Here is a 61348-nt window from a genome sequence, read left to right on the forward strand (position 1 = left end):
AAATGAAAATTTATAAAAGTAAATTACAAGATCAAACCATACACAATAAAATGTCCACCATGAGTGCACTCTTGTCGTTGTTTTTAAATATATACCCACATAAAATAGCAAATAACAAACAAGATACAGAAAATAGCAAATAACAAACAAGATACAGCAAAAGAGACTATAATCTCTCTTTCTAAAGACCTTTAAGTAACTCTCGCAAAAGTTCCAAAGTCTCACAAATCTGTGGTTGACCATACACCCTCAAAAAGAAAAAAAGTTCTTAAGATCAAATTTGTCGTGCTTCCACGCGAACTGGAAACTCAAGGAAAGGATATCGGCTTCCTCTCCACGACATGTCTTCTCCCTTTCTAGAAACTGGGTTGGCTTGCCATCAAACACGGAGTCCGGAGGATGTCACAGAAGGTTGTGAAGTCATCATGTCTCAACGATATCAAGAAAGAAAAGAAATTGTGAAAAAACAAAGAAGAGAAAAAACCTGGCCTCTGAATCAATAGCTTTCTTTCTAATGACATGTGGCCAACAATGGCGACGGTGAACTCTTTGTGATTGGTTTTTATTTTGCTCTCACACAGATGCGCGCACCTCAACTAGGCGTGCGTGATCATAAAATGGCGTTGGTGTACAGGTACTATTCAGTCGGCTTCTTGTTCAGAATCCATCAAATTAATTAAATCTTAATTAAATAATTAATTAAACTTTCTCATACCTTTTTAAAATATTTTCAATCCAAGATTTATAAATTGGATCACGACAATAAGATTGCGTCTGCTCTACTCAATCAAGCTCGTCTCTTCTGTCATTGCGCACGCTCGTCGACACCCATGGCAAAAATGAAAAAGAGCTCTCATTGGTGGATCACTGAGCTTTTATCTTGAATGCATTCGCCGAATAATGAATATTTATTAATATTTATTTATTTTTATGATACTCATCTCATATCGACTTTTATTAAGGGAACAGATCAGTAAATTGTGTATAAATTAAATTGCCTTTATTTAACCTGTTTTACATCTGTGAAACATTGTTTTACTCTTACTGTTTAAGAGGAAACAGCTGGAGTTGAGCCGTGAGTGGGGACTGGGAATGAAAGGCCTTATACGCACTGCAAACCCATGTATTACCCTTCCTTCTCCTTCCATTTTTAACAGTCCAAACCTCCTTTTGCTCTATTATTCTCTGATCTATCATACTATTTCAACTCTCTTTCTCTGCTCTGTCTATAGAATTGCATTATATGTCACAGACAGACCTCTGCTGCAGGCACATGTGCTAAACGTGATCTCGGATGATGACATCAGCAGGGGTGGGTATGGGGGGTGGTGCCTGAACAGGCAATGGGATGAAGTGGGGTGGGAGGGGCAAGGGGGACTAAAACAGTGAGCAAAGGAACAGAAAGAAATTATGCAAATATTGTTGCACTGCTCAAAGTTGCTGCAGTCTTTATTCTGTCTGGCTTCACAAACAGGATTTAGATTAAGGCAGGTAGGCCTCGGTTCAAATGAATCTTGAGACAAAACAATAGCATTATGAATCTTGTGACTTAAAACAATGTTTTAAGATATGACTGTGGAAGCTGCTTTCAGTTAAAACAGCTCAAAATGCATTTTATTCTGGGATTAGGCTTAAAGGGATTGTTCACTCAAAAATGAAAATGCTCAAGTCAAAGCGAACCCGTAAGACTTTTGTTCATCTTCGGACCACAAATGAAGATATTTATTATGAAGATTGAGAGCTTTCTCGCCCTCTGTTGACAGCTATGCAACTACTACTTTGATGCTTTAAAAATTAATAAATCTATTGTAAAACTATATGAATTTTGTGGTTTAGTCAAACATTTTCTGAAGAGACATGATCGCTTTATATGATGAATTTAGGAATTTAAGACTGAATTTAGGAATTTACTAAATCCAGTCCCGCCCTATTTTTTCTTGTTCGAGAAGCCGTTTCACCCAATTCGCTGCTGGTTCCGTCGTGCTTTTCCTGTGAAGTTTTAGAAAGTGTTTTATTTATTTATGTGTAAAATAAAGCCTGTGGTAAACATAACTTGACTATACATTGACGTTTTGTTCTACAATGTAAATTGCACACATCCATGGTGAAAACGTTAATTTTGATGCAGTTATGTTCATTTTTGAAAACGTTTTGAAATGTGAATAAATTTGAACCAAAAAAAGTTATGGACTGCAGCTGTCCTCCTTAAAAAAAGCAAAATGCTCCAATTATTTGTGAACTCGGTCATTCAAATTTGCATATGATTACATTGGAATGCTCATTGGAATGCAATTGATTGGAGTTGAATATTCTTTGCAGCCTGACGAATGGCAGACAGAATCACTGCAGACAGTGCTGTGAGCGCGTACTGGTTAGGCAGCTGTGCTCATTTGACTGTGGCGTCGTTCTTCTGCTGTAAGCGAGTCGGCGCAGACCCTCAGGGCAGGAGGGCATGAGGGAACAGACATGTGCATATGAACACGGGAGAGGAAGAGAGCGGTCAAATCAGAGAGAGACAATAGATCATTACACCCGTCTGACCAAACGCTAATCAGACGCAGGCTACTGTATACCGACTGTGTGCTAAGTAGATTTAATGAGATTTAATCTTATTCTGGGCATGGCGCTAGCAAGGTCAAGGTCATGGGTTTGATTTGTGAAAATTGACAAATCAAAAGAATACATTATGTTTTGAAATATATAAAAACAGCAAATTGTTACTTTCAGTTGTAAGAATATTTCACAATTTTACTGTTAATTCTATGAAATATAAAATGCATTTTATTAAATGCTTGGCACACATAAAGAGACTTCTTTCAAAAGCACTTTGTAGGCCCTAACAATTTAGGCCTTGAATGCCATGCCGGTTGCTTTGCATTAAAGCTTTTCTGCATACATGTAATGTAATACGTACTCGGTTACTAACGTAACCTCAGAAACCGAGGTTACGCAAGTACCTCTTCTAGAGAGAACCGAGGTTACGCAAGTACCTCTTCTAGAGAGAACCGAGGTTACGTTTGTAACCGAGTATGTTCTCCTACGAGAGGTTCTCTCGTACTGCATATTATCTTACGTTAGGGGAACACAGTGTAAAATGCTGTGCGTGCTGGGATCCAACAAAGTCCCAAGGGCAGGTGCCGGGGCTCATATAGTGCATAATCACCTGGGACTCACAAAGAGTCTGAGAAGAGAGACTAGAAGCGTCATTCCCTATAAGTTAGCATCCTAAGGGAGCTAATCCCATCAACAGTGTTCCACACAGTCAGGGTGAAAATGTTTGGCCTGAACTGGGTAACGGATGGGTCAGCAACAGGGCAGAGAGTACTGATCTTTAGACCTAAAGTAGTTAGGCCTGTAAGGTGGGAACTCAAGGTTATAAAACCTTATAAATGTAGATGGGGAGGCCCAGCCTGCCACCATACAGATATCCTGTAAGGTAATCCCGCTAGACCAAGCCCACGACGAGGCCACGCCTCTTGTGGAGTCCGCTCTGACACCCAAAGGACACTGTAAGCCTTTAGAAGTGTAGGCGAGTGCTACAGTATAGCATCAACTATCCATCTGGATTATCTCTGTTTCGATGTGGATAGTACAGACTAGCCGCTTTGAAACAGAGTCTATCCAGATGGATAGTTGATGCTACAGCATTAAGAGCTTATGTGTCTCACTCATCTGTTTTCAGACAGACTTTGCAGCTTTCCAGCGTGGTCTCTGGTCCCAGGCTTGACAGAGCTGTAAAGCGGCAGTGGGCAGAGGCTGTGGCTGGGAGCTTCGAGTAGATGGCTATTTTGGGCGATCTGCTGCGAAGCTAGAGCGCTTTGGTAAGAAGTGCTCCATAGCCTGTGACGTCTTCTGAACTTCAGCGAATCTATCCGCGTAATCTTTAACGGATGATCCAAAGAGGTCAGCTGGGGAGATTGATGTGTCGAGGAACGCGGGGCGCTCCGCATCTGGCATCTTGTCAGCACAGGTGTCTCTCAGCAACGGTGAGATCTGCAGTACGGCCATCGAGTGTAATGCCGATACAGCGTGCCCAGCGGCAGTATAAGCATGGCTGTGTATAGTGGAAGTAGCGCGGCAAGCTTAAGAAGATAGCTCCATCTTAGCTCGCCGTCCAGCAGAGGGCAGGCAAAGATGGGCCGCTACAGCTTCTTCTACTGGAGGAAGAGAGTGGTCTCCTCTGTCTTTAGCACCGTCCACCATGGAGAATGCTGCTGAGACAGAGGTACGCACTCTGGCTGAGAAGGGGGCATTCCAAGACTTCGCCACTTTTTCATGAAGTTCAGAAAGAAAAGGCGTGGGCCTAGAAGACGGTGGAGCGCAGTCCCTTTGCAGGAAACATCCATCCAGTCGGTTGTGCACAGGCTGCGCGGGCGCTGCCCACTCAAGTCTGAGGCTCGCCACAGTCTGTGAGAGCAAACGCATCAGCTCGGATTCGATGCTGGCCTGTTTCCCTGACGGCCGTTGTTCGCTGGTGAGCGACTAGAGTGAAGCTGGCGGGTGCACCACTGAGCTTTCGCGAGCTGGAGAATACTTTTTACCGCTTTTTACAACGCGGCACTATAGCAGGCGGAAGTGCAGACTCGTAGAAAAATGGCAGGCGAGTTCTCAGAGTCACCATGGCAATAGCGCGCAATGATGGCAGCCGTCGTCAGCGAGCGCGAGAGCTGCATGATCCTTACCCGGGCAGGAAACGCAGATGACATGGCGGTCCCAGTCGCTGAGTGCACTTGGGCCCAAGCTTGGGCCATTTTTGCATGGTTTTATAAGCAGAACAATCCAAAAACACATTACAACCTTCTGAAGAGTTTATGGGCCAATCCCAATTCTACCCCTTACCCCTTCCCTTTCCCCTAGCCCTACCCCTTCGCCTTCCCCTTGACCCTTGAAACAGAGTGGCAATGCGTAGGGGTGAAAATATTCCCCTAAGAAATGGGACACCACTACGCCTCCGTTAAACGTCATTATAACTCGTCGCTAGCGCCTACGTCACAGGAGATGCGCCGATGTTTATCACAACTTCCAAGATCCCGTCGACAGCTGCAGTTATCTCAGTCGCGTGGGTTACAGCTATTTTCTTGCATCTTGTGAAGTTCGCAGGAAACAACGGAGACGACGAAAATATGTTGCGGGACTATCGTTAGCAAACTACAGTAATTTTAGCGATTTTTTTACAAACGTTTCTGTGAAGAAACTGACCGTAAATATGAACACAATATTGAATGTAACATAAAGCAAATCATTATTTGTCGTTATAATACTTATTAAAGCCACAAATACTTAAATGTATGGGTCTCCTTTGTCGCTTGGGCAGCCAGCCTGGGTTAGCAGTGACACTTCTCATACCCCTTCGTTTGAAGTGTGCTCCCGAAAAATCTTCGTTTGAAGGGCTATCTGGCCCTTCACCCTAGCCCTCCCCCTCCAACCAAAAGAGAATTGGGACAGCCCTACCCCTTCACGTGGACGCGCAAAACGGAGGGGAAGGGGAAAGTGAAGGGGTAAGGGGTAGAATTGGGATTGGCCCTATGTCTATCCCTTACAGCCTCGCTTTCATTCCCATTAAAAGTCAAATCACTGATTTGCATAGGGTACATGTAGTTAAGATAAGTACATGTAGGTACTTATTACTACACAGTAATTGCATAATTACACTGTTACATGGACACCTTAAAATAAAGTGTAACCATTTGTACTTTTATTGATCTTTTATTGATCAAATGTTTGGGTGAATTTCAACAACATGGGTGTTCAAATTCAGCCACTTTTTCCCTGTTAAGTGTTAGATGTTATCTAGTTTGGCTAACACAGATGAAGTTTTGTTGAAACTGGGTTTATGTGCAGTGTGTGTTGTCACATAGAATCCTGCATCAGGAGTTTGGTTTAAAAACATCTTAAAAACAAACACTGCATGAAAAGTGGGATTTTCGTCAGTAAGCGGCACTGTAGATTGTCGTGGAAGTTCAGGTTTACGACTGCACACGGCAATTTACAGGTAACACTCAAAACTGCTGTGAATTGCCGGAAATTGACGTGGGCCTTGCTTGGCAGTTGTCCCCCCATTGTCCCCCCTTCTCCTAAATCTAGAGGAGGCTTTGACATGTAAATTAAAATGCTGTGAGCTATACACATGCAAATAAGGGTAGGGGAGTTTCACCCCAGGTAACATTTTTCTGAAAGGTATAACTTCATTCTAAGACAAGATCAGGCTCAGTATAACCTAATTGCTGTGTTTTTTTTTTTTTTGTTTGTTTTTTTAACATTGCACATAATGCACAACAATTACAACAATAACATGACATCCAAAAAGATAACAATCAACAAATAATAATTTCACAATAAATAAGAAACAAATAAAAATAGGACAGAATTGAACAAATGAAATAAAAACAGGAAAGGGACTATCTCTATATTATGATTTAAGAGAAAGTTAGAAACCAGTAATTTGTACTATTTAAAGAAAGAAAATTAGCTTCAATATTCTTTAGCAAATACAATTGTATCACTACATTTTTATCGATACATTTGAGAGACAGAATATACTGAAAACTAAAAATTAGACCAAAAAAAAAAAAAAAAACTTCAAACAAGGTTTAGAATTATTCATTTTACTCTTATAAATATGAAATTTTCCTAATAAAATTATAAGATTCATCATAACATTTACGGAAGCAGTTTTCAAAATATATGATAACATCTTTGATGTTAATTCACAGTTATAAACAGATGTTTTTTGTTTTTGTTTTTTACAATTTTTTGACTGGTTTATTTAATTTAAGTAACCTAATAAAGTTATTTATTTATGCATATATGTATTTTTACATTTCATGGTAGCCTATTTAGGTATATCCACCTTATTCCTAATTTAAAATGAACTAACAGCAGCAGAAAAGTCAAAGGACAGCCGACGACAGCCTTTCAACCTGAGTCAAAAACCAGTGAACGTAACTCTGATTGGCTGAGGCAGCATATCGTCATAATCCAACCTGTAACGTCAGCCACTCTGATTGGCTGAGGCAACGTGCCAGGCATGTGGCGTGTTTTTTTAAGCAGAAAGTAACTACACAGATATTCAGCCTGCTTCGCCGTCATGATCGCTGGGGAACCCATCTTTTCCTCTAAATTGAAGGTAAGTTCGTCCAGCTTAGTGAATTCTATGTCCATGTCTACTTATAGTTTTTGGTAGTTTAGCGTTTTTGTCTTAAACTTCACAAATCGGCTGTGATTACTGCCGCGAATGTCCAAGGGTGTTAACCTAACGGAACAGTTTTTTGTTTTGCGTTAGCTTGCTGCTCTTAATTCTTTTTTTGTTTCATTTCAATTTGAACAAATTTGGGACACTAAACTGTACGTTGGGTTGCACGTTGTTATCTGGCTGCAAGTTAGCTACCATTCTTTGATAGTAATCAAACTAACTCATTTACTCTGAATATCGTCAGAAATTATGAAAAAATAATAAGTGCCAGGGTCCTAAAACAAAGCGCGTAATGTGCTTGTATGCTCTAGTGTAGGCTATCCTTGTTTGTAAAATTGCATCACTTTGTGTGATGAGTGAAATCTTCAGATGTTTGTGATTTGTTTTGTCTCTCAGGGGCTGTTAGGAGTGAGGTGTCCTTCGCTGATGGGAGAAAAAACACCTAAATAAGGTAACGTTACGTGTTGTGATCTCATCCTCTTTTATTTTGAACAGACCCCAGTCAAATAAAAAGTAAAACTAAACTAATTTGGATTAACGTCTGTGTTTATAGATGACTTTGAGCGTGAGACAGTGGTGAAAACGCCAAAGAGAACTGGAACATGGCATGTTATATTCAGTTATAAATGTTTGACCAAGTTTTTAAATATCTTATAAATCTGTTCAGTTTCATCATTTGATAATAACTTTTAAAACACATTTTTTTGTGGTATAGATGCAGTGACTGAGACTGGGAGATGCAGTGACTGAAACCTGGTGGTAAGTGTTGATCTATTGGCAGACACTTCTAATAGACACCTTCTCTCTTGTGAGCTAGCAAACTTTGTTATTCTAATTAGAGCATTGTAAACATCACCAAATGTGTTCGTTTATTTCAGTGTTCCAGAAAAAGGTCCTGAAACTACTGGTCGACATCCGCCATCGCCTGAAGGAAACCAGGTAGTGGATGCAGAAGAAACATATTTTTGCTTACAAATGTGGGGACTTGGGGCAGATTGCCTTTGCATACATCTAAATCATTTGTCTTTTTCAACTTTGCAGAAGGGGTCATGAAATTCGGTTCCACAGCCACTGAGGTGTATGTACATCAAGGTGAACCTCAAGCACGCGTCGCAAAGACTTAAATTCACTTCGCCCTGATGAGCCAAGCCTACAGGACTTGAATTAAGAGTTTTAAAGGGATAGTTCACTTTGAAATTATTTTTTGAAATGTTTTGGCTTACGTCAAGGGCATCAGTCAGTCATATAATGGAAGTCTATGGGGATCTCTTAAAAGAGCATGCACAGAGAAGTACAAATTAAACATGATTTAATGAATCATAACTGTAAGTACACCTTGATGGCTTAAGATACGAGACGAGCGGTTTGTGTGAGAAAATGAACAGTGTGTGTGTGTGTATATATATATATGATCTGCGCATGCGGTGGAAACCGCCAGAAGCGATCTTGCACTGGTACGTCACTCATTGTTTACACAGATTTCGGAAGTTTTACTGTGAAGATCTAAACATATTAAGATGTATTGCATTTTGTGTATATCTAAATATATATATATATATATACACACACACACACACACACACACACACACACATTTATACAATATAAATACTGTTTGTTTTCTTTCCCAAAACGCTCATTTCGTGTCTTAGTCAATCATTGTGTACTTAATTTATGAGTCATTAAATCATGTTTAATTTGGTCTTCTTTGTGCATGCTCTTTGAGGTGGTGACCATAGACCTGCATTATATGACTGACAGACAACAACAGTTTGACCTAAAAATATCAAAATTGAAAATACTGTGGAAACAAAACCACCTGCATCTTGGATGCCCTTGAGATAAGATAAAACATATCAAAAATTTATTTCAAAGTGAACCATACCTTTAAATTACATCCTTATTATTCGTTCATAATTCTGGCTCCACTGTACATTGTGTTTGATATATCTGGTGCCCAATTCTGATGCCATTCAGGGCAATTTATTTTTGAATAGAGATGCAATATATTATTGATTTATTTGTATAACTGTAGTGCTGTATGTATGTATGTTGTCCCATGTTTCCAGAGGGTGGAGGACATGTTTTCTGTGCTTTGAAAGATGTTCTCCTATGCTGTGTACATAGTTTTGTGTTTGTTCTAATAAAGCTATTTCTTTGAATAAACAGTATGTGGCAAATGTTCCTTTCCTCAATAAATTCATGTCCTTGATGGTAATAATAATTTAGTCCATAGGATAACAATGACATGAATAAACAACATAATAGCATATCATATGAATATATATATGATTATTATTATTATAATTTTATGTCGGCTGACCAATAGTAACAGATCTGCCAACCAATCACGAGTGATTTTCTTGTTTAAATGTAGTGAATTTCAACCAATACTGAGTGAGGAAATTCAAGCCATTCTCTGGCAAGGCGCGCGCAGTGCTGCTATTCATATGCTAATTAGGGCCATTCGCACCTCCGCGAGCGCTGCATGCATACGTCATGGTTCGTTTCCGTCAATATGTGGCACAGTGGAACGCGACGTTCACAGTCTGTAAATTGTCGTTAACTGCCGAAAATTAGGGAGATTTCCGGCAGTTTACGGGGACGAAAATCCCACTTTTCATGCAGTGAAAAGTGCCCGGAACTGACAGCCGTGAGAAAATACACCAACAGGAAGGTCATGGGAAGGAGACATGTTCCAGTTTCCAGGTGGGGCACTGAGTGTTGTAGGTGTTAATGCAGCTATCAAATCTTTTACTCATAATATCCTGTGCTGACTCATACCCACTCATTCTTTCCAGCCTAAACTCCTGACAGTCTCCTGGAGTGGCATTGCGAGTCATCTAATATCAAACCTTTTCTGAATCATAAGAAGTCGCTCATGCTCACCAAGACTGCATTCATTAGACTGCAGAATTTTCAGAAGTCATTACTCCAGTTTCCACCTCTTCTGATTCTTTAAGATGTGACCCGCCCCATACCTCATCGTAACCTTACCACAAACTCCTTTTCAAAATGCAACATGATGTTTACATGAAGACATCTGCACTTTCCACCTCCCCTGCTATGAAGGACATTGGGCTTTGAACTTCGAGCTGTGCCAGTGATAACATGGGAACAGAACAGAGCACGGGCGACCATTTCAGAGGCCAAAATAAAGAGTTTTTGTCAGTGTGATTGGACTTTACATTTGTCTATAGATAAAAAATCAAGATGGCTGATGGCTCGAAGTTTGAGGGCCTATGCCAAGGTTCATCTGGCAAACCACAGAACCATGCCTGCTAACGTCAATTTACTTGGGAATGTTTTGGTTTCCAAGTCACGCCCAGAGAAACACAAACACAGAGAACAGTAGTGCCGTGCTTTCTCTCTCTGATTCAGAGGTGAAACAAGGGCATCCAACTTGAGAACCTGTTGACCTCCCACACTCCTCAAGTGGCCATGAGTTGATATTGTCTCTCGAAATATCTGCTGTAGCTTTATGCCTAGCATATCACATATCATTATCATCTGCTTTTACCACTATTAAAGGTACAATATGCAGGATTTTTGCAGCCAGGATTTTTGTGCCAAAAACCACTAGGCCAATGTTATGTATTTTGTTTAGTTGATTACTTACAATATCCCAAATGTTTCCAACTATTTGTAAATCATGAGAAAATTGCGATATTTAACCAAGGAAACGGGCGTGTGAGCAGGGGTGAGGAGTCGCCCGTCAATGACGTCCGTGTTACCCTCGGTTTCCGCTAGGTTTGACCTCGTACTGCAATAGTAACCATGGCGACAGACGTGGACAACTGGGTCGGTTATGCCCGTTATGCGTGCTCAACAGCGTGAGCGTCCCTAGCAGGGTTTTGTTCAAACATTATGGACCATGGCAAGCACACTTTGAGACAAAAAGAGGACTAAAACGAAGATCAACATGTTTCGAGATGCCGAGAGCTTCACGTCCGCGACTAACTTTGGCTTGACAGAGGCGCGAGTGTTGCATGTTACTTCAGCAAACAGGTGAGCAAATCAATGTATAAAAAACCTATCAATGTTATATAGTTCAACATCATGCAAATTTAGAATATGATCTGTATGTTATTCTCTGTATGTTAGTCTAATACAGCCAACAAACAACCTAACTAACAACATTCAACACACTCAAATGCCGTTTAGTGATAGTGTAACTGTTAGAGCAAGTGAAGCATCGCTGCGTTACCTCAAGTTTAATTCCTCCAATAAACTGACCTGTGTGAGTATGTTAATTCAGCGTGTAGTTCGCTAAAATTTAATTTCATAAATTAAATTAGAATTTAATTTATTCCTTTATATCCGCGGGACTCTTGTTGCGTGTGGCGCTGGTATACGTCTAGCAATCGCACCTGCTTCATACTACAGTCATGTTAATAACATCAATGTATTCTCGTCCATAAAAGATCCATCAGCTTGAAGATCCATAATTCCGTTTAATGCGGTATATACGTCAATAATAAACGCCTTTGTTATTGTAAGAGGTTAGCGACCCCTGGTGGCGAAACAATCTTGCATATTGTACCTTTAATACAAGCCTGATTTAGCGGACCCCGTCCGAATGATGGGCAAAAATATACTGATAAGTTTAATGAAGTTTTTTGTACATCATGCAAAAGATGAAGTCAGTTTTACTCCAGAAAACCATCGTATTAGGGATTTAAAAAAAGCACTAGGTGGATTTTTATCATTTTAGGGTGGTTGTACACACACTGCCAACACACATTTATGTTCAAACACCATGTAAAAGTGAATTTTGCATAATAGGTGCTCTTAAAGTAATATTTATATTTAACCTTCTAATAAAATGACGTGTACAATCAGAGTATCATAACAATGGACAATCAATCCAGGAACAGAAGTCACACCATAGGACATACAATATTTATTCAGGAACACAAACAATGATAAGTTAATTATCAGGTAGTCCACAAATATTGTGGGAATGGTATCAATATAGTCAAACAGGGGAAAACATACATGGAAAACCATTTGGGAACAAGTGACCCCAAAAGAAAAGTTTGATCAGAAATTGGTGCAAAAAGGAAAATAAAACAAAAGATTTTTTAAAAATGGGTTACTGACTGCTTCTTGAAAATGATTGTTTTCATCCAATAGGAAATTAAACTTTATTTTAGATGTCTACTTTTTACATAAATACAAATACAAAAGAGGATGTGGCCAGGATTACAACTTAAATAGGAGATACTTTTTCTAAAGCTGTTAATGAGACAGAATTCCCGAAAAGCGTTCATGTAGAATTCCCCCAAAAAGCAAGAAACTACAAAATATGACATACATATGAATACATCATGCAAAGTGGCAAGTCTGCTTACAAACATGTTGTATAGTAGTCTGTTTTAATGTAGCTTTAGCGGTATGGATTTACTCTTCCCGACTAAGAAACAACACACCTAAACCAGCTAACCAGCTCCCCCCAAAACAGATTTAAATAAAACTGTGAACCATGAGTATAAAAGATCCAGATCTTTCAGACCAATCTTTACAATCTTTGAGGACATCCATGAGTTACTGCATATTGGACAAAGCAAAGCATCATGGAAAATCCGTTTCGAGTTCGAAAAAAGTGTGTTCAACTAGTGAGATTCCCTGATTGGTTGAGTAGAGTCAGGTGACCAGTGAGGTACGAAAAAAGTCCCATTATCCAATGGGGAAAGAGAAAATGTAAGTCCGATACACAATAATGTTACAAAGTGTGTAAGTCTCACACACTGTACACATGAACGCTTGCATTACTAGTTAGTTCAAAACCGCAAAAACAGATCGCTAATCCACATGCAACGTCTTGCATAAAGAACATCAGATAAAAGGATAAAAAGTAAAACGTGAGAAAAATTGCTGCCTCAGATGCTAGATGTCCATCTTTGAGAAAATACCAGAAATAATCCAAGGGCGCGATGATCATAGTCCCATATATGTTAAACTACTTTTTTATTATAGAAAAAAAAATTCAGTTGCTCTCTTTCTTAGTAATACAATGTGCGCTTGTTTCTTTATTTCTCTTATTACCTTTGTGTTGGCTTTCGCTCCTCTTCTGTAAATGTCCATGTCGCTCGGTTATTCTTGGTTGCGCTCTCTCCCCCTCCATGTTTTGGTGAGTGAGAGAGAGAAACCAGTGCCCCTGACCCTCGCTCCCCTCCCGTGGGCCGTGTAGTCCAGGCCCTCATCTCTCGGCCTCCATGGCGACGCTGGCCTTCTGTTCGGTTGCCGCTTGCTGGTTGACAGCCGAGGGCCAGCCTGGGGGCGGGTGGGCCTGTTGCGGGGAAGGGCCCTGAGTCCATAAGCCCTGCTGGTTGGGCACGGGTGGGGTCATGCCCCAGCTGACCGGAGGTGGAGGGGGCGAGGTGGCCATGCTGGGACTGCTGCTGCTGTTGAAGCTTTCTGAGGCTTTGAGTCGCGAGAACATGGTGAGGGCGTCTGGGAAGTTTGGTGGGGTCGCGGGTGTGTTGGCAGGAGTACACATCTGAAAACAAACAGATGAAGAAAGAATCACAAATGTGTTCTTTGATAATGCAAATCATTTTATAAATGCACAAATGGTGGTCCCTTTTGTGGGGACATTGCACCTACATGTCTACTCACTCTTATTTGAGTGTTAGTAGACTGGTAGTGTTAAGGGCCGTACACACATCGGGACAAATATCGGCGCACGTTATTCGCCAGCGTTTTTTGTGTTCACACCCAAGCGATTTTCGGTGACGATGAGCCGAGTGAACATGCAAATTCATTCCCTGACATTAGATGGCGCTGATTTGCTCTGAAATACCACTCCATAACAGTTCTCTTTTATCAAGATGTTGGTAGTCACTGTCGCGTTTGTCATATAGTTCTTTATGTTCTAACACCAACGAGATCAGCAGCTCAACATTCATCTTGCCTTCCATCTTCCTCGTCTTAATTCTTCCTGGCTGTGTAGACGGCGACGCTACTCGGCTTATGTCTTCTTCGTCGTTATGTATGTGTGCTCGGCAAGACCGTTTTGTGTTTGAGCGCCCCCCAGTTGTGTTTTACTGAAACTTCAGAAGCTCCAAACAAGTGAGCAAAAGCACCAATCTCATTGGTCGGATATTTTCCGAACCCGAGACGTTTTTTTTTAAAATGACGCTTTTACACGTAGCGTTTTACGTGTCGGTGTGCACACTCACATTGGCGGCCTTTGTTTAGTCATGAGGCGTTACATGTTGGCGAATATCACGTGCGAAATTCGTCCCCGTGTGAACCCCATACAAAACGGGACGAATATCAGCGCGCGTTATTCGTCAGCGTTTCTCAACACGTTTTTTGTGTTCACACCCAAGCGATTTTCACTGACGATGAACATGCAAACTCATTCCCTGATAACAGATGGTGCCAATTTGCTCTGCAATACAAATCCATAACAGTTAGCTTTTATCATGATGTTTGTAGTCTCTGTCGCGTTTGTCATATAGTTCTTTATGTTCTAGCACCAACGCTCTACATCCATCTTGCCTTGCATCTTCCTCGTCTTAGTTCTTCACATACACAGTAATTTCTTCCCGGCTGTGTAGACGGAGACGCGTATATCTTCTTCGCCGTTGCATATGTGTGCTCGGCAAGACCGTTTTGTGTTTGAGCGCCCCCAAGTTGTGTTTTACTGTAAATTCAGAAGCTCCAAACATGTGAGCAAAAGCGCCAATCTCATTGCTATGATAGATTTTGACGCAGCGCGTCAAACTAAAAAAATGAACCAGAGGCGTTTTTTTTTTTAAATGACGCATTTACGCGTGAACCCCATACAAAACGGGACGAATATCAGCGCGCGTTATTCGTCAGTGTTTTTCAACGCGTTTTTTGTGTTCACACCCCGTTTTGTATGGGGGTTCGTCACGTTTTGTATGAGGTGTTAAACGACGGCGAATAACGCGCGCGAAATTCGTCCCGGTGTGAACAGGCCTTTAGGGTTAGAAATGGTTGACGTACTTGCAAAGAAACTTATAGTCAGTAGAATTTCTGTTGGGGGACAATCAAAATGTACAGTTAGTAGTTATTAAGCATTAATAACTTAACATTTTTGTGATACATTTTGAAATACAAATCGTTTTTCATACATTTCTTTAATATCACTTCTGATGTATCATCTAGCTGACCTCAAAATTTTAAACAGGTCAGTATATATATTTTACTTCATACACTTAAATCAAATTAAATCAGTTAACCAGATCTTGCTCCACCTCTAAAATGGCTTTCCTTTTTGGCTGATGTCACAAACCCGTCATGTGTATAGATATCACAAAGAAAGCGTTTTCCGTGATTTAATCAATTCCCGATGTATACAATTAGGTCCCATCTTTTACAGATTACAAAAGTAAATTAAGCTACGGAAGCATTTCATGTAGAACACGTTCTAAACAAGCAAGCAGCTACAATATTTTACACTGGCAAAATTAAATTCTGCTAAGGTGTCCCAGCAGATCATCCCGACATTCCCTCCCTTCCTTCACATTCTTTCTACATGCGCTGATTGGTGCTCTTCTAATAGTTCTACTTCCTGTTTCTCATCTATGCCAACTCCATTTGGCAACTCCATTACCTCGGTGACCTTCCCATTGTCCTCTCTAAACCCGCTGTCCTCTGTCCACAGCAAAACTCACATGTACAGAGGTACACAATAGGCCTCGAGAGCACCCCCGCCATCCTGCAATATTTTTGGCGGGAGAGCAACATCACCAGAATAAACAATATTTCAAAGCCCACCACAAATGCGCACATGAGCAGCCTGTGGATTGAATTAGGACTAATACGTGGGGGGAAATCTAGAGATTTTGTGAATGAAATCTAAATGAATGGACAGCGTTTCATGGGATACTTCCTGATGTGCCCTTGCACAGGTATGAGAAACATGCCCATATTGTCTTACTGCAGCGATCAAATCCGTATCCGTGTCCCATCCTGTCGGCAACCTTGAATCCTGCCGCCTGCAGTTCGTATTGACCCATCAGTAAGGATATCTCGCCAAAAAACACAATCACCTCATTGTGGCTGGTCAAAAGTCTCAAATGGACTTCAGTGTCCCTAGATGGCTTTAATTCACAAAAGTGTTTACAACAGGAAGTCTGAGGGATTTAAAAAAAGCTATGAAGCTTTTAAAAAGGCTTTAAACAGCACTGAGGGTTTTTTTGAGAGTCACACAAAATGGCATCTAGTAATGCATCGGCCGTCAGAACAGCTGCTGCAGATGTAGAGAAGGTCAGCGGCTTAACACGGCCGTCAAACCGAGAGCAGATGCACCTGCAGATCCTCCATAATTCAGAAACATCGACAAGAGATGCAGTGTACAAAACAAACATGTTCTGGACAACAGCTGGGTTGCTGTGGAAATATTTTGGTTGTGAGGACAGATCTGTTGATGAGAAATGAGGTCAGAGTTGGCGTAGAAAAACAGAACCTGTGGTGAACAGCCCAGTCCACTTTGTTGCACTGCATTTTTGTTTGTTACACTTCATTTACTTGGAAACCTAGTGAATGTTTAACAGTTTTTGTCTGTTTTGGGACACTGTTAGTGTTAAAGCTGTGTGCTACCAACAGAACTGTAAGAAAAAAATGTTTTCAAATTGGCTTCTAAACACACCCCTTGTCTTTCAATGGTTGGACAAAAAGACAGCCCAGCCCCAAACTCTCGCCATTGGATAAGCCGATGTTGCAGTTTTGCTGGTTGGAATTTTTTTTACAGGTATTTTAAATTGCGAATTTCATTGTGATTTGGTTTTAGGGTGAAAAGAAATGTACGTATACTTAAAGGGTTATGTCCCGGCAGAAAATTACAACTACTTTTTCTGTTTTTCAACCTATTTTTTTATACAGACCCACATGTTATTATTATTTTTTATTATTATTTTATTTATTTTATTATTTATTTATATATTTTATTTATTATTATATTTTTCTAAAGAGTAATTCACTAACAAACGGCCTACATTGCCGGCTATATTTCTTTCAACATTAAATTCAATCAAAGTTTTCAATCAAGTTTTTAACATTGAATTAATATGGCATTTGAGTGGTTTCTGTTTTAAAACAGAAGTGCAAGTGTGAATGCCACAACACATATAAAGTGGGAAAGAGCTTTGCGATTGATTGTACAACTAGATTTGACCAAAAAAAAAAATCAGAGGTATATTTTACAGACTGCTGTAGAAAGAGGAGCAAATGGATTGCTGCAATTCACAGAAACAACTGGACTCAGACAGTGAAAGGTGGATTTGCAGTTATCATTTTGTGTCAGTGTGCTGAATTTAGGTGTAAAACCATACCCATAAATTTTGTATTGTTATATACATTTACAACAAGTCAATTAAATATGCATCATTGCATATTCTGCATTATTGGATTTTTTTAATAAACAATGACCAAAAAAAAAAAAAAAAAAACCTATAAAAGTTTTAGGGCTGGACAATATGATGATATATAGGCTATATATAACACTGATATAAGTGATCACTGGATTTAGACCTAACTATATTGTTTTTATACAAAGCGTTCACAGGCAAATTTGCTTTATTTTCAGGTCTATATTGCTTTTATTTCCCCGGTGTCAAAACATACATAAATGTCTGGCAACACGATTCCTGGCTGCATGTTAATATCCATGGATTACCGGATCTTTAGTAAGTTGTAAGGAACACTATTGAGTCCAACATTTAGTTTAAAATGATAAAATTGTTCGTTTTAGTCACATTTTCGCAGTTTCCCCTATTAAATCCAGTCACGCAGCAGATCTTTTGCCACTCAGTCAGGCTGAGGGGTTGTTGTTTTGGCGGGAAAGTGAAGTCAATGCATTCCCTCTATACCTAAACATACCCATCTCCGCCCCCTGATCCCTAACCCCACCCTTAACCCTACCCATCTCCACACGCTGATCCCTAACCCCACCTCTAAACCTACCCATCTCCACCCCTGAGCCCTAACCCCAACACTAACCTACCCATCTCCACCCCCTGATCCCTAACCCCACCACTAACCTACCCATCTCCACCCCTGATCCCTAACCCTACCCATCTCCACCTCCACCCCCTGATCCCTAACCCTACCCATCTCCACCCCCTGATGCCTAACCCTACCCATCTCCACCCCCTGATGCCTAACCCCACCATCTCCACCCCCTGATGCCTAACCCCACCACTAACCTACCAATCTCCACCCCCTGATCCCTAACCCTACACATCTCCACCCTAACCCCTGATCCCTAACCCCACCCCTAACCCTACCGATCTCCACCCCCTGATCCCTAACCCCACAAATCTCCACCCCTGATCTCTAACCCCACCACTAACCTACCCATCTCGTTTGATTTGTGATACCAAACAGGACCACATGGACATGCAAAAAAACAACATCAACAACAACACACAACCTAGACCTGCCAGGATTTTTGACGTTCATCTCCACCCCCTGATCCCTAACCCCACCACTAACCTACCCATCTCCACCCCCTGATCCCTAACCCCACCCTAACCCTGTTAATACACAATGAGCTCAGGGGAGGCAAGAGAGACGATACCTCTGGACTTTACCTACTGATGTCACTGTTAGACAGTGTTATTTTAGAAAAAAACACTTTAATCTCACATGTTGTAATATTTTTATTTTTTTATTTTTTTATAAGAGGCATTGCCTCCATTGCAAACACAAATTTCATAAAAATTTAAGTAGTTTGAGAGCATGTACAGGGAGACTCTATTACATCATTCACAGACAGTGCTTCATGAGAGTGTGTAGCTGCTAAAGTGTTCTTTTGACACAAGTAGCTTGTTTCGATTCTCTGATTTCATTGCAGATTCATGGCTAATAATGCAGCATATACAATCGATTATCAAACTCGTAGCTTTAGATTTATAAATTATTTTTAAATGAATGGGATTTTTACTTCCTGAACACAACTGTTGGACTCTATAATTCATTGACAATGATCCAGGTCAAATGTGGGATTTGGAAACAAGCATAGATTTGAATCAATAATGTGTGCCCGTTTCCAACATGAATCAATGCAAAAACGTGTTAAACATTAAACAGTGTGTTTGGTATTCCATGAGCATCCGTAAACATTGCATGAGCATCAGGGAAAATAAATAAAGAGTATCAATGTGTTTTCCTTTCTATTGTTCAAGTAGCCACACGGTTCCAATCCAGAAAACAAGCAGTGGGGAATTTATGGATTTCACATACGCTGAGAAAAAAACACTCAAAAAAAAAAAAGGAAAGCTGTCAAATTCCTTCGATCTGAAACAGTGATGCAATTCACTACTCCATGCTTATGTAGCTCGGAGGTTCAACTACAACAGTTTTACATCCTCACGCATGTATACATGACTCTGAGAGCTGGAATTATGGAAAGTGGACACATTGTAGCAGATGGCGTATGAAATATAATAATAAGGTTTGTAATGAGATAATTGACGATCACTGCAGTGTTCCATTGTAACACAGAGCTGCACTGCCTGATCTGCTGTACGCATATCTGTGAGTCTCTGAGACAAAGAAAGCTGGGAGGCATCGGCAATGCCTTCAGGAGCTGCTTTGATTTCTAGAACTGTAATTTGTAATCACATGCTGCAGAGATGCTGAGGTTTTTCCTGATCTCTGCACTCTATTATCGCGCATGTGTGTCTGTTCAAGTGTTTGCACATATATGAGCAAATCATCTCTCAGTTTGCGGCTTGATTATTAACCCGAGCGGTGGCACAGTACAGACCGATTTCAGAGCAAGAGGAAATTGAAAGTATTGTCTGAAATTGGATGGTTTTTATGATTTTACAAGACTTAATTAACACTTACTGTATGCTCAAATCAAGCACATGACTGGCCAATGCTGGCTGCAGTGTCCTCTGCCAAGTTATGTACATCGTAAAAGCTAAAGTTGTTCAGTTGGCATGGATCCCCCTTAAACCCTAAAGAGGTTAACCTTAAATCCAATTCGTTGTAAGAATGTTTGTATAACTATGACGAAATACTCTATACTTTAATGGCCTGTTCACACCAAGAATGTAAAGATAACTATAATGATAACTCCACGTCCAGACCAACAACGATAACTTACTGTTAATTTGAAGCTTGCAGTAATGTTATGTCGTCTGTAGCATTAAACGCACATTATCTTTACCCCTAAAACCGTATTCTGGACAAATGTGGGCTAAAATAGTTTGTATTTATTTTTAAAAAATACTTCCCTTGATCTGAGCGGTACAAGACTTGGCTACTTTTCCTAGTTGCCTCCTTAAAACACAATTTTTTTTTTTTTTTACTCAATTCTATACTGTTAAGTGGGTGAAAAAAAAACTCCTTAATCTTATATTTGGGTCAAAAATGGGCACCCATAGAAATCAATGGGAAAAACTGTAATTTAGATTCTAAAATAAGCCAAAATAAAACACCAGGTGACAGCAAAGTCACTTTATCTTTAGGTTTTAGCTCTAAGAACTTATTGGAATGATATTTTTAATGTAGTTAAAAAAAAAAAAAAAAAAAAAACATAAAAATAAGCATAATTTACATAGAAAATATGGTGCTTTTTGAAGTAAATAAATTCAAAAAATACCCCCAAAATTAAAAAAAAAAAATCCATAAATGGAGGATTTATAATAAATAAAAATTAAGATCACACCGGAGTCCTCTGTGCCCACATTTGTCCACAATTACAGGATTAAGGGCTATACGTGAATACAGTTTGAGGGCTACAATCAGGTGGATTTTGATTGGCTGTCAATGTTTCCATTATTCATCAGCTAGGAAAAAAATTCATTTTGAAATTCGTTTCAATGATATTAGTGTTCTGCCGCTAATGCTATATCTGCGGGGGTGGGTTCCGCAGTGATAAGTTTCAAGAGCATGCTAGCATACAATAAAAAGCTAGCATAGCATATGTTTTTAGAGGTTTTGATTCAGGAGACTGGAATCGTACACAACAACGGTCTCTACCAGCAGGGGTTATTTGGGCCATGGCATGCTAACCTCCCAAACCTTGATGTCTTGGTTTGACATGTGCATGACAAGCTACTTGTTCACACATTTGCAATGCATGCTGGGAAACAATGCCTGTAAATATGGTTTATGTGGTTTACTCTCTCTGGCACCCTAATAACACAAAGCATGAAATGCTTCAGTTCAAACATAGCCTAATCATTGTCTCTGTGTGAAATACTTCTGCATTAGGGCTGTGAAACACTTAATTGCATCCAAAATAAAAGTTTGTGTTTACATAATATATGCGTGTGTAGTGTGTATAATTATTTTGTATATATAAATACACACATATGCATGTATATATTTAAGAAAAATGTGTTAATATATCAAATATTTATATTTATGTATAATATTAATTTTGTAATATATATATATATATATATATATATATATATATGCAAATATTTCTTAAACATATACATGCATGTGTACATATATACAAAATAATTATACAGACTACACACACATATATTATGTAAACACAAACTTTTATTTTGGATGCGATTAATCGTGATTAATCGCTTCACAGCCCTATTCTGCATACATTGACTTTCCAGTATTTAAAAAAAACACTTAACCTATATTTTTCTTTATACTGTTTCACAAGGTCTGGTTGTCCCACTTCCCCAATTCACAGCCTCCACAAGAGAGAACATCTGCTCTCTTATAGGCAACATAACTGTAAGGTCATCAAGATAAGGAGCTTCACGCCATGATCATTTTAATCAAACTGTCCGTTAACTGCCATAAACTCGTCATTACTCTAACCTTTTCCCATCTCTGTCAACACTGCAGATTGTATCTAAATTTTTTTAATATTGTCTATTCTTTCTTAGGTCACACCCATGAACAAACCACAGTTAAAGTTACCAGAACATGTACTCCTCCCTCTCAGCCCCAATGCCAGGAAAAGAGCCTTTTCTACTCAGTGTGTTAAATCCTGTTTTAATTACCGCATAGTCAGAGCTTCATTAATAAATTTCCTTGAGAAAACGTTATTTGTCGAAAATGTGGATTGTTTACATTTTTATCCTTTGGTAATAAACCACACATTCTGCTTATGTTTGATTTCAAATATATTTAACTTGATTATGGAAATCAATAGAACAGATCTATACCTTTGTTTAATAAATTGATGACCTAAATTAAAGAAAAATAAATTATTTATCAAATATTCATACTGTTTTAGTCCTACTTTCTGATAACAAAGTGAATTTTACAGTGAATTACTGTGTTTCAAAACCTAGATTTCATTATAATAATGCATAATTACATTTTTTAGTGTGAGATCCAAATTTATTGAGTATTAGGCTCAGCGTGTGAGTTATGAGTTAACGTGGTCAGCAATTACTGTAGGATTACAGCCGCAGGGTCACTCTAGGAGACAAACATCTAACATTACATCTGTCCAGAGCATGATCTCAGCCCTTGATGACTTGCCCATTCACAACAATCACTTCCTAATAATTAACGTTTATTAGTAAAATGAATGAACAGCAATGCATTCAGATGTTAAGCTTCAGGAAGGCATGAACATGTGGTAAACTTTATTTGCGGCTGTGATGTTGTGCTTTAAAAAGAAAGGCTTGAATGAGTAGTTCACGCAAAAAAAAAAAAAAAAAAAAAAAAAAAAACACACTCACTCTCTTGTTAAGTGATTTTAAGTTCAAAGACTAGAGTCAACATCAGTGATTCATTTACAACAACCTGAAATCCTGTTTACTTAGGAACCCTCCAAACAAAACTATAGGAGAACACTGTGACGTAAGCACACAAGTATTTTAATACACTTATGACTTCACTTTCAATCAAAATAAGTGTGCCAAGGCAAGGGAAATTGTGGCTCAAACTTGATTAGGAGAGCATAACTCATAACATTAGTGAGTGTTGGCAGCCATGCCACAGAAATCACACCTCTGCTGCTTCTTGTGTTTTCACCTGGTCCTGGATTTATTTAAATGATGAGGCAGTGGACAAACTATCCTGCGTTCAGTGTCTTAAACAATGATCCATGTACTTCTGTATCCCCCAATCCCGTCTCACACCAATAAACGGTAAACCCCAAACAGAACTGATATCTGAAATATCCAAAAGAACGATTCACTCACAGTTCGAACATTTTTATCACTTGCAAGCATGTTTTTAATCTAGACAAGAACATTAATATTTTACAGGAAAGCATAACTAAAAAGATGTATCTTCACTTTATGAATTTGCATCACTTTTTAAACATTTTACTAAGTTCCAAGACTTTTCCCGGTCTGAACAACACTATTTAAAAATGTATACCATAAACATTAACATTTACATTTAACATTAGTTAACGACATTAGTCAAATGAACGACATTAGTCAAATGAACATTAGTTAACGACATTAGTCACATGAACAAACAATACACATTTTCTAAGCATTTAAGCTACGGGTAGGTTTACATGACGACGATGCACTAAAAACTGAACTTTTTTAGCGTACAGACGACAATGTTGTCAAACGATCGCAGTTCACACGGATCCACAAAAACGCAGTAGAGCCTTATAGCAGTACACAAGATCCAAGGGGCGGAGTCGGATCCAGATCTGAGGGATGGAGATGGGTAGGTTTGGGGGTGGGTTTAGGGATCAGGGGGTGGAGCTTGTAGGTTTAGGGGTGGGTTTAGAGATCAGGTGGTGGAGCTGGGTGGGTTTAGGGATCAGGGGGTGGAGCTTGTAGGTTTAGGGGTGGATTTAGAGATCAGGGGTGGAGCTGGGTGAGTTTAGGAGTGGGTTTAGGGATCAGGGGGTGGAGCTGGGTAGGTTTAGGGGTGGGTTAAGAGATCAGGGGGTGTAGCTGGGTGGGTTTAGGGGTGGGTTTAGGGATCAGGGGGTGGAGCTGGGTAGGTTTAGGGGTGGGTTCATGGATCAGGGGGTGGAGCTGGGTAGGTTTAGGGGTGGGTTTAGGGATCAGGGGGTGGAGCTGGGTAGGTTTAGGTATATGTAAGGTGGGATCTGGATCCAACTCCTCCCCGTGGATTTCATGTTCTGCAGTGAGGACCATCTCCAAAAACAACTAAAATCGTTGCATTATACATGCCAAGCAACTAGTTGGCGAAGTCACTCTGTAAAGAAACACTTTGCGGTTTGCGCTTATAGACTGCACTCATAATATACATGCGCAAGATGTCATAATTTTCACAAATACAAGTATTTGTAGTTTACATGAAGATGGTAAAAGTAATGGTGTGGTTTTTAAAAGCTATCACTTAGAATCACATTTTTGAAATACATAACTTGGACACAGAGTCACCTCTGATAACAAGACACTCTAAATTTGAATGTCAACATGAATTTTCTGAAAAGATGCTTTAAAACAATATGTACTGTGAAAAGCGCTATACAACAAATAAATGTGAACTGAATCCCATTTTCAAAAGTTTGTGTTTTCAGGCCCCCCAAAACGCTGTTGTCATGTAAATGAACGTCCAAAGAGCATACAAGTTTTCCGTTTTTAGTTGCGTGTAAGCTGCTCCTAAATTCAAGTTAATTTCATAATTCACTAAAGCATTATTAAAAACAAAAGCTGTATATATTAACCTTATTTAATGGAAACCAGCTAACATGAACAATGAACAGTAGGCTAAATAAAACCTTTACTAATAGGATCTTGCTGTATTGTATTAGTGTTAATACCTAATATTTCAAGTTTTTTCAGTGACAGAAGGATATTCCAGAACTCCATCATAATGAGACACATATCATATGTTCCCTTTTAATTAAGGAGTTAAACACTCGCCTTGTCAAGAAGACACTGATTTTTGCTTAACCGATATAAAACCCACATCCGTGATACTTTAACCTTGCGGCCATTATTTCATTTCAGTTATACTGCAACACTGAAATACTGCCTACCTCGGCACACTACAGTAATAACAGTGAACACAGCGCCTGTGTGTGTCAGAAAGTGTGTTTATTTCTGGAAGCCCCGTCTCTCCGCAACATGGCCGACACTATGGCTACAGCTTTACATTGTTATTGTTGCAGCCACGATATAAACTGAGAGCTCGTACAGTAGCAGAACAAACACGTGCAACAGAAAAAAAAAGTTAAATTCATTAAAGTAAACACTTAAATAGAGATCGCGGCTTCTTACTCACCATTTGATGATGGTGACCGTAAGGTATATTTGTCTCTTGAAAGAAGGCACTAAGGGCTGTCTGTGAGTGAGAGATCATAACACAACATTACTTCACATGCTCTATAGTAGTAATGTTTAAACATATATCACGCTATGTCCTAATGGGGAACTGATGGGGTTTCTCGTATTTTTAGCGAGCTGAAACGAAAGCTCAACATTGATACACTCTGCTGTATTGTAGCCTAATCTGTCAGTGGTCATCTTCATTGCATAATAGCATGGGAAGCTATACTGTGTCATGGGGAAGGATTAGTATTTAATCTGGAGTAAACTCTAATTGGATAGTAGTCTATCTCTGTTGAGTTTTTCGCAATTGTTATAGCCTTTTAGGCTATTTAAGTGCATTTTTAGCTAAAAAATAAAACACATTCATAGATTTGAATTGCCCAAGGATGCAAATAAAACTGGTTTGGGTCATTGTTGTTAGTCATGACTAGAAATGGCAACTAGACGCGCGACAATGTATACAGTGCATCACATAAACAATGCACTGGTGTGTATGCATGCATAGTGTGATCTCCGCCGCGCTCACCTCAAACTGCCAATGTGCCGCTTGCAAAAGCTGTTTCGCCTGGTCTGCGGCACATCCAGCTGTCAGGACGAACTGGTTTATCATAACTTGATGCTTGAGTTCATCCATATTCGCTGGTGTTTATTTCCGAGCCACGAACAACAGTGCTTTACCCGGGACAGGATTTTTGAGATTTAGTCTCTCCGCTTTTCTCTTTCAGTCGTCCACCATTACAGCCGGTTAAGCAAACACAAATATTTACTGTAGGAGCGCTGGCGTAACGAGCGCCTTGATGATTGACAGCGTGAAGCAGCCAATCAGAGAGGGGCGGAGGTCATGGGAATTGTATGCGTAGGCCCACGTTTGTTGTGTTTCTGATGACACTGCATTCGTTTGACGTGTGTGTTGAAGCGCTCGAGATACATGTTTACGAGTTTGATTCTACAAAGCTCAATCATTAATTGTTAAACAGAGTAGGGAAATGCATATATGAACTACACGACCAGGATAACTTTGCGTGTTCAAGTTGCTATTTAAACACAAAAACTCCATATCCCGGCATGCAACGCTTTGTTTGTTAAGTTCTAGAAGGCAGAATTTATGAATGACGCTCCCGTCCGAGCTATGCCACTACTTTCCCAAATATGGTAAACCTTCCAACACCAATTAAATCTCTTGCATCTTAATATAAGTCCATCTGATGTACTTTAGCACAGTACTGTTTATAGTAAGCTGTTATATGACGTAGCTTTTACTTTTAATAACAATGCGTGACCGCTTGACAAAATTAAATGCTTTGACTGAAAAAAAAGAAAAAAAAACCCGCATCTTTAACACAAATACATAATAAACTAATATATACATAATCAATCTCGCTCCATCCCTAAAATAAGTTTAGGTGTTATAAAATTTTAGACAAAAGGTGAAATTACCATTTGCAGCTGGCATTTGAAATTAAAACCTATCACGTGAATCAAAAACATAACTCAGTGTAATGTGTATGTCCTTAACAGTAAATTAAAAGGGCATTAGTGTCGAATTAATGTTTCTTTTGTGGCGTGCATCGACCATGGCTGAGGTACAACATATCCCAACATCCTTTGCTCTCAGGAAAATCCCATCTCGCGAGAATTTGGGATCTTCAAAACACTTTTTTTTCCTTGAGTCTTGTTTTTGTTTTTATTTTGTTCACCGTCGAAACTGACGTCGATAATTTGACGTCTACTAGTGAGTTAACGGATTTTACATAAGTCAGTCTGGCTTATCAGAAGAGCTAGAACGTAAATACGGAAGTTGACATCTTTTGTTCGCAGCTCTTTTTATCGCCAGAGATGGGAATGTTTCCATAGCGGAGGAAGCAAACGGGAAGCTAACTGTCCACATAAACTTTATTTTAAATACATATATCAGTCTTCAACAGTCATTTACACTTAAATATGGGTTCAATACTGAGTCGAAGGATTGCTGGCGTTGAAGACATCGATATTCAAGCCAATTCAGCGTACAGATATCCCCCCAAATCAGGTAAGTAACCATAAATGTTAACAGACATTAGCTGCATTACTAAGTGTATGGTTTGTTTCTTATTATTCGTGTTTGTTACATTTTGTTCTTTTACATCTCCTAAATCTACTATTTACTGGTATGTCTCATGTTTTCTGCTTTTGACATCTTCGTTGGCAGTGCTATTTTCTAATGTGTGTAGCGAAAATATATAATTTAATGTCAACTCTTTCTAGTGGCCACATCCATCCTAGATAATGATCTCTTTAATGTCTTTATTGCAGGAAATTATTTTACCAGTCATTTTTTCATGGGTGGAGAAAAGTTTGACACACCCCATCCAGAGGGATATCTTTTTGGGGAAAATATGGATTTGAATTTCCTTGGCAACAGACCTGTGCAGGTGACCAAATAAAACCTCCGCCTCAAAACTTTCAGGAGTCGACACTTTGTCATCCTCACACATAGTTTTCTGTCCTTTTTTCCAGTTTCCCTATGTGACACCAGCACCGCATGAGCCGGTCAAGACGCTGAGGAGTTTGGTGAACATCAGGAAGGATTCATTACGACTTGTCAGGTTTATTGTGAATATAGTCATGGCTTGAAGGGGTTGCTCAATGTAGACTATTTGCTGAAATAAGAGAGCTGTGACAACAAACGTTTGCTTTTTATTTTATTTTGCAGGTATAAGGATGATTCGGACAGCACGCCAGACGACACAGGCGATCCAAAGGTCCTTTACAGTGTTGAATTCTGCTTTGATACTGATGCCAGAGTGGCTATTACATTATACTGTCAAGCCTTTGAGGAGTTTGCCAATGGGATGGCAATGTAAGTTTCCACTGGGTAGTATATTGTGTAAAGTTTCTGCAGAATGATGCTAAATCAGCAAGTCTGTTGTGCTCACTTTTGTAGCTAAGTGAATTTCTTGCAGGGAAAAAAAAATAGATGATATGTAGAAACTTGAGTGTCTTGTGATTGATAGCCTCAGTTGCTTTAAAGTCCCATTTAAGCCATTTGATCCCAAAGAAACATAACCCAGTGGCATCTAGACAACAGCTTTCTTGAAAACAGTGGCACTTGGTCTTAATTCAATAGCTTTTGACCAATCTTTTTCTCCTTGGTCTAAATACAAAATAGTAATCCTTACGCTGTTAACACCTTTGGCCAAAAATGACCAGTCTTTTAAAAATTGCTTGCAAGTTGCTCATTATGCTATATTATCATCAAATATTGCATTCAATCGTTTTGTCAACTTATTTTCTTTCAATAAGAACAGGTTTTTTTTATTTATTTTTGAAATGGATCGATTGACGGCTTCATTGATTTGAGCATCATTGATCTGAGGATAAAGTTCATCTCCATGAAAAAGAAAGCATGAACACTCAAACTGTTTGTTTATTTACATGAACGTGTGTGTATTTGTGCGCGCACGCGGTAGTGCGGGTGTGCATACATTCTCCACACATACACCGGTCCAAGGTCTTTATTTTTGCAAACACACATGTGTATATGTGAACGCTGATGAACATGCTCCTAAACACTAAATGTTTCTGTTACTTTCGATATTCTCATTCAAAATCACTACAATTTTCTTTTTAAAGATACAGCCCCAAGAGCCCTTCAATGGTGTCTGAGACGGTCCATTACAAAAGAGGGATCAATCAGCAATTTTGTCTGCCATCCTTCAAGATTGATTTCACTAAATGGAAGCCTGAAGAGGTGATTGTTTTGATCTCATCAAGGCCTTTCTGCTGTATTGATTTTAAAAGAACTGAATAGTTTGGTGTGTCATGAATTTTTAGAATTAAACATTCATATTTATCTGTAGCTGAACTTTGATCTGGACAAAGGCGTTTTCCCTTTGGTGATCCAAGCAATAGTGGATGATGGAGATGGTTCGTGAAAAGTGTTGATCATAAAATAAAATCAGTTATAATTATGTAATATCATTACTCACTGTTGTCTCTCATTTTATTTTCTGTTACAGATGTTACCGGGCATGCACATGTTCTTTTGGCAGCTTTTGAAAGGGTGTGTATTTGTATTTGTTTTCTGCTCAAGAATGTCAGCTGTCTTGTTTTATAATATTGAGTAAGTCATTAACCTGGCAGACTTTTATAGAGACTGTTTGAGATTTGTGAATCTCAACCTTGGACTCATGGAATTTTAAAAATGTGATTTTTTTTTAAAGGCCTGGAAAAAAATCATGTAAAATCTTGAAAATCATAGTCAAGAGTTGATTAATCAAAAGGAGTTGTGGAACCCTGGATGAGGATCATCAATGTAGAGAATAAAAGTAGACCGAATCAACATCGATATATTGCATAAACAAAAGTTCCTATAGTGTAAAATCATACAGAGTTTCAGAATTTTTTTTACATGCCATAATCAGATTAAAATATGAAAAGATGTAGTAGTGCATTAATCTGTTTTAAGAACTAGCCTATACACTTTTAAGAACTATTAACTTCATTCGAATAGATTTGATTCAACTTTGCTTAATCTTAATCACGTTCCTGATGTAGATATGATGTAAAATGTTTTCTAAGGTAATAAACGTTATTTTTTCTCCCGAACAGTACTAATATAATTAATGGAAATATGCACATATTTCAATCTCCGAATAAGATAAAAGATTAAATGTGATCAAATTTTTCTTTTTACCTTGCCAGCTTGTTCTGTTGTTTTTTTATTATACTAACACTATATGTATTCCCTCATTTACAGCATGTTGATGGCAGTTTCTCAGTGAAACCTTTGAAACAGAAGCAAATCGTAAGTAATTTGGCAGCTCATATTTCTAATTATTAAATGTAAGGGTGTGATATTTGTGCCTTGTAGTAGCAACAGAACAATTTCATTTTCCAATATGCCTGTATGATTGTGTTTTTTAATTGGATCCCACAGTAAGCAGACAGATTGAAAGCTTTGATTCATTTACTCATGCATTCTTATCCATGCCATAGGTGGGGAAGCATTAATCAGGCCATGTCACGTTGTGACTTCATGAAAAAGATAATGATCATTTTGATCTGTGATGTGATGTTTACCCAGCCAGTGATCCGCATGCTCATCTTTTAGGTGGACCGTGTGAGCTATCTGCTGCAGGAGATTTACGGCATTGAAAACCGCAACAATCTGGAGACGAAGGTGAATCATGTCACTACGGCAGAGAATTTAGACTGGTTCCTGGCAATACGATATCCATCCTGCCCTTTCCTGTGTCTGATTTCATGTAGTATTTTACTGTGTTTTCTTTGTCTCCTCTCTTCAGTCAACAGAGGATGAGAACAGCGACAACAGCAGCGAGTGTGTGGTTTGTTTATCAGACCTGCGTGACACACTGATTCTCCCTTGCAGGCACCTGTGTCTGTGCAATGCCTGTGCTGACACACTGCGTTACCAGGCCAACAACTGCCCTATCTGCAGACTGCGTAAGTGCTCATTAATCAATGCCTGAGCTTCCTTTATTGTTCCCGCATTATTATTCAGATTTGTTACACTAAATGAGTCGAACCTTTAAAGTGGGTATGGCCATAAAGATAAAAGGCTGAGTGATTATTTTTTTTAATCTGATATGGACTGATTTACCATTGTGCCTTTATTCCCCCTTTCATTGTTCTTTTTAGAGATGAATAGTCAGTCCCTAGTGCATAATTGATCTTGCATGCAGTGCAGATAATGTGACTGTTGAAGAACAGTGCCATCTGCTGGGGTTTCCATGTAATAATGATTATTAGGTCAAGATATAGAGTGAATTTATTAGTATTTTTCTAAGAAAAAGGGGAAAAAATAACACATATCCTTAATATATAATTTAAGTAGAAACATGCTAATAAGAAACTACTTAGCCAAGCTTTTGTGTACTTGTGTAAAGAAGAATGCTGCCGCTCTATAGATCTTCTCTACTGAGAGAATGTGCACTGACTTTGCTTTAACAGTAAGACCAGCTGTGCAAATATTTACCCTCTTTTTGTAGCCAAATGAATCTGGTAACACTTAAGCATGTCTATGTGAAGATGCAGCACCTGTGTTTGTTTATGCGCACTGCATTTGTGTCCTTTTTCCCCCCCACATGACCTTCCTTTCTGCTGTCACTGCCCCAGCATTCAGAGCCCTGCTCCAGATCCGAGCCGTGAGGAAGAAAACAGCCGGCTCTCTTTCCCCGGTTTCCTTTAGCCCAGTGCTGTCCCAAAGCTCTGATCATACTGAGCATTCGGTAAAATTCACAATCATATTTCATCCTGTACTCAAATTATTAATTCTTGATGGATCAACTTTAACAGAAGAATTGAATTTGCTTCGCATTTGACTCTAGTTTAGGTGTTTTCAGTATGTTGGACAAATTTGGTTTCCATTTTCTTTGCATATGGCGACACTTAAACCACCATTCAAATGTTTGATTGTTAATTTTTTTTTAAAAGAAGTCTCTAATGCTCACCAAGTCTGCATTTATTTGATCAGAAATACAGGAAAAGCAACTTATTTTAGATAACTGTTTTCTGTTTTAATATATTTTTCAAATGTAACTTATTATTACTGATGGCAATGCTAAATTTTCAGCGTAATCACTCTAGTCTCACATCAAATCATTCTAATATGCTGATTTGGTGCTCAAAAAAATACTTATCAATGTTGAAAACATTTGTGTTGCTTAATATTTTTGTAGAAAGAAATAGAAAGTACAACAGCATTCATTTGAAATAAAAAGGTCTTTACTGTCACTATTGATCAACTTAATAATGCACAATTTATATAATAAAACTGTAATAATCATAAAAAAACTTACTGACCCCAAGCTGGTAGGTGAATGGTGTATGTTGCCAGACAAACTTCACTTTAAAAAAATCAAATAAAAGCACTAAATCCTTTAAATCATGTATGGAAATACCATAAGTCTGAAGTTTACTTTCTTATTGAGTCTCAGAATGCCGACAACATCCCTCCCGGGTACGAGCCCATCTCCCTGCTTGAAGCCCTAAACGGGGTGCAACCCATGTCCCCTTCAATCCCATCAGCACCTCTCTACGAGGAGATCCAATTTTCGGGGGAGATGGGAGATCCCCTCAACCTGACTGGGCGACAGCAAAACGCCGATCCCGCATCAATGAAGGGCAAAGGTAGCAAGTCACCAGACGGGTAAGTAACTATTGTGAAAATGCTCAAATAATGTTTTTTTGTTTTCTTCTAGTGATACTTTATGTGTGATGTTTCCAGGTCTACACGTTCTCCCTCATCCCCCATACAGGAGGAGGAAGATGAGGAGAGAATGTCAGAACTCTCTGATACCCAACCTCCTTCTGTTCTGCCTTGCAGTCTCAGTCCCACTGAGGTCAGACACTATCACTTACTTACCTGCATTTGTTAAATGATAACCTCTGACAAGCCAGTAAATGGTACACTTTATTTTAAGGTGATGTACACTAGTTACACGTTATATATGAACTGACGTATAGTAAGCACTACCCCTAAACCAAGCCCTAACCCTATAGTAACACTATTGTAAGTATATGTAGTTAATTAATATTACTCAATGCATTGTAATTACACTATAACAACTTCACCTTAAAATAAAGTGTAAGCCAGTGAGCTAATGGATTTTATTTAACAGGAAAGGCAAAGAGGAACTACTAAATTTGACGTACTCTTGGAATTAAAATGACCTGTCTGAGGGTCTGTGACATACACCGTACAATAGTTTCTTTAAAAATGTATTTCCTCTAACATTTGTTGCGTATGTGTGTGACTTGAATGAGCTGATCATGCATTAGTTTTGCATAGATCTGTTGGTTTTATTTAGCTGGTGGCATATGACTGATAAAGAAATGCAAACTAGTGTTGTGTTAGTATATCATTTCCCATAACCTATAAAAAACTGCTAATTTATTTTATTTCCTAAAAGGCCACAGCAGAGGGTGTGTCCAACAATCCTGGTTTCCCAAATTCAGGTAAGCAAACTCGATGTGCAAATCTGGATTAAAATGAAGCATTTCATGTCAGTACTGCAAGCCCTCAAATAACATGGGCAACGGTAATGCGGCAATACAAATAAAATAGGGGTGCTGATGGCGCAGTGGATAAGACACCAATGTGCTTATCCAAGTAGCTTTGGATAAAAGCATCAGCTAAATGAATAAATGTAATGTAATGTAAAATATATAATGTGAACATTCGGACTGAGGCTTGCCAGGCTTTGGTGTTGGAGAAGAAACCATGTTAATCATGTCATGTTGGCAGGTTCAGACAGCAGATCACTGAGTGTGTCTGTGAGTGAAATTCTCCAGGACTGCCACAGCGAGCGCAGCAGCCTGAGCCGGACAGAAAGTGACCCCTCAGCAGATCTGGCCTTGCCTGGTGAGCCTCTAACACACACTCCGTACTCCACAATCCTCATTCACGGTCATTTAGTCAGCCAGAACTCATATTATAGGAATAGTTCCTTTCAGTCTACTTTCATGCCCTGATAAACCTTTGTACTGTTGACTTTGAGAAAATGCAAAAGAGCAAAGTTGGAGGAGCAAATTTTTCAGCTTGCTTGGCAGAACTAATGCTGTGCTATGTGAACCTTCTCTGTTATTGCTGCTGCTTTGCCCAGCCATTTTTACCCAGTAAAGCATCTCTTAAAATGCATTTTTACAGTATTGCTTACTTGCCTTCTACACACTAGAAAATTCTAATATGAATTACTTAGAGTAGTTCGCTTTTATAAAAACTTTTGCTAATAATTTACTCACCCCCACGTCATCCAAGATGTCCATGTCATTCTTTCTTCAGTTGAAAAGAAATTAAGGTTTTCATGAAAACATTCCAGGATTTTTCTCCATATAATGGACTTCAGTGGGAACCAAACGGTTCAAGGTCAAAAAGACAGTTTCAGTACAAAGGGCTTTAAACGATTCCAGACGATGAATAAGGGTCTTATCAAGTGAAACGATCGCTCATTTAAAAAAAATAAATAACAAAGTTTAAGTTTTATAAGCTCAAATGGTCGCCTTGCTCTGTTCTGTGATGCGCGTTCGTGACTCTCCTGTTCGAACTCTTTTTCCGAGTCATTTGGTTCATTCAACGAACGAATTGACTCGGAAAAAGTTTCGTTCATTTTGTTATTTATTTATTAAATGAGCGATCATTTCGCTTGATTGGACCCTTATTCGTCGTCTGGAATCGTTTAAAGCCCTTTGTACTGAAACTGTCTTTTCGACCTTGAACCGTTTGGTTCCCCACTGAAGTCCATTATATGGAGAAAAATGCTGGAATGTTTTCATCAAAAACCTTAATTTCTTTTCAACTGAAGAAAGAAAGAGATGGACATCTTGGATGAAATGGGGGTGAGTATATTATCAGCAAAAGTTTTTTTTTAAAAGTGAACTTTAAAAGTCCCCCTGTAGTCAATTACTTTATCACTTAAAACTCATCTACAATCACCAAAATGACATATTTAAATGATTTTTCCTGTCAAAAAGTCTTCATGCCTTAACATAGCTTGAATGAAACTCTACACCCTTGCTTCATTTAATATAAGCAATCTTTTGAATATGCTAATTAGCCCTTCTGATCGGTCATAGTTAATGATATGCTAAAGCCCGCCCGCATGGTGACGTGATTGGTTACAAGGTTGTTTGTGACATCAGAAACACTTTAGCGATTTCAAAACGTGTTTTTAAACTGCAGTTTTAAGGAGATAAGACTCAGCAATGGTGTTGACTTATGAATTTGCACATGGTTTGTCTTAAACACATTAAAAACACTACATAGACATATAAACAACATTTTAAAAACTTGATTTTCTCCACTGGGGGACTTGAAGATGTACACAATAGGGGTGTAAAATACTATTTGATCGTGATTCTTGATGTAAAGTCATGAAATTTGAAATATTATCAGTTCTATTAGGTCATTTTAATTTAAAATAAATTGTTTAAAAAAATTATTCACAAACGTAACTGTTGGGGTAATTAACCACATCATATTTTAAAAATAGCAGTGTTTGAATTTTCAATAAGAATAATTAATTGTTAATTATTTTAGTATTTGAATTTAATCATAGTCATTTAAACAACATAAAGTTAATAAATGCTTTGAAATTTCTCTTCTTAAGGCATCACTTTTCATACCCCTAGCAATTTTACGTGTAATAAAGAAGAATATCTCTGGTGCTGTGGAAGTCCATTTTCACCACATAAGAAAAGAAATGCTTAGTAATTATAACATAAACACTCATAATTATGAAATACGATTTCTAAATCATGAAATACTAAGTCTTCATTATGAGATAAATTCAAATTAAGTTATGAAATAATGGAAATTATTACAGAATTTTAAAGGCAAATTGACAATTATAACAAAAAAGATGGCTTGATTGATTTTTGTTAGTATTGACTATTTATATCATATTTTAAAATTTCTATTTCATAAATCTCACAATTACTTAGTATCTCATAATTTTGTTATGTCAAAATATGTCATATTTATGATTTACCAAAGATTTGTTTTGACTCCTTTATGTGGGATAAATGGACTTCCGTACTGATGCTGTGTTTGCATGTCTAATGCTGTGCTGTCCCTTAACTCTCTCTCTCTTTCTTACTCTGACTCGGCTTTGCTCTTTACTCGCGTAGCGTCTGAGTCATGGTCCACTGCTGTAGAGGAATGTTGACTCTGGTAGGTCATCAATGTCATGAATAATTCACTCTTGTTTTCCTTTTCTTTTTACCAGTCACTTTGTAGTGTTAATTCATAATAGATATTCATAAGTCACATTTAGAAAAGTTTGGACATACGTTACTTCTTCACATTTTAGAATAATAGCAAACTCCATAAAACCATGGATCTATGTAGACACGGTTTTGAAAGGGTGTGTTTACACTTGCTGCAATTGTTGGACACCACAAATTGTCCAAAGACAGGATGTGATATCACAAGATGCAGATCTTCTTGCAGGAAATCCTGATCTCTTTATGTTTTCTAAGCTCTTCGTGAGTTCTGAGCTGGTAAAAATGCCATCATAATATATATGTACGCATATCATTGACACATTTAGCCCAGCACACAGCATTGTCTTGGATGTGCGTTAAGTTCTGTCATAAAAGCAATTTTAATTTTGTTTGTTTATTTGTTTTGTATCTTAAGGTTCGGTTGGGTTTCCTTTTTGTTCAGGATTAAGAGAACCCAACCACAAGTGTGAACACACCCTTAAAACCAATTAAAAGTTTTAAAGAACTCATTTGTCAGCCCGATTGGCCTATAAAACTATTTTCAACCGTAAGCTCTTTTAAAATCGAAAAATAAATGTAATCAAGTGTTTCCAGAAGATTGTCTGCTCATTCTCACTTGTCCGGCCTGTCTTCATGCTTCCTCAGGGTCATCAGAGTCCATAGAGAGTCTGAAGAGTCAGAGCACCAGCAGCTCCAGTCAGCCTCTGCTCTGCCTCCCCAGCACCCTCCGCATGGAAGATGAGCATCTCGCTTCATAAACGCTTCATCTACCCGCTGTCTCAACCTCCACCACGCTATTCAATCTGTTCCCAATCTAAGACACTAACTCAGACGATTACTTCTTATCACAATCAAAGTCTTATAGAGTCCAAGACATTTCTCTGTGAAGTAGAAACATTACACGAGTTTAACGCACTAGCTTCTAGAAAACTTTATAAAGAAAAGACGTTTATAGGACCGTCATAGCATTTGCCTTGAGAGTACAAAACTTTTGAATGGTTCAATTTCCTTTAATGGATGCACAGCTTTCTTGAAGTGCAGCTTCATGGTGTTTTATGACTGTACTTGATACGTTTTCTGTAATCAGCAAATGAACACTAAGTGCATCAGTTACCATCTATGTCTGTATCTTATATATTTGTTTTGTGCCTTACAGTACTGTGTTGGCTGTCCCTTCGTCCTCCCGTCGAAACATACAAAGTGGGAAGCTGTAGCACTTTTTGAAGCTTTAATGAGTAGTTTATAGAGGGATCTGCCATCATTTACAGTGACATATCTGATGCTTTTTAGTGAATTCACTGCTGCTTATCTATGTCAGGCACCTTTAAAAGTTATGTATATTTGTATGTAGTAAAATGTTTTATCATAAAGTGTTGTGCACTAATATGAGTCACTGGTTATTTTAAGGTATAAATTATATTATTTTTTTCATGATCCTGCTGTTCTGGCACAAACCCTATTTTCAATAGCTACATCCAAGGGATATTAAAAAAGAAGCATAGCTTAATTACAAATTAGATAGATAGATAGATAGATAGATAGATAGATAGATAGATAGATAGATAGATAGATAGATAGATAGATAGATAGATAGATAGATAGATAGATAGATGGATGGATGGATGGATGGATGGATGGATGAACAGCTAAGCTTAGTGTATTGTAGAGACCATATTTGGCCAGATGATGGCAGTGTACTCACTATTTTAGTAATACGCTCACTATTTAGTCAGACGAAACTGCATTTAGTATAGTGTAGTTTTTCCTGTCACCTGAAGTATTTATACCCAAATACAGCCCCCAACTTTGTGTAGGCGTGCTGAGAAAACGGTTTTATGACAATGAGGGATGTAAACTCGACTGTGAAGAGGGCAGGTCTCAGGCGCGATGAGTGGCGCGCTCCTTTCAATGCGCGTCTGTGCGCCTTTCTGCTACTATTGGCGCGCGCGTATATAATACCTAACCAACGACTTTTTAACGACTTACCCCTGGCATGGAGAATGTTTAGAGGGAAATTGAGTTCGCGATAAAACAAAGAGCTTCAAATAAGAATAAATAGCCTATAAAGGTGAGAATAGTAGATATAATGCAAAACAGTTATAAATGTACCCGTTCTGAGACTGAGGCTACATTTTATGCGAGAAACATGTATCACTTCACAAGGTTTAAAATCACAATGATTTAATAAATGACTATATTTCTATAAATGAGCACCTGTCACATTTCGCTCGGATCTGTGGTTGAGTACACTCCTCGCGCAGGAACAATGACATATTCAACTCTGGAGGTCTCAGCCAATCAGAGGGCGTCAACATTTAAAGAGCTATTAAGAAACAGGCAAAACGGCGGAGTGCAAAGCCCGCATCTCATTTCTATCGCATCCATTCGCATACGAGACACTACATTTGATTCCACATGGCTTTTTCTAAGACAGGATTGAAATGCTGCTGTTCGCAGTAGATATCAGGAGATGTACGATTTTGTGGATGCGCTCGTTTATCTGCTGCACTTGTTGCTCTAAGTCTCTAACAGACAGAATCTAACGGACTGAGAGATATTCATTCACCGCAACAGACCGACGAGCTCTAACGTTACGTGTTTTCATTTCGCAGGTAGGCATTTCATTTGAGGGATTTAATTTGCCTAACCCTGTGTTGGATTATACCGTTATAAAAAATAGGCTACTCTTTTTGCAGTTAATTGCCGTTATTTTCGAATTTTCAAGCAACGTGTCTGTGCTCCACAGAAACTGTTTCTTCGAAAACACCACACAAAGTCGCGTTCACTATGCCAGTGTTAATGAGTCCTGAGATGGCGAATAAATTCAAAGAGAGATGGATGATGCTTCATCCGGAGGATCAGGACAATGTAAGCGGCTCCGTTCACTTTGACGACAGTCTCACCAGTCTGCACTGGCTGCAGAACTTCTCCATCCTCAGTGCCAATCTCGAGAGGATTCCCAGCTCCGGCTGCCACCCGCAACACCTCTTCAACCACAAAAACCAACTGGGGGGCACAGACTCGCCCTCCAGCCCGCCTGCCGGAGATACCGCCGCCACAGGGATGCCACAAACACCTGGGAATCCAACAACGTCCTGCAGCAGTTTGGCGAATTCATACACGCACCAGCAAGCGGGACATTACACAACGGCGCAAACAAATCCTCCGGAGGAGATCGACTATAAAACAAACCGCCACGTGAAGCCACCGTATTCATATGCCACTCTGATTTGCATGGCAATGCAAGCCAGTAACAAAACCAAAATCACCCTGTCAGCCATTTACAGCTGGATCACTGAGAATTTCTGCTACTACAGATACGCGGAGCCAAGTTGGCAGGTAATTTCACAGATCGTTTATTTATCTTTAAGAATCAATTAATGTTTTTTTTCTGCATTAACTTTCGGTATAGATTTTCACAGGAGCGATAGAAAATTTTCTTTTTTGTGTGTGTGCAACAGGTGCACCGTACATGAGACGAGTCCTCTTACGTTCAGGTTTCTTAAAGGGACAGATCACCCTAAAATGAAAAGTCGGTCATCATTTACTCACCTTCAAGTTGTTCCAAACCTGTATGATGTTTTTTTTTTTTTTTTTTTTTTTTTCACCGCTGAACACAAAATAAGATATTTTGAACAATATGGGTAACCAAACAGTTGATGGACCCCACAATTAATGGGGTCCATTAACTTTTTGGTTACTGACCTTCATCAAAATATCCAAATTTTTTGTGTTCAGCAGAGGAAGGAAATCCATACAGGTTTGGAACAACTTGAGACTGAGTAAAGGATGATTGGATTTTCATTTTTTAGGTGAATGGAGTGCCATTCTTCGTATTAACATCTTAAATGATCTTATTGTTAAATAAGATTTTCAGATTTTAACAGTAAACAAACCAGAAACTTATTTAATAGCCGCTACTCTTTAATGAAATGTTTACTTTTAGGAATCAAACGTAACGGTTCAGTGAGGGAGTCGAATTAATCCACTAAACCGCTCTGAACCAATTCATTCAATTTCAAGATATTTGATTCACTAAAAAGAGCCGAGTCATAACAGTCATTAGCGGGGAATCTGTATGTATCTCTGTACGTTTGTGATTCACTAAAAAAGAACCAGCTCATAAGATGAATTCATTTGAAAATCGGAATACATTTCTATTGTTTTTGATTCACTAAAAAGAAACGACTCATAAGAGTAATTTGTTAGGGAATCAGAATACACTTAGCTCTGTATTTGTCTGATTTTCACTAAAAAGAAAGCTCACAAAAGTCATTCTTTTGGTAATCGTCCCACACATGCTGTATGTATCTGTTACACCCAAAAGGACCAATCCATAAGAGTCATTTGTTCAAGAATCAAATTAACAATATGAAGAGTTCAGATGCAAAAGCCTCTAAATGCCATTTGAAATTTTATTCTTTAATGATGATTTTTGTCAAAGTTGTATATTTAAGTTCAGTAATTTCACTTAAATAACAACTAATAGGTAATTATCATTGCCATTTAAGTGAAATCACTGAACTTAAATATACAAGCTTGATAAAAATGATCATTCTAGAAGAAAATTTCAAATGGCACTTAGAGGCTTTTGCATCTGAACTCCTCATATTTAGCTGGTGTCTGTCAACCTTAGTCTGTCGATACAGCTCTATTCAAACATTAAACCAAATAGCAAATGGCCAGACCTGATGTGTTAGGGTGACTAATGATGGAAGATGACACCACTGTACCCAAAAGCACTAGGTTTCCCGAGGCCTCGTTCCATAATGAAGGATCCTTAAGGGACTCACTGATCATGTGAATCTAGTGCTGAATTACTAGAGCCTTATTCACAGCAGTTCTTCTCCTGTATACACAATATTCCCCTCCCCCATGTGTCTCTGTCACACACACACACACACACACACAGTGAGCCAATGAAACAGGACACCTCTACCTGTTGCACAATGGGATTTTATAGAAGCCTTTTATTTACGCGTTGTCATCTTCTGCCACAAGAAGTTATTGCATTTATGTTCAACATTCATACAAGCTTAGCATAAAACAAATGTTTTATAGTGCACACATGAAAGAATTACCAAATGATTCTACTAGTGTGTACGTATACGATACAATAGATACGTACACAATATTCTCACAATACTTTAATCAATAAAGTTAAAACTGTAGTTTTTTTTAAATGATTACTTCTAAGACATATGATAAACAGTTAACAAAAAAGCTCAAATTAAATTTGGTATTATATAAGGAATGGACTTGAATAAGTTTGGTGCTTGCTTGCTTGGTCCATTGGTTGCCAGCCATGTCTAACATTTATTTTTAGGTGAACTATACACAATACGTATTGTTGATATCCACGATAGACATCGGTTATGAAAATGAACCCTAGTTTTACTACAAGAAAAAAAATGGTTATTACAGTTAAATAATACCATAGTTTAACCATGGTAGCCTATTTGTGGTAAAACATGAAAACAAATTACTATAATAAAACCCTGGTTAATTTTCATAAGGGATTGTTGCAATTTTTTATTGCGATATATATTGTGACATGTCACATTGTTACCCCCTAAAAACGAATATTAAAAACCTGATGATTTTTCTCCCCTTTTTTTTTTCAGAATTCAATCCGCCATAACTTATCCCTGAACAAGTGCTTCATGAAAGTGCCCAGGCAGAAAGATGAGCCAGGAAAAGGAGGCTTTTGGCAAATCGACCCACAGTACGCTGACATGTTTGTCAATGGCGTTTTCAAACGGCGGCGAATGCCTGCCACAAACTTCAATACCCAGAGACCGAGCAAAATGTTGTCCTCTCCCAGCTCCTCGTACGGCTCTCAGTGCAACCAGACTGGCCAACAAACGGGAATGGGCCACTTCCAAGGACCTGTCGCGGGAAACAAACGCAAGCAAGTCTTCTCCAAACGGGGCGGCAAGCTGGCCAGAGTCTCCAAAAGCCCTCTGTTAACCACCGACATCAAAACTTCAGACATACTGAGAGGAGACTTTGACCTGGCGTCTGTTTTCGACGATGTGCTCAGTGGGAATGACAGCACGTTTGAAGATTTGGACATCAACACGGCGCTGAGCTCTCTGGGGTGCGAGATGGAGCTATCTTCACAGAACCAGCACGGGTCCGTTTACAGCAACGAGGACGAGCAGGCTTGTGCCTATCTGGAGGCGAACGGCATGATGGGATGCAACATGGAGGACTTTCACCAACAGCACCAGCAGCAAGTACAGGTCCATCCGCTATATTATGAGGGAATGTTCACGGATCAGGTTCACCAGCATCAGCAGCACCCTTGGGAGATTAAAGAGGAAGTCCAAGCCATCCCGATTTCCATGGATCAAGGCTATGGGCTTTGTGAGGGATTCTTCTCTGAGATGCAACTCTGGGAAAGAGCCGAGTCATATCTGTGAACTTGATGTCTTTGCTGGTCTGAAGGCCGACTGACTTTTGTTTTGCTACATTAGCATAATGAATTACTGAGGTTATATGTAATTATTTCTTTGTACTTCTTTCATATTTTTAAGAACCTATTCTGATTCTTTTATAATTACCCTTGATCTTTACATTCTTGATATATATATATTTTTTGGATGATTAAATATTTGTGTGGGACACAGTAATTTAGGATAGTGGCATTTTTGTTCCTGTATTGATTAATCAATTTAATATATTCATTTTAGTTTACTTGATATTTTAGGCAATGTTATGCTTTGATAAATATAACAAATACATATAAATCACATATTTGTGGGAAAAGGGATGCAACCAGCCAAAGTGCTTCGCAAAAGAATCATTTCCACAGAGGAAAAAAGGCACAAGCACTTTGAAACATTAGCTGAGTTTGTTGCCCAGTGACAGTGCCTCATAATTTATTATTTTCTCTTTTATGATATTCTATAAAGTACAACTTGTCCCACAAGAGCTAAAGTAAAGTTATTAGATTTACAATGAATTGAGGGGGGCAATCTCACGAGGCAGTGACTGTTCTAGAAGTGTACTTGTATCGATTCTTTGAGAAATGGACTAAAACATGCAACGTGAAACAAAATATATTCTGTTCTTGAATAAAAAGATCAATCTGTACAACTTTTTTCAGTCTATTGCTGTTGATTACATGTCACGAGTTATTTATATACAATTAATAATACATGTAGGCTACATTGTTTCTTTAGCACTCATGTTTGCATTTTTTCAAATTAGAATAATTGTTTCATTAAAAATTCCATACAAATAAGTTGGTGATCAACAGTGTACATGTTTCCACCTTATTCCTGACGACCTTACTGCGTTTTGAATTATGGGTAGCACTTCCGGTTTGGGGAACTTCCATTCAAAAAGGCTAAAACGAATTATTTCAAATCGGTTGCCCTAATAAAGCTGATCCGTCAGTTTGACTGGATGAACTGTTCATTTTGATTTATTTTCAGACGTAATGAGAATAACGAAAGACTTGGTAGGCTTTTTTAACGTTATAATAAGAATATCTATGGCAAGAGCTTTTTACAGTCGCTGCTTTCTTTTCCTCGTGATGATTTTTATTTGTTCCTTTGCAATCCGCTGTAAAAGACACCACACGACATATTTGTGGTCTGTTCTCCCGAATTTAATTTACGATATTCCATTAATAATTCACTGGAATGCACAAAGAATCTGTCGTTATTCTCCTCAAATCATCATTTCCCTTTCCAGGTTTGTTTTCACAGTAAATGCAATATAATCTGTCAAAATTATAAATTACGGAAATCACTTTGATATAGTCACGTAATGCTGCAGTTAATGAACCTTTTTGATTAATATATTTGCCTACTACAGTCATATTTATCCAAAGACTCGCGCTTATGGGGCTATTTGTGGTCTGTTGTAGGCCTACCTGTAGGCTATATAAGGTATACCTGTTGATTCTTTTAAACTTGAACATTTAATTTTAATGTTCGATGGTTGAAGGGTGGGTCGTCATCTCATGATGAATGATCTCATTCATTTTTAACGTATTGCGTACTTCGTAGAGCGAGCCTTTCAATGATTGTTTACAGCTTAAAGAAAGTTAAACCCATAATTCGCGCAAAGCGTCATGGGGCGTAGAAATAAGGTGGATAGCCATTTATGAAAACAATAAGCATTGTCTATGTTCAAACTTAGTTCCAGACATTGATAATTCTACCTTAGTATTAGTTTATAATTGATTTCTCAGAATAATTTGATAAATATAACTGTTTTTATTTACATTTAATACTTCACTGACTATACAGTGTTTGCGTTCTAATTTAGCCAATCCATTTAAAGATTTCCTAATGATTTCCCATTGACTTCACTCGCTGGATATTCTTGCCAGACTGTATTTTGATTCTGGTTTTTTATTAATATTTTCCTTTCACACCACATACACTCAAACAGGCATCAATCTTATCCATGACCCTTTTCACGTGGCTATTTGTGATTTATTGTCAGAGTGGTTTGATTATTGACAGGAAAATACAGTAATAACATGCCCAGACTGGCCTGCATTTCTCTTAAACAAATAACTGTAATACTGTTAAGCTTCACAACAGATGTTTGCCTAATAATTTACCTTTAGGCTACTATACATCAGCATGAGGTGTGAAAGAACATCAAGCATTGAACAACATCTGAATTGACAATCAATGGCATATTATATTACCATACATGTATTGACCAAAGTTGACAATGTGTATAGTTTATAGTAGAGATTATAGTTTGGATTTGTATTGTCCTTTGTTTAGTTTGTTTAGCTGCAGATTGAGCAGTCAGAGAAGGATGAGAACTTCTACTCTCAAAGTTATGAACAAACATTCTTCTAAACATTAATAGACAAGTTATCTGGTCTTTGATTATATTCTCAAAACATTAGCACAAAAACATTATTTATTCATTATTCACGGGAGTTTTTTTTCTGACACACTTTAGCTGGACATTCATCTGACATTTTTTAAATCATACTATGTTTCAGATTGTTCAAAAACATTCAGAAGTAAGGTTCATATAATGTTTGCAAAATTATCCTTAATGTTTCATTAACATTTTTAAACATTTTTGAACATATTTTGTTAGCTGAGATTTAATCTGTTGTGTTTTACTTTCTTTCCAGTTCATTTCCTTGCTGTGCCTCCCACCTTGAAAAATCCAGCTGACTGGAATATCTGTGAAAATCCACTGCATTTGAGAAATAATAATAATACTTTCACATTTAAAATCTCTTTTTAATGAAAAAGAAAAAAGAAAAGGGAGGATTAGTCAATTTCATCGGCTCTGCCTCCTTCTGTTGGAGGTCATTTTCAGAGACCCTTCCGAATCAGTGGAGTAAATCACATTCCTTGAACATCAGGGAGAAGCCGGGATGGTAATCCCAAAGAGCTGTGCCCCACAATGCCAAGGACACATATTCATACAGACTCCTGTACATCAAGCGACCAGAAAGCCACGAGTTCTGTCCCTGTGTCCCTGTGGATGAGACAGAGGTGAGAGTTAGTGTCGTGGTTGCGATGTAGGCAGGGTGAGAGGGGAGGTGTGGGGGCGAGGAGCTGTGTGCTTCTCAGGGAATGGGTTTTTGTGGAGAACCCCTTGACGCTGGAGATAACACTATCTCCCCAGAGGCAGAGACTCCTGCTCGTATTTACACGGGTGCTGTCGCCGCTCTGGCCCCTCATGCGGACCTGTCATCGGGAACAAGGATGGCTGTCACGGCGGGGCATTGCCACGCTGCTTTATGTCCCCCCGGGGACTGCTGGCAGACCCTGATTACAGGTGTTGTGTGGGCATGTCAGCCAGATCACACAGAGAGATGTGTCAGCCATTCTGCTGGAAAAGTCAGCAAAACACTAGCATCAGCACTCAATCAATGGGTGTGTTTTTCACTCTGAAACCTACTAGAAAATCGGCTAATACTTTACTTGAAGGGGTCTGCATAAGACTAACATGACCTTCATAATCATGACATGACATATGGAAGTTTTATGCATGTTTGTCACAACTGTCATTAAGTGCTATATGACATTTTTAATGCAAATATGACATTGTTTGAGATGTCTTTATGACATTTTGACATAAACCAATACATCATAACCTGTCAGTGTCTTTGTCATGACAACTTGACATTACTAAGTCAACACAACCTGTCATAAACATGACATAGCAGATTAATTATCAAACTTAAGAAACCACTTAGCTTTATTGGTTAACATTACATTAAACTGTCAGCTGGTTGGTTTTGACATTGGCTGTCATGAAGCCATTATTATGACAAATTCAATGTGTACCACTGTAGTTGAGGTCACGAAAAATATACATGACACAGTTTATAATGCCCTCATGATGGCCAATGTCAAAGCCAATCACACGACAGTTTAACTTAATTTTATGTCAAGTTGTCATGACAAAGACATCTTAAACAATGTCATATTTGCATTCAAAATGTCATTATTGAGCGAAAGTCACTTAATGACAGTTGTCATAAACCCTACTTTATATTCAAGACAAATGTCACGTCATGGTTATGAAGGTGTCATGTCAGTCTTATGCACTTTTTTGGTTTGATTGTTTGTTTTATCTATTGATTTATTTTTTAAAAATCATTCAATTTAAATGACTAAAGTAGGCCTACAACTCTTCTGGTTTTCATTTTCCCAATAAAATTCTATTTCATTTTTTGGTGGTCCAAAAGAGTGATACAACTGTCCTGAAAACACCGTGACAGAAACAAAAGCCTTAGTTCACCGAAAAAAATGAACATTTCGTATACCTATACATTTCTTTGTTCCGGTGAGCACAAAAGAAGATATTTTGAAGAAAGTTTGTAACCAGGCAAATCTCCCATGGTAGGAATCAAAATGCTATGGAAGTCAATAGTGCCCTAGAAAAGCTCAGTTTCACACTTATCTAAACATGACACCTTCATGACACACCACAGGTTTGAAACAACATGAGGGCGAGTAAATTATAACAGAATTTTTTGGGCGACCGATCCCTTTAAAGGGGCTTTGTAGATGTTATTAGCGACACCGGTGGCCATTTGGTGAACTGCTGACAGCAACTTATTGCTTGTGCACACGTAATAGACTGAACGCTTTTCAATATCGCACGATATATTTATAGTGAAATTCTTTTCATCTTCAGAACACAAATTAAGATATTTTTGATGAAATCTGAGAGCTTTATGAGCTTCCCCCTCCCTACTTATTACCACTTTCGAGGCCCAGAAAGGTAGTAAAGACATCGTTAAAATAGTCCATGTGACTAAAGTTGTTCAAGCTTGATTTTTCAAAGTGAAGAGAATAATATGCACAAAACAACCCCAAAAATAACGACTTTATTCAACAATCTCTTCTTTTCTGAGTCAGTCTCTGATGCTGTTCATGTGAGGACCACAACGTGTGTGTGATGCTGACACTGGAGCCGCCAATAATGCGCTTCACTGAGTTTACAATGTGAACAGCATTGGAGACTTGCACGAAATTGAAGACATTTTAGAAAAAAGTCGCAATTTTTTTTTTCTTTCAGAAAGTGTTCGGATTTCATCAAAATATCATTATCAAATTCATTTGTGTTACAAAAATGACCGATGGACTAATGGGTGGTAAGGTGAGTAATTAATGATAGAATATTTGGGTGAACTAACCCTTTAAATATTTTTTGATTTTTTGATTTTCCCAGCAAAAACCTCCCAAGTCCTTCACATAAAAATCAGTCTACAGCAGAGGTGCCGAATCCTGTTACTGCATGGGGACCTTCCTGAAAAGTTCAGTTCTAACCCTGACAAAACAACTGAACCAGCTAATAAGATCTTCAGGAAAACTTGCCAATTACAACTTGCCAGATCAGCGTTGGAACTCTGCAGGTAGATCTCCACGGACAGGATCTGGCACAGGCTTTAATAGACAACCTAGAAAGTTTCGTTATAAGCTTTTCACATATTGGCGATAAAAAAGCGAATATTGCATGCAATACAATTCTTACATATAGCCCCTTTAAAAGAATGAAATTCTTGAAAAGCAAGCTTTTGCAAGATTAAGTGGTCATAATCTTAGAAAAAAAAACCCAGCTAATTAATATTTGGAAAATGTTTGGCTATCAAAGTTGTGTGGTTCAATTAATATATTCAAATGATCAATAAAATCATAATGTATTAGTACTTCTTCTAAATATAGAAAATCGCAACTTTACATTTTCTGTCGGTCTTAATGCACGATGTAACTACAGAAGAGTCAAGTTTTAAATAGGAAAAATGTCGAAACACTTTGGTCATTTTTTTCGGAGAAATGCTAATGGTCTTGTGCACTTCAATGATGTATGTATGCTAATGCTAAAAGTGGTACTGCCAGAACCGGAGATTGGCTGAATGGATTCAAAAAAGGTAAAACTCAAAAGTTTAACTCTGGGGGAGTTGTAAAATGAGCCTATTTCCAAAAAAAAAAAGTGGAGTATCCCTTTAATATCGTTGGCTGTCACAGATGTAGCCAATGAACAATTGGAATACACAGAGCCCCATAGAGATCGCGAGTCGTTATGCCTTAATCTTATTTAAAGCTTTACTTAACCAAACAAACCTTTCATTCCAGGCTGGATTGGATTGGTCACCAACAGAACAAGGTTTAAAGGGCAAAGGTAATAAAATTACTCTTATCTCACAGAACTACAGAGCAGTGGGATGATGTTTTCTGACGGATCTTTGTTAGTGAGTGCCAATTCAATGTGCCTGAAAACGCCACATCATAAAAACAAACTTAACATTGCTATGAGTGTAAAACATTATAAGAATAATAAGAAACTATTGATTGTAGTTACAAGATTAGAAATAGAAGTGAAATGTGGATCTTAACAAAAACTTATTTTTAATTATCGCTAAAAGCCTTATTATATATATATATATATATATATATATATATATATATATATATATATATATATATATATACGTATATATATATATATATATGAAGAGTTCAGATGCAAAAGCCTCTAAATGCCATTTGAAATTTTCTTCTTTAATGATGATTGTTGTCAAACTTGTATATTTAAGTTCAGTAATTTCACTTAAATAACAATTAATAGGTAATTATCATTGCCATTTAAGTGAAATCACTGAACTTAAATATACAGGCTTGACAAAAATCATCATTAAAGAAGAAAATTTCAAATGGCATTTAGAGGCTTTTGCATCTGAACTCTTCATATATATATATATATATATATTTGATGCTTAATGATGGGCTTATGCAGTTCATGTAAATCAGGGGTGCCAAACTCACGTCCAATAGGGCCACAGTCCTGCAGAGTTCTGATCTGATACAGCTAATCAAAGTCCGTGAAAATGATTTAAAAACTACAGTGTGTTTCTGTAGCAGTTTTGGGACTAAACTCTGCAGATCTGTGGCCCTTCAGGAGCTGAGTTTGGCACCCCTAATTTACTACACAGTGAACGAGGCACAGTGTAATGGAGAGTTCGCAAAGAAACATTTGTTGAAAGATAACCCAATCGACTGTATAGTATCTGACAACAACTGCATTTCAAAACGTAAACCAAACACACGGTTATTTCATAATGCGTTGTCTGTAAATTATGGTTTTATAACTTACTCATGTGCAATAGCGAGTGTCCTTGATACTGTTTCCTATGCAATGATGTTAGCCAATCATGACAGTTTGGGGTCAGAATTTTATATATGTTTGTTTACATATGTGTGTGTGCAAAAACTTTATTAACATTATAAGTGAACCTTAAGGAACATATTAAAATAATTTTTAAAAATCCATGTCACAACCCCTTTAAATCAGTGATGAAACAGACGTAGCAAGAGATCTTTTAATATGGATTATCATTTTAAAAGAAAAATGTAAGGCAGGGACTTATGCATCGGTGGTGGTTTGGATTGTAAGACGCGTAATGTTGTTGCACTCAAAAGTGGAGACAGATGAATGTGATCTTGCAGCGGATTGTTAGATTGGAAAAGTACAGCATATTTTTCACTAGAAATTTTGCAATATTTGCACGGATGACTTGTTCACAATAAGACTCGAACTTTAAGAATCATGTTACATGTTACGTGTGTTTTCCCAATGCTATATATCTCACGACCAATTCGTACAAATTTGTACGAGTGATTAAAAAGTGGCTAATTCGTATGAATTCGTACGACCTCACTCGTACAAATTTGTACGATTTGTCTAAACCCACGTGATGGGTAGGTTTAGGGGCGGGGTCAGGGGTAGGTCATTCGTACAAATTTATACGAATTGGCCAACTCATAAAATATGTACGATTTAGCACAAATAATTCATATGAGTGACGTCGTATTAATTCGTACGAATTAGCCACCTTGTAAAATTTGTACGAATTGTCGTCAGATCGGGCTGGTTTTCCCTGTTCTTTGTGTATTTGGTTCAGTCCTGCTTCCAATTTGCCGCTCCTCATTAGTGTTTAGTTAATTCACCTGTTTACCTGTCATTATCAGTTCATTTGCCCCCAAGTTCCCTGTGTATTAAAGTAGTTCACTTTAAAAAAAACGTTTGATAATTTACTCCCCCCCATGTCATTCAAGAGGTCGACGTCTTTCTTTCTTCAGTCAAAAAGAAATTAAGGTTTTTGATGAAAACATTACAGGATTTTCTCCATATAATGGACTTCATTGGGAACCAAACGGGTCCAAATGAGAGTTTCAGTGCAGCTTCAAAGGGCTTTAAACGACACCAGACGATGAATAAGGGTCTTAGACTCGAATATAAGATTCGTTAATTTTGATGAACAAGTTCGAACAGGAGAGTCACGAACGCGCATCACAGAACAGAGTAAGGCGAGCATTTATGCTTATAAAAACTTTTTAAAAAGATTTAAAAACGACTAAAAGACTACTTTTTTAGCTCAAACCTTTTTATTTCTTTTTTAAATGACCGATCGTTTCGCTTGATAAGACCCATATTCAGTGTCTGGTGTCGTTTAAAGCCCTTTGAAGCTGCACTTAAAGTGTCTTTTGGACCTTGAACCGTTTGGTTCCCAGTAAAGTCCATTATATGGAGAAAATTCTGGAATGTTTTCATCAAAAATCTTGGATGACATGGGGGTGAGTAAATTATCAGCAAAAGTGTTTTTTAAAAGTGAACTACTCCTTTAAGTCCCGTGTTTCAGTCTGTTCCTTGTCTGTCGCTGTCGCTACATGCTTGGTTGTTCCGTTGATGTTTCCTATGTATTCAATATATAAGATCATTCTAGTTTGTTTAATAAAACTATTGCATTTCAATCCTGATTCAACCAGCCCGTGACAAACTGATCTAGCCAATGTTAAAAACCTATTTACCATTATACATTCAGTTGTACTTTCACATTTCATTTTATACGGGCCAGTTTTGTTACATCTCTGCTACAATTGGCAGCTTTATTTTGTGCTCCTTGATGTGCTAATTTTAGTCGATTGTGTGGAAACCCGCAAATAGGAACATGTCGCAATAAACTGCGCTACGCCGCACTGTTCACGTCTCTTTTGGATGAGGTCATTTCACTGATGTCTGAACGAATGGGGATGCTATTAGGGGACACTTCAGATGGATGAAGAGCCCATTCAGAGGCCGCCTTGCAGGCAGACATCGAATAGCTTCTTTTTTGTCTCCTAAATATGTCATTGTAGATTTACCTTGCTCATCTCAGAGTAATAACACCTGATCAATTTCTGACGCATAATGATTTGATTGCGTTACGAAGACATTTTCCCGTAATACGTTGTGGTGAGATTTCAGGTTATTGGCTGCGAAGGTCATATGAAATGATTTATCGTATTCATTTATCTTAACTGTGCTGAAATTCACGGAGCGGAAAGAAAGAGCATTTCACAAATGCAGCGTAGCGAAAATATGGCTCTCTGGGTACGAGCCACCGCCGTGATTGGAATGCAGAATTAGTCAACACAGTTCTCCTAAATGTCACTCCTGCCCGCTCCTTTCATTTCTTCTCCATATCCTTTGTGGGTTGCTATAAAGCATGGTGCAGGACCAGGACGGGTTGGCAGGGTGGCTGGTGAAAAGCATTCCTCAGGGGTTTCTTAGATCTCTGTGGCTGAGAGAGAGAGAGAGAGAGAGCAGCCAGAGGGCAGAGTGTCGGGACGCCCAGAACCAGAGGCAGTGCCCTGGAGCCCGGCCACACACTCTGCCTCATGCCAGCGAGCAAAGAGAGAAAACAAATGCAGTGCCATTCTCTGAATCTACTACTAGCTAACATGCTCGCTCAGACTTCATTTATACTGGGGAGATATTTTGTGTCACTAGTTAGAGACATAGATCTGTTAACTATTTGGGTATCACTCAAAGACGTAAGAATTTGACTTTTCTGTGTCCGGGATAGTTCTGTGTCCCAAAAAAAATCAAATTACTATAGTTCCAAACCCATCTGACTTCCTTTTTTTTCCATGGAAGACAAAAGGAGACATTTCGAGGAATGTTTGCACTGCTCTTTTCCATAAAGTGAAATTGGTCTATAAAAAGGAAATCCATACAACATGTGTATTAAAGGGATTCATTTTTGGTATGTTTTTGCTTACCTCAAGGGCATCCAAGATGTAGGTGTCTTTGTTTCCACAGTAGTTTCAATTTTGATATGTTTAGGTCAAACCGTTCTTTTCGGTCAGTCATATAATGCAGGTCTATGGTCACCACCTCAAAGAGCATGCAACAATGACTCGTAAATGTAAATACACATTGATGGCCTAAGACATGAAACAAGCGGTTTGTGTGAGAAAATGAACAGTATTTATATCGTTTTTACACCATAGCCCCAAAGCACCTGCGCCCTCAGATCACTTGGACGTGGCTGTGGTTACAAAACGATATGAATACTGTTCGTTTTCTCACACAAACCACTCGTTTCGTGTCTTATGCCATCAATGTGTACTTACATTTTAAGTCATGTTTAATTTGGACTTCTCTGTGCATGCTCTTAAAGGTGGTGACCATAGACCTCCATTATATGACTGACAGGCAAGAACGGTTTGACCTAAAAATATCAAAATTGAAAATACTGCGGAAACAAAGACACCTACATCTTGGATGCCCTTGAGGTAAGCTAAAACATACCAAAACGTAATTTCAAAGTGAACTATCCCTTTAAATTGTAACATACCCGGCGCTATGGGCGGGCCTTAGGTGGCTGGGCCCGCCTACCGAGCGCCTGTGCCCCCTCTCCATGCAATTTGCAATTAATAAATTTTAAAAAGAAATTTATTTTAAAAATAAAAATAATGTATTGAATAACTCATGCGGAGATTCCACTCCCAAAAACGTCGACTTCAGATGTATTAAGAACATGAGTGTGCCAGTTATTTTTATTACTCTTCTTAAGTTGCACCAGCCCTGACACAATGCTAAATCATAAAACAGATATGTACAATAACATTACGATATCCTTTAATCGATTTAAATAGTTATTGATTTAGGTTTATGTGGTCGTTCAATTACGCCTTTATATTTGTATTAAACGTGAATGTAAATAATGGTCCAGGGGTAGAACTTTTGCCAAGCGTGCCAGAGATTCTGGGTTCTAATCCGTTCTAATAACATTTTTTTTTCCATCAAAACTGATTATGTTTATCAGTGGTTGTATATCAGGCACAGACAAAACATCTTCAGAACATTTTGTGTTTTAATTTCACCGTAATGAATAGAGTCTCTCCACAACGGATTGCGCGTCCGAGTGAAGACTGTGCGCAAGCCAAAAAAAAACACATTAGCCTATCCGCGCCAGCGGCAACGAGCATTAATTTGAACAGTTGATTTTAAAAACACATTTCAGCGCTAGATCGTCTCTTATTTAAAAAACGAACGAAACGAATGCTCTGCTAGTTAACTGAAGATGTTTTGTTTATTATTGGTACATTCGTGCCGGAATGTTTCAAAAGTGGTGGGTACAATATCGACGGTGGGGACATATCCCACCCGCAAATTACGCCTGGTACTTGAAATCGGCGTAATAGTTGGTTTTTGTCCTATAGAAAAATGTATTGGATGTCATAATTAGGCCCCCCCTACAATATTAAATGCCCGTCCATTGGTTTGTTTCTGCAGCCGGCTCTGCTCATGGCCCTCTATCAGAATCCAGAGTTTTGGGAAGATTGGAGAAACTTAATTTTTCGCCCCCCAAAAAAAAAAACGTAAGGGGTACCACTGTCGTTTTTTTTTCGGGCCGAATTTTTGAGTTTCGATATCTCAGCTCTGGAAGGGGCTAGAGCCTCCATTTTTGCACTCAGGTCTAAGTCTCATGGCCCTCTATCAGAATCCAGAGTTTTGGGAAGATTGGAGAAACTTAATTTTTCGCCCCCAAAAAAAAAAAACGTAAGGGGTACCACTGTCGTTTTTTTTTCGGGCCGAATTTTTGAGTTTCGATATCTCAGCTCTGGAAGGGGCTAGAGCCTCCATTTTTGCACTCAGGTCTAAGTCTCATGGCCCTCTATCAGAATCCAGAGTTTTGGGAAGATTGGAGAAACTTAATTTTTCGCCCAAAAAAAAAAAACGTAAGGGGTACCACTGTCGTTTTTTTTTCGGGCCGAATTTTTGAGTTTCGATATCTCAGCTCTGGAAGGGGCTAGAGCCTCCATTTTTGCACTCAGGTCTAAGTCTCATGGCCCTCTATCAGAATCCAGAGTTTTGGGAAGATTGGAGAAACTTAATTTTTCGCCCAAAAAAAAAAACGTAAGGGGTACCACTGTCGTTTTTTTTTCGGGCCGAATTTTTGAGTTTCGATATCTAATCTCTGGAAGGGGCTAGAGCCTCCATTTTTGCACTCAGGTCTAAGTCTCATGGCCCTCTATCAGAATCCAGAGTTTTGGGAAGATTGGAGAAACTTATTTTTTCGCCCAAAAAAAAAAACGTAAGGGGTACCACTGTCGTTTTTTTTTCGGGCCGAATTTTTGAGTTTCGATATCTCAGCTCTGGAAGGGGCTAGAGCCTCCATTTTTGCACTCAGGTCTAAGTTTTATGGCCCTCTATCAGAATCCAGAGTTTTGGGAAGATTGGAGAAACTTAATTTTTCGCCCAAAAAAAAAAACGTAAGGGGTACCACTGTCGTTTTTTTTTCGGGCCGAATTTTTGAGTTTCGATATCTCAGCTCTGGAAGGGGCTAGAGCCTCCATTTTTGCACTCAGGTCTAAGTCTCATGGCCCTCTATCAGAATCCAGAGTTTTGGGAAGATTGGAGAAACTTAATTTTTCGCCCAAAAAAAAAAAAACGTAAGGGGTACCACTGTCGTTTTTTTTTTCGGGCCGAATTTTTGAGTTTCGATATCTCAGCTCTGGAAGGGGCTAGAGCCTCCATTTTTGCACTCAGGTCTAAGTCTCATGGCCCTCTATCAGAATCCAGAGTTTTGGGAAAATTTGAGAAACTTAATTTTTCGCCAAAAAAAAAAAAAACGTAAGGGGTACCACTGTCGTTTTTTTTTTTTCGGGCCGAATTTTTGAGTTTCGATATCTCAGCTCTGGAAGGGGCTAGAGCCTCCATTTTTGCACTCAAGTCTAAGTCTCATGGCCCTCTATCAGAATCCAGAGTTTTGGGAAGATTGGAGAAACTTAATTTTTCGCCCCAAAAAAAAAAAAACGTAAGGGGTACCACTGTCGTTTTTTTTCGGGCCGAATTTTTGAGTTTCGATATCTCAGCTCTGGAAGGGGCTAGAGCCTCCTTTTTTGCACTCAGGTCTAAGTCTCATGGCCCTCTATCAGAATCCAGAGTTTTGGGAAAATTTGAGAAACTTAATTTTTCGCCAAAAAAAAAAAAAAACGTAAGGGGTACCACTGTCGTTTTTTTTTTTTCGGGCCGAAATTTTGAGTTTCGATATCTCAGCTCTGGAAGGGGCTAGAGCCTCAATTTTTGCACTCTGGTCTAAGTCTCATGGCCCTCTATCAGAATCCAGAGTTTGGGGAAGATTGGAGAAACTTAATTTTTCGCCCAAAAAAAAACAAAAAACGTAAGGGGTACCACTGTCGTTTTTTTTTCGGGCCGAATTTTTGAGTTTCGATATCTCAGCTCTGGAAGGGGCTAGAGCCTCCATTTTTGCACTCAGGTCTAAGTCTCATGGCCCTCTATCAGAATCCAGAGTTTTGGGAAGATTGGAGAAACTTAATTTTTCGCCCAAAAAAAAAAAAACGTAAGGGGTACCACTGTCGTTTTTTTTTTTCGGGCCGAATTTTTGAGTTTCGATATCTCAGCTCTGGAAGGGGCTAGAGCCTCCATTTTTGCACTCAGGTCTAAGTCTCATGGCCCTCTATCAGAATCCAGAGTTTTGGGAAGATTGGAGAAACTTAATTTTTCGCCCAAAAAAAAAAACGTAAGGGGTACCACTGTCGTTTTTTTTTTTCGGGCCGAATTTTTGAGTTTCGATATCTCAGCTCTGGAAGGGGCTAGAGCCTCCATTTTTGCACTCAGGTCTAAGTCTCATGGCCCTCTATCAGAATCCAGAGTTTTGGGAAGATTGGAGAAACTTAATTTTTCGCCCCAAAAAAAAAAACGTAAGGGGTACCACTGTCGTTTTTTTTTCGGGCCGAATTTTTGAGTTTCGATATCTCAGCTCTGGAAGGGGCTAGAGCCTCCATTTTTGCACTCAGGTCTAAGTCTCATGGCCCTCTATCAGAATCCAGAGTTTTGGGAAGATTGGAGAAACTTAATTTTTCGCCCCAAAAAAAAAAAACGTAAGGGGGGTACCACTGTCGTTTTTTTTTTCGGGCCGAATTTTTGAGTTTCGATATCTCAGCTCTGGAAGGGGCTAGAGCCTCCATTTTTGCACTCAGGTCTAAGTCTCATGGCCCTCTATCAGAATCCAGAGTTTTGGGAAAATTTGAGAAACTTAATTTTTCGCCAAAAAAAAAAAAAAACGTAAGGGGTACCACTGTCGTTTTTTTTTTTTTTCGGGCCGAAATTTTGAGTTTCGATATCTCAGCTCTGGAAGGGGCTAGAGCCTCAATTTTTGCACTCTGGTCTAAGTCTCATGGCCCTCTATCAGAATCCAGAGTTTGGGGAAGATTGGAGAAACTTAATTTTTCGCCCAAAAAAAAAAACGTAAGGGGTACCACTGTCGTTTTTTTTTCGGGCCGAATTTTTGAGTTTCGATATCTCAGCTCTGGAAGGGGCTAGAGCCTCCATTTTTGCACTCAGGTCTAAGTCTCATGGCCCTCTATCAGAATCCAGAGTTTTGGGAAGATTGGAGAAACTTAATTTTTCGCCCAAAAAAAAAAAACGTAAGGGGTACCACTGTCGTTTTTTTTTTCGGGCCGAATTTTTGAGTTTCGATATCTCAGCTCTGGAAGGGGCTAGAGCCTCCATTTTTGCACTCAGGTCTAAGTCTCATGGCCCTCTATCAGAATCCAGAGTTTTGGGAAAATTTGAGAAACTTAATTTTTCGCCAAAAAAAAAAAACGTAAGGGGTACCACTGTCGTTTTTTTTTTTTCGGGCCGAATTTTTGAGTTTCGATATCTCAGCTCTGGAAGGGGCTAGAGCCTCCATTTTTGCACTCAAGTCTAAGTCTCATGGCCCTCTATCAGAATCCAGAGTTTTGGGAAGATTGGAGAAACTTAATTTTTCGCCCCAAAAAAAAAAAACGTAAGGGGTACCACTGTCGTTTTTTTTTCGGGCCGAATTTTTGAGTTTCGATATCTCAGCTCTGGAAGGGGCTAGAGCCTCCTTTTTTGCACTCAGGTCTAAGTCTCATGGCCCTCTATCAGAATCCAGAGTTTTGGGAAGATTGGAGAAACTTAATTTTTCGCCCAAAAAAAAAAAAACGTAAGGGGTACCACTGTCGTTTTTTTTTTTCGGGCCGAATTTTTGAGTTTCGATATCTCAGCTCTGGAAGGGGCTAGAGCCTCCATTTTTGCACTCAGGTCTAAGTCTCATGGCCCTCTATCAGAATCCAGAGTTTTGGGAAGATTGGAGAAACTTAATTTTTCGCCCAAAAAAAAAAAAACGTAAGGGGTACCACTGTCGTTTTTTTTTTCGGGCCGAATTTTTGAGTTTCGATATCTCAGCTCTGGAAGGGGCTAGAGCCTCCATTTTTGCACTCAGGTCTAAGTCTCATGGCCCTCTATCAGAATCCAGAGTTTTGGGAAGATTGGAGAAACTTAATTTTTCGCCCCAAAAAAAAAAACGTAAGGGGTACCACTGTCGTTTTTTTTTTCGGGCCGAATTTTTGAGTTTCGATATCTCAGCTCTGGAAGGGGCTAGAGCCTCCATTTTTGCACTCAGGTCTAAGTCTCATGGCCCTCTATCAGAATCCAGAGTTTTGGGAAAATTTGAGAAACTTAATTTTTCGCCAAAAAAAAAAAAAAAACGTAAGGGGTACCACTGTCGTTTTTTTTTTTTCGGGCCGAAATTTTGAGTTTCGATATCTCAGCTCTGGAAGGGGCTAGAGCCTCAATTTTTGCACTCTGGTCTAAGTCTCATGGCCCTCTATCAGAATCCAGAGTTTGGGGAAGATTGGAGAAACGTAATTTTTCGCCCAAAAAAAAACAAAAAACGTAAGGGGTACCACTGTCGTTTTTTTTTTCGGGCCGAATTTTTGAGTTTCGATATCTCAGCTCTGGAAGGGGCTAGAGCCTCCATTTTTGCACTCAGGTCTAAGTCTCATGGCCCTCTATCAGAATCCAGAGTTTTGGGAAGATTGGAGAAACTTAATTTTTCGCCCCAAAAAAAAAAACGTAAGGGGTACCACTGTCGTTTTTTTTTTCGGGCCGAATTTTTGAGTTTCGATATCTCAGCTCTGGAAGGGGCTAGAGCCTCCATTTTTGCACTCAGGTCTAAGTCTCATGGCCCTCTATCAGAATCCAGAGTTTTGGGAAGATTGGAGAAACTTAATTTTTCGCCCAAAAAAAAAAAAACGTAAGGGGTACCAATTTTGTTTTTTTTTTTCGGGCCGAATTTTTGAGTTTCGATATCTCAGCTCTGGAAGGGGCTAGAGCCTCCATTTTTGCACTCAGGTCTAAGTCTCATGGCCCTCTATCAGAATCCAGAGTTTTGGGAAGATTGGAGAAACTTAATTTTTCGCCCCAAAAAAAAAAACGTAAGGGGTACCACTGTCGTTTTTTTTTCGGGCCGAATTTTTGAGTTTCGATATCTCAGCTCTGGAAGGGGCTAGAGCCTCCATTTTTGCACTCAGGTCTAAGTCTCATGGCCCTCTATCAGAATCCAGAGTTTTGGGAAGATTGGAGAAACTTAATTTTTCGCCCCAAAAAAAAAAAAAACGTAAGGGGGGTACCACTGTCGTTTTTTTTTCGGGCCGAATTTTTGAGTTTCGATATCTCAGCTCTGGAAGGGGCTAGAGCCTCCATTTTTGCACTCAGGTCTAAGTCTCATGGCCCTCTATCAGAATCCAGAGTTTTGGGAAAATTTGAGAAACTTAATTTTTCGCCAAAAAAAAAAAAAACGTAAGGGGTACCACTGTCGTTTTTTTTTTTTTTCGGGCCGAAATTTTGAGTTTCGATATCTCAGCTCTGGAAGGGGCTAGAGCCTCAATTTTTGCACTCTGGTCTAAGTCTCATGGCCCTCTATCAGAATCCAGAGTTTGGGGAAGATTGGAGAAACTTAATTTTTCGCCCAAAAAAAAACAAAAAACGTAAGGGGTACCACTGTCGTTTTTTTTTCGGGCCGAATTTTTGAGTTTCGATATCTCAGCTCTGGAAGGGGCTAGAGCCTCCATTTTTGCACTCAGGTCTAAGTCTCATGGCCCTCTATCAGAATCCAGAGTTTTGGGAAGATTGGAGAAACTTAATTTTTCGCCCAAAAAAAAAAAACGTAAGGGGTACCACTGTCGTTTTTTTTTCGGGCCGAATTTTTGAGTTTCGATATCTCAGCTCTGGAAGGGGCTAGAACCTCCATTTTTGCACTCAGGTCTAAAGGCCAATTTATACTTCTGCGTAGGGTGCGCGCAGTAGGTACGGCGTAGCATACGCACAGACGCGTCCCATACCGCGTACCCTTCCGCGTTGCCTGACGCGCACCTCTTCAAAAATGTAACTACACGTCGCGACGACGCGGACCGCAAGATCGGTGATTGGTCGGCTTGGTAGCGTCGTATTTCCTCCTACGCATTTCCGCAGTACCTTCTCACGCATTTCCACACGTACCATCTCCTCCGACGTCTTCTGTCATTTCTGCCTTTCAGTTTTAGTAATTTCACTAAAATGAACTGTTTTTCCACCCCAATAAGCTCCAACTCCAACATGATCCACTCTCTTTCAGTCGCTATTACTTGTAGTAACCTAGCCGCGAGGAATCTAAACACAGTGGAACATTAAAACCCTCCGCCGCCAACTAGCGTTTCGGAGCAATACTGCAGAGCAACCAATACCTGAACGCAGAAGTATAAATGCTCACGACGGCGTCGCCTACGTGCGAAGCCAACGCCGTACACTACGGCGTACCCTCGACGCAGAAGTATAAATTGGCCTTAAGTCTCATGGCCCTCTATCAGAATCCAGAGTTTTGGGAAGATTGGAGAAACTTAATTTTTCGCCCAAAAAAAAAAAACGTAAGGGGTACCACTGTCGTATTTTTTTCGGGCCGAATTTTTGAGTTTCGATATCTCAGCTCTGGAAGGGGCTAGAGCCTCCATTTTTGCACTCAGGTCTAAGTCTCATGGCCCTCTATCAGAATCCAGAGTTTTGGGAAGATTGGAGAAACTTAATTTTTCGCCCAAAAAAAAAAAAAAGTAAGGGGTACCACTGTGGTTTTTTTTTCGGGCCGAATTTTTGAGTTTCGATATCTCAGCTCTGGAAGGGGCTAGAGCCTCCATTTTTGCACTCAAGTCTAAGTCTCATGGCCCTCTATCAGAATCCAGAGTTTTGGGAAGATTGGAGAAACTTAATTTTTCGCCCCCAAAAAAAAAAAAACGTAAGGGGTACCACTGTCGTTTTTTTTCGGGCCGAATTTTTGAGTTTCGATATCTCAGCTCTGGAAGGGGCTAGAGCCTCCTTTTTTGCACTCAGGTCTAAGTCTCATGGCCCTCTATCAGAATCCAGAGTTTTGGGAAGATTGGAGAAACTTAATTTTTCGCCCAAAAAAAAAAAACGTAAGGGGTACCACTGTCGTTTTTTTTTTTCGGGCCGAATTTTTGAGTTTCGATATCTCAGCTCTGGAAGGGGCTAGAGCCTCCATTTTTGCACTCAGGTCTAAGTCTCATGGCCCTCTATCAGAATCCAAAGTTTTGGGAAGATTGGAGAAACTTAATTTTTCGCCCAAAAAAAAAAAACGTAA

General features: G+C 38.9%; 3 protein-coding genes and 1 long non-coding RNA gene across 7 annotated transcripts; 3 read left to right on the forward strand and 1 right to left on the reverse strand.

Annotated features, from left to right (window-relative positions):
• The first annotated feature begins 6795 nt into the window (after positions 1-6795).
• LOC120488748 (uncharacterized) lies at positions 6796-10369 on the forward strand. Its single transcript, XR_016147002.1, has 7 exons — positions 6796-7126; positions 7589-7643; positions 7746-7797; positions 7908-7951; positions 8071-8131; positions 8234-9901; positions 9994-10369. It is a non-coding gene; the product is annotated as an uncharacterized LOC120488748 (long non-coding RNA).
• Positions 10370-12080: 1711 nt separating this feature from the next.
• On the reverse strand, positions 12081-26166 carry ubald1a (UBA-like domain containing 1a). Its single transcript, XM_039685379.2, has 3 exons — positions 25913-26166; positions 25340-25399; positions 12081-13694 (listed from the first exon to the last, which is right to left on the reverse strand). Exons 1-3 carry the CDS (start codon positions 26018-26020, stop codon positions 13395-13397), a joined length of 468 nt encoding a protein of 155 aa, XP_039541313.1. The 5' UTR covers positions 26021-26166; the 3' UTR covers positions 12081-13394.
• A 325-nt stretch (positions 26167-26491) lies between these two features.
• On the forward strand, positions 26492-37495 carry mgrn1a (mahogunin, ring finger 1a). Of its 4 annotated transcripts, none has more exons than XM_039685373.2 (17): positions 26492-27415; positions 27679-27797; positions 27883-27971; positions 28079-28225; positions 28999-29116; positions 29226-29292; positions 29385-29428; positions 30125-30172; positions 30479-30547; positions 30672-30831; positions 31504-31616; positions 32319-32536; positions 32615-32729; positions 33300-33345; positions 33635-33751; positions 36016-36058; positions 36757-37495. In XM_039685373.2, the coding sequence occupies exons 1-16, from the start codon at positions 27328-27330 to the stop codon at positions 36051-36053; spliced, it is 1596 nt and encodes a 531-aa protein (XP_039541307.2). In that variant the 5' UTR covers positions 26492-27327; the 3' UTR covers positions 36054-36058; positions 36757-37495. The 4 variants fall into 4 exon arrangements, with proteins under 4 accessions (XP_039541307.2, XP_039541308.2, XP_039541305.2 ...); XM_039685374.2 differs by having other exon boundaries at positions 32325-32536; XM_039685371.2 differs by lacking the exon at positions 36016-36058.
• A 428-nt stretch (positions 37496-37923) lies between these two features.
• On the forward strand, positions 37924-43216 carry foxj1b (forkhead box J1b). Its single transcript, XM_089121836.1, has 3 exons — positions 37924-38723; positions 38858-39450; positions 41736-43216. The coding sequence occupies exons 2-3, from the start codon at positions 38899-38901 to the stop codon at positions 42534-42536; spliced, it is 1353 nt and encodes a 450-aa protein (XP_088977962.1). The 5' UTR covers positions 37924-38723; positions 38858-38898; the 3' UTR covers positions 42537-43216.
• Positions 43217-61348: the final 18132 nt, after the last annotated feature.

Source organism: Pimephales promelas, chromosome 17 (genome assembly GCF_988280905.1).
Source record: "Pimephales promelas chromosome 17, fPimPro1.hap1.1, whole genome shotgun sequence".
Lineage (NCBI taxonomy): Eukaryota > Metazoa > Chordata > Actinopteri > Cypriniformes > Leuciscidae > Pimephales > Pimephales promelas.

What these genes read in the sequence shown, in the direction of transcription:
- mgrn1a (XM_039685371.2), top strand. Translation starts at nt 27,328, where the DNA reads ATGGGTTCAATACTGAGTCGAAGGATTGCTGGCGTTGAAGACATCGAT. An exon ending in TTGGCAACAGACCTGTGCAG is followed by an intron (nt 27,798 to 27,882) that starts GTGACCAAATAA and finishes CCTTTTTTCCAG; the next exon opens with TTTCCCTATGTGACACCAGC. An exon ending in GCAACAATCTGGAGACGAAG is followed by an intron (nt 30,548 to 30,671) that starts GTGAATCATGTC and finishes TCCTCTCTTCAG; the next exon opens with TCAACAGAGGATGAGAACAG.
- ubald1a (XM_039685379.2), bottom strand. Translation starts at nt 26,020, where the DNA reads ATGGATGAACTCAAGCATCAAGTTATGATAAACCAGTTCGTCCTGACA. An exon ending in CGGCACATTGGCAGTTTGAG is followed by an intron (nt 25,400 to 25,912) that starts GTGAGCGCGGCG and finishes TCTCACTCACAG; the next exon opens with ACAGCCCTTAGTGCCTTCTT. An exon ending in ACGGTCACCATCATCAAATG is followed by an intron (nt 13,695 to 25,339) that starts GTGAGTAAGAAG and finishes GTTTGTTTTCAG; the next exon opens with ATGTGTACTCCTGCCAACAC.
- foxj1b (XM_089121836.1), top strand. Translation starts at nt 38,899, where the DNA reads ATGCCAGTGTTAATGAGTCCTGAGATGGCGAATAAATTCAAAGAGAGA. An exon ending in ACGCGGAGCCAAGTTGGCAG is followed by an intron (nt 39,451 to 41,735) that starts GTAATTTCACAG and finishes TTTTTTTTTCAG; the next exon opens with AATTCAATCCGCCATAACTT.